Genomic DNA, 72,089 nt, shown 5'->3' with positions numbered 1-72,089 from the left:
TGAAATCTGACAAATATCTTTCTTTGTGCCTTCTTTTTCTTTCTCTCTTTCTTTCATTCCTCTTTCCCTCCCTTTCTTCTTTCTTTTTTTTTTTTTTTTTTATTCTTTCCTATGTCCTATTTATATGTCCCTGGAAGAATTACAGAAATACAATGGACTCCAAAAATCAGAAATAGTGTAGAAATATTCTCTGATCTAAAGAAGTATATCTAGAATTTAACTTTAAAGCTTGAAGTTAAAAACACCTAAAACTCTACCACTTAAAATTGAAATTCTCATTTAAACAACCCTTTGGTTTATTAAAACAAAATTGACAAATACATATAAAATAATATTTTACAAATCATTACACTACAAACTATAAGGGATGTTCAAATAAAATTGTATAGCTTTATAAATACTTGAGTTAATAAATAGGAAATAATGATAAATTAAGTAAGTATACATTTCAAGGCATCAGAAAATAATATTAAAGGAGAAGAGAGTAGCAGTTATTTTTAATTGATGTTGAAAACCCCATAAATGACAGAAATAATAAATGAAAGAACTCATTCTCCAAGGAGAAGGAAATGGCAACCCACTCCAGTACTCTTGCCTGGAGAATCCCAGTGATGGGGGAAGCTGGTGGGCTGCCATCTATGGGGTTGCACAGGGTTGGACATGACTGAAGCAACTTAGCAGCAGCAGCAGAATTCTCCAAAGCTAAAAATAACAATAAAGTGGATAAATAATTTGTCAGCTTATCAATAAAAATGATACTGGGGAACAAAGAAAATTTAAAATAAGAGAAGAACACTGAGATCAACAATATCCAAATGTATTTGAGAACCTAATGAAATTAAATTTTTTTTTAACTAAGAGAATGTTGATTGCCAAAAAGGTAACAGAGAGGAGATTAAAGAACAATTAGCATAGAAGAAAGTCATGATAGTGCAGCCTTCCCCTAAAAAAAGCACCATGTCCATTTGGAAAGAAAAAAAAAAAAAAACTAGAATGATCAAAAAAAAAATTTCTAATGAAGACCAAAGTTGCAGGGCTTTAGCTGCCTATTATCACGTCTAATTTAAAGACATGGTAAACAAATCTTACAATAATATAAGGAATATATATTGACCAGTGTTAAAGGTTGTTGCTGAACCATGAGAGATGCCAGGATTCTTGGCCTACAGAGAAGAATTCAATCCGTGACCAGAGACGAGGCTTGATCGCTCAGAGCTTTTTTTGTAATAAAATTTTATTAAAGTATAAGAGAGATAGAGAAAGCTTCTGACACAGACATCAGAAGGGGGACGGAGAATGCTCCCTCACTAGTGTTTAGTTCAGACGCTCAGTCGCGTCCAACTCTTTGTGACCCCATGAACGGCAGCACTCCAGGCCTCCCTGTCCATCACCAACTCCCGGAGCTTACTCAAACTCATGTCCATTGAGTCCGTGATGCCATCCAACCATTTCATCCTCTGTCGTCCCCTTCTCCTCCTGCCTTCAATCTTTCCCAGCATCAGGGTTTTTTCCAATGAGTCAGCTCTGCACATCAGGTGGCCAGAGTACTAGAGTTTCAGCTTCAGCGTCAGTCCTTCCAATGAACACCCAGGACTGATCTCCTTTAGGATGGACTGGTGGGATCTCCTTGCAGTCCAAGGGACTCTCAAGAGTCTTCTCCAACACCACAGTTCAAAAGCATCAATTCTTCTCTGCTCAGCTTTCTTTATAGTCCAACTCTCACATTCATACATGACCACTGGAAAAACCGTAGCCTTGACTAGACGGACCTTTGTTGACAAAGAAATGTCTCTGCTTTTCATGGCTGAAAAATTATTGTGGTTGTGTTTCTGACAAGGGAAGAGAGGGCGGGGATAGGATTCATCACTTGATAAAGCAGAACTGAGACACGGGGATGACACCCACCCACTAAGCAGCCCCAAGAAGTATAATTGGAATTTGATAAAAAGGCAGAACATATCAGCTTCCATGTGCACCCAAGTTTTAATCAGGGCTCATGAGCAGTTTCTAGGACTGTGAAGCTCTTGCCCACACAGGCTGTGTGTGCCCTGTGAGATTCTCACTGGGCCTTCCAGAGTTGGCACAACAATCCCCTCCATCTCCTGGACCACTTGGCAGCTCTTCCTACCCTCTGGGCAGTCTGAACTCCTCTCTGCCCAAAAAGCACAACCATCTGATTCCCACCTCCAAGACCACTTAAGTTGTCCCATTTGCCTTCCCATCCTTCACATGTGCTCCACACACACCTCATTCTTACAGGAAATCCTCCTGGATTGTCCTCTGCTTGTCCTGTTCACAGTCCTTGCTACTCAATACTGGTCTCTAAAGTTAGTCTCATTTCCATGGCCTCAAGCTGTAAATTGTCTGAAATCAAGAGTTGAAAGACTAGCTAATGAGTGCTAAGAGCTTTGCAAGCTTGATTTTATTTATACCTTCAAAGCCTTCTTTTTATTGAGGGGGATTATTTATTTATTTATTTATTTATTTATTTTATTAGTTGGAAGCTAATTACTTAGCAATATTGTAGTGGTTTTTGTCATACATTGACATGAATCAGCCATGGAGTTACATGTATTCCACATCCCGATCCCCCCTCCCATCTCCTTCCCCATCCCATTCCCCTGGGTCTTCCCAGTGCACCAGCCCTGAGCACTTGTCTCATGCATCCAACCTGGGCTGGTGATCTGTTTCACCCTTGTTAGTATACTTGTTTCAATACTATTCTCTCAGAACATCCCACCCTTGCCTTCTCCCACAGAATCCAAAAGTCTATTCTGTACATCTGTGTCTCTTTTTCTGTTTTGCATATAGGGTTATTGCTACCATCTTTCTAAATTCCACATATATGCATTAATATACTGTATTGGTGTTTATCTTTCTGACTTACTTCACTCTGTATAATGGGCTCCAGTTTCATCCATCTCATTAGAACTGATTCAAATGAATTCTTTTTAATGGCTGAGTAATATCCCATTGTGTATATGTACCACAGCTTCCTTATCCATTCATCTGCTGATGGGCATCTAGGTTGCTTCCATGTCCTGGCTATTATAAACAATGCTGTGATGAACATTGGGGTGCACGTGTCTCTTTCAGATCTGGTTTCCTCAGGGTGTATGCCCAGGAATGGGATTGCAGGGTCATATGGCAGTTCTATTTCCAGTTTTTTAAGGAGTCTCCACACTGTTCTCCATAGTAGCTGTACTAGTTTGCATTCCCACCAACAGTGTAAGAGGGTTCCCTTTTCTCCACACCCTCTCCAGCATTTATTGCTTGTAGACTTTTAGATAGCAGCCAATCTGACTGGCGTGTAATGGTACCTCATTGTGGTTTTGATTTGCATTTCTCTGATGATGAGTGATGTTGAGCATCTTTTCATGTGTTTGTTAGCCATCTGTATGTCTTCTTTGGAGAAATGTCTGTTTAGTTCTTTGGCCCATTTTTTGATTGGGTCATTTTTTTTTCTAGAATTGAGCTTCAGGAGTTGCTTGTATATTTTTGAGATTAATCTTTTGTCTGTTTGTTCATTTGCTATTATTTTCTCCCATTCTGAGAGCTGTCTTTTCACCTTGCTTATAGTATCCTTTGTTGTGCAAAAGCTTTTAAGTTTAATTAGGTCCCATATGTTTATTTTTGTTTTTATTTCCAATACTCTGGGAGGTGGGTCATAGAGGATCCTGCTGTGATTTATGTCGGAGAGTGTTTTGCCTATGTTCTCCTCTAGGAGTTTTATAGTTTCTCGTCTTACATTTAGATCTTTAATCCATTTTGGGTTTATTTTTGTGTATGGTGTTAGTGTTCGAGTTTCATTCTTTTACAAGTGGTTGACCAGTTTTCCCAGCACCACTTGTTAAAGAGGTTGTCTTTCCTCCATTGTATATCTTTGCCTCCTTTGTCGAAGATAAGGAGTCCGTAGGTACGTTGATTTATCTCTGGGCTTTCAATTCTGTTCCATTGATCTATATTTCTGTCTTTGTGCCAGTACCATACTGTCTTGATGACTGTGGCTTTGTAGTAGAGCATGAAGTCAGGCAGGTTGATTCCTCCAGTTCCATTCTTTCTCAACATTGCTTTGGCTATTCGAGGTTTTTTGTATTTCCATATAAATTGTGAAATTATTTGTTCTAGTTCTGTGAAAAATACCATTGGTAGCTTGATAGGGATTGCATTGAATCTATAGATTGCTTTGGGTAGTATAGTCATTTTCACAATATTGATTCTTCCAATCCATGAACATAGCATATTTCTGCATCTGTTTGTGTCCTCTTTGATTTCTTTCATCAGTGTTTTATAGTTTTCTATGTATAGGTCTTTCGTTTCTTTAGGTAGATATACTCCTAAGTATTTTATTCTTTTTGTTGCAATGGTGAATGGTATTGTTTCCTTAATTTCTCTTTCTGTTTTCTCATTGTTAGTGTATAGGAATGCAAGGGATTTCTGTGTGTTAATTTTATATCCTGCAACATTACTGTATTCATTGATAGCTCTAGTAATTATTCTGGTAGAGTCTTTAGGGTTTCCTATGTAGAGGATCATGTGGTCTGCAAACAGCAAGAGTTTCACTTCTTCTTTTCCTATCTGGATTCCTTTTATTTCTTTTTCTGCTCTGATTGCTGTGGCCAACACTTCCAAAACTGTGTTGAATAGTAGTGGTGAGAGTGGTCACCCTTGTCTTGCTCCTGACTTTAAGGGAAATGCTTTCAATTTTTCACCATTGAGGATAATGTTTGCTGTGGGTTTGTCATATATAGCTTTTATTATGTTGAGGTGTGTTCCTTCTATTCCTACTTTCTGGAGAGTTTTAATCATAAATGGATGTTGAATTTTGTCAAAGGCTTTTTCTGCATATATTGAGATAATCATATGGTGTTTATCTTTCATTTTGTTAATGTGATGTATTACATTGATTGATTTGCAGATATTAAAGAATCCTTGCATTCCTGGGATAAAGCTCACTTGGTCATGATGTATGATCTTTTTAATATGTTGTTGGATTCTGTTTGCTAGAATTTTGTTAAGGATTTTTGCATCTATGTTCATCAGTGATATTGGCCTGTAGTTTTATTTTTTTGTGGCATCTTTGTCTGGTTTTGGTATTAGGGTGATGGTGGTCTCATAGAATGAGTTTGGAAGTTTGCCTTCTTCTGCAATTTTCTGGAAGAGTTTGAGTAAGATAGGTGCTAGCTCTTCTCTCAATTTTTGGTAGAATTCAGCGGTGAAGCCATCTGACCCTGGTCTTTTGTTTCCTGGAAGATTTCTGATTACAGTTTTGATTCTCGTGCTTATGATGGGTCTATTAAGATATTCTATTTCTTCCTGGTTCAGTTTTCGAAAGTTATACTTTTCTAAGGATTTGTCCATTTCTTCCAAGTTGTCCATTTTATTGGCATAGAGCTGCTGGTAGTAGTCTCTTATGATCCTTTGTATTTCAGAGTTGTCTGTTGTGATCTCTCCATTTCCATTTCTAATTTTGTTGATTTGGTTCTTCTCTCTTTGTTTCTTGATGAGTCTGGCTAACTGTTTGTCAATTTTATTTACCCTTTCAAAAAATCAGCTTTTAGCTTTGTTGATTTTTGCTATGGTCTCATTTGTTTCTTTTGCATTTATTTCTGCCCTAATTTTTAATATTTCTTTCCTTCTACTAACCCTGGAGTTCTTCATTTCTTCCTTCTCTGGTTTCTTTGGGTGTAGAGTTAGGTTATTTACTTGACTTTTTTCTTGTTTCTTGGGGTAAGCCTGTATTGCTATGAACCTTCCCCTTAGCACTGCTTTTACAGTGCCCCATAGGTTTTGGGTTGTTGTGTTTTCATTTTCATTCATTTCTATGCATATTTTGATTTCTTTTTTTATTTCTTCTATGATTTGTTGGTTATTCAGAAGTGTGTTATTTAGCCTCCATATGTTGGAATTTTTAATAGTTTTTTTTTTTCCTGTAATTGAGATCTAATCTTACTGCATTGTGGTCAGAAAAGATGACTGCAAAGATTTCAATTTTTTTGAATTTACCAAGGCTAGATTTGTGGCCCAGGTTGTGATTTATTCTGGAGAAGGTTCCATGTGCACTTGAGAAAAAGGTGAAATTGATTGTTTTGGGTTGAAATGTCCTATAGATATCAATTAGGTCTAGCTGGACCATTGTGTCATTTAAAGTTTGTGCTTCTTTGTTAATTTTCTGTTTAGTTGATCTATCCATAAGTGTGAGTGGGGTAAAGTGGGGTAAAGTCTCCCACTATTATTGTGTTATTGTTAATTTCCCCTTTCATTCTTGTTAGCATCTGCCTTACATATTGCGGTGCTCCTATGTTGGGTGCATATATATTTATAATTGTTATATCTTCTTCTTGGATTGATCCTTTGACCATTATGTAGTGTCCTTCTTTGTCTCTTTTCACAGCCTTTATTTTAAAGTCTATAAACTTTCACAACCCTTCTGAAGTAGACACTCTCATTGTCCTCATTTTACAAGTGAGGAAGTTAAGGCTCAAGACATAAATAACACACCCAAGATCACAGAGCTAGTGGAAAAACTGGGCAAAGACCCATTGGAAAAGACCCTGATGCTGGGAAAGATTGTAGGCAAAAGGAGAAGAGGGCAACAGAGGATGAGATGATTGGATGACATCACCGATTCAATGGACATGGACTTGAGTGAGCTCCAAAAGATGGTGAGGGGCAGGGAGGCCTGGCATGTGGCAGTCTGTGGGGTCACCAAGAGTCAGACATGACTCAGCAACTAAACAACAGCAGTGTTGAATATTTAATATTGAGAAATGAATACTTGCAGATTTTACAAGGAAGAGTTCTTGACTCCAAACATCAATATAAAATCAAAAATTTTTAAAGGGCAACATATACGAACAGATAACTCACAGAAAAGGAGGTACTAATCTTTCTTGGACATTGAAAAAGTTGCTCAGTCTGGTTTGTAGTAGAAAACTGCAAATAAAGCTAAATTCTACTGTCCATTACTTATCACAGTGACAAAGTTTAATAACATTTCTTAGCATTTTGTTAGAGAAGATTTACAGAAATAATCACTTTAGATTTGCTAGAAGTGATTTAAATGGACAGAACCTTGTTCTGAAGGACACTTGGGCAATATCTATCAACATTCATAGTGTTCATGGCCTTTGACTTGGGGGTCTTCTCCTAAATATCTTTCAATCCTAGAGATATATGTTCACATTTATGCACACTAATATATGTATTGTATGTTTTTTAGGGAAGATTGGAAACAATCTAAATATCTACTAATAGGGAAGAGAGTTTCATTAAACATATTAAGCAAGCAATGCAACTCTTTCACGAAATACTGTGCAACCACATAAGAGTATTTCATGAAATACTATGCAACCAGGAAAAAGAGTCATTTTCCATGTAGGTCACCCAGAAATATTATGTGAACTGCAGGCCACAGAAAAATGTGAGTGATACACTGTCATTTGTATGGCTGAGGAATAAAGAATATAATATTGGTATGTTTCCAAATGCAATTCAAGGCTAATCTGGAAGAATACAGAAGTTGGGACAGTGATGTTCTGCCAGGAGGGAAACTAGAAACTGGGAATCAGGGATAGAGGGGAGTTGTGTCTTACTTTATGCACTTTGGTACTTCTGCCTTTTAACCTTATGGATGGTTTCTTATATAACTCACTCCCCCCAAATAAAAAGGATGGCAAAGAGACAGGAAGGAGGAAGGGGGAAAGGAAGGAGGAAGAGAAAGGGGAAGGGAAGAGGAAAGAAAGAAAACAAGGAAGAAAGAAAAAACAGAGGGAGAAAGCAAGGGAGGGCAGGAAGGTAATTTGTTACTAATGGGGCAACTCTTTCAGCAGTGAAACCAATAAGTCCCTAAAGGCAGTAACACAAAATTACATTTTGTCCCCTCTGGAAATATGAACGTTTATTCAGCAGAGAATAATGAATGTTGTTTTTTCCTGTTCTTCCACAGCCTCTGGAAGCTCAGGTTCTCGAGGGATCCAGTAGTGATCTCTCAAACCCCAGCTATAAACTCCTGGTCAGGAAGGAACCCCACGGAGAGCCTTGGCAGTCAGCCTCCGCCAGTAGCAGAAAGAGACTCTGAGAGCAGCATTGGTGTAAGTATAACAGTAAATTTCACCTTTCAACATCAGCGATGTCTCACTGAACTGCATGCAGGGAGTGGCAGGTGGAAGGGTCAGAGTCAAGGTTCATCATGTTTTGCCCCAAAGGCAGGAGGAATCCCATCATCACTGGTGATGTAATGGAAATGAAGTGAGGGAAGTCAATTGGGCAGAGTGTTGCCTGAGAAAGAACATAAATGAACAAATAATTGGATTAATTAATTCACTGATCAATCACTGCATCAATACTCTATGCCCATAGTGTATTATTTGCATGTGTTATTATGGCCATTTGACATACACTAATTCAATACTTGCCCTCATGATGATAAATTTCCTTAAATTTGATCACTTGAAACTCACATCATTACAAAGCAGGTTTTACATTTTTTCTTCTTCATTTTTATATTGTCATTTTGAATAAAAATGCATTCATTGAAAGTTGCAAAGATAGTAGATGAAGCTGCCATATTTGATACCATCACATTCAGGGAAGATACACCATGATTTCAATTCTTTTAAATTTTTAAAGGATTTTTTTATGGCTTAGGATATGGTCTATCTTGACATATATTCTGCTGATGCTATAAAAAATTTATATTCTCTTTTACATGGCATGTTTGGTAAATGTCTATTAAATCCAGTTGTTTGATGGTGCTGTTGAGTTTTTTCATATCCTTATTTTTTTCTGTCTAGTTGTCCTACCAAGTGTTGAAAAGAGTGTTAATGTATATACTATAACTATGCTTCTCTATTTTTCCCTTCAGTTCTATCAGTTTTTGCATCACATATGTTGCAGCTCTCTTCTTTGGTACTCATACCCTTAGGACTTCTATTTCTTCTTGGTAGGTTAACCCTTATATCATTACACACTATCCCACTATCTTTGCTAATTTTCTATGCTGTGAAGTCTACTTTATCTGATATTAATACAGCCAGTCTTTCATTTTTTGACTGATGTTCAAACAAGTATATATTTTTTCTTTTCTTTGAAACATACATATATCATTCTATGTGAAGTAGGTCTCCGGTACACAGTATTTGTGTCATTCTTATCTATGCACGTAATCAAGTTCTTTCTTTTATTTGGTTTTAGATAGTATACCTTGTAACAATAAGAAAGAAGAAGGCCAAGAAAAGAGAAAAGTATGAATAAATAAAATTGATTTTCTCTTGAGATTTCTAAACTGTGTTTGACAGTAGAACTAGAAAGCTTAATTCTGACTAATGTGATTCTCAATATATACAGCATTTCACTCAAGCTGGTAAAATGTAACACCAGCTATGCATACACACAATAGAATCTCTCAAGTAGCCACAAAAAAGTTATATAAATATCTGTGATAAAAAAAACACTATAAATAAATCAAAGTGACATTCCTAACAAAATTCAAGTGACCCACAGAAATCCAAATGAACAAGCAAAACCAGAAATAAGACATTTAAAATGGTAGACTTAAGCCTTAGCAAATCAGTTAATCCACAAAATATAAATGGTCATTTTTGTTTTAAAACAAAAAATATTTTTTAAAAAGCATTTTTTTAATTAAAGAAAAAGTGCAGAGATTTATAAGTTTATAAAGTGATGTTTTTCTCTCACTCAGTCTCACACCTGTTCATAAGTTAGTTTGCAACATTCCTAACACTAAAAGTATATTTTACTAATCATCTCATGTATAAAGGTACATAGCTTGGCTTAGAGCTACTTATACGATGAGGGTACTTTCCCCTGATACGTATATGAAATAAGAGGGCCATCTAGCTTGTGAAGAATGCAGGTTCATGGTAAAGATAAGGGCTTCCCTGGTGGCTCAAAATGCAAATACATCTGCAATGCAGGAAACCTGGGTTCAATTCCTAGTTCAGGATGATCGCATGGAGAAGGGAATGGGTTGCCCACTCCAATATTCTTGCCTGGAGAATTCCATGGACAGAGGAGTGTGGTGGGCTAGAGTCCAAGGGGTCACAAAGAGTCAGACACTTCTTAGGAGCTAACACACACACACACGTGTCCATAGTTTCATGTATCCAATTTCATAAAGCAATATTCAAACACAATGTATGTACATTTTCAGCAACCTATAGTTTTTCTCAGCCATTTACCATTTTAATCCCAGTTCAATTTCCTAAAATTAGTATCTTTTTAATTAGAGGAAAAAATTTTTGTGACATTCATGACCATATACGTTTGGTCCATTATCTTTGTACCATTATCCTTACCACGCACTTCCCTTTAACTGATACTCTTCAAAAGCCAGATAGTCCTCTGATTTCAGAAATATGATGCTGTTGAAGTGCTGCACTCACTATGCCAGCAAATTTGGAAAACTCAGCAGTGGCCAAAGGACTGGAAAATATCAGTTTTCATTCCAATCCCAAAGAAAGGCAATCCCAAAGAATGCTCAAACTACCACACAATTGCACTCATTTCACACACTAGTAAAGTAATGCTTAAAATTCTCCAAGCCAGGCTTCAGCAATATGTGAACCATGAACTTCCAGATGTTCAAGCTGGTTTTTAAAAAGGCAGAGGAACCAGAGATCAAATTGCCAATATCCACTGGATCATCAAAAAAGCGAGAGAGTCCCAGAAAAACATCTATTTCTGCTTTATTGACTATGCCAAAGCCTTTGACTGTGTGGATCACAATAAACTGTGGAAAGCTCTGAAAAAGAGGAGCATACCAGACCACCTGACCTGTGACTTGAGAAACCAGTAGGCAGGTCAGGAAGCAACAGTTAGAACTGGACATAGAACAACAGACTGGCTCCAAATAGGAAAAGGAATATGTCAAGGCTGTATATTGTCACCCTGCTTATTTAACTTATATGCAGAGTACATCATGAGAATGATACTAGGCTGGATGAAGCACAAGTGGGAATCAAGGTTGCCAGGAGAAATGTCAATAAGCTCAGATATGCAGATGACACCACCCTTATGGCAGAAAGTGAAGAGGAACTAAAGAGCCTCTTGATGAAAGTGAAAGAGGAGAGTGAAAAAGTTGGCTGAAAGCTCAATATTCAGAAAACTAAGATCATGGCATCTAGTCCCATCACTTCATGGCAAATAGATGGGGAAACAGTGGCTGACTTTATTTTCCTGGGCTCCAAAATCACTGCAGATGGTGATTGCAGCCATGAAATTAAAAGACGCTTACTCCTTGGAAGAAAAGTTATGACCAACCTAGACAGCATATTAAAAAGCAGAGACATTACTTTGCCAGCAAAGGTCCATCTAGTCAAGGCTATGGTTTTTCCAGTGGTCATGTATGGATGTGAAAGCTGGACTGTGAAGAAAGCTGAGTGCTGAAGAATTGATGCTTTTGAACTATGGTGTTGGAGAAGACTCTTGAGAGTCCCTTGGGCTGCAAGGAGATCCAACCAGTCTATCCTAAAGGAGATCAGTCCTGCGTGTTCACTGGAAGGACTGATGTTGAAGCTGAAATTCCAATACTTTGGCCACCTGATGCGAAGAGCTGACTCATTGGAAAAGACCCTGATGCTGGGAAAGATTGAAGGCAGGAGGAGAAGGGGACGACAGAGGATGAGATGGTTGGATGGCATCACTGACTCAATGGACATGGGTTTGGGTGGACTCCAGGAGTTGGTGATGGATAGGGAGACCTGGCATGCTGAGGTTCATGGGGTCGCAAAGAGTAGGACACGACTGAGCGACTGAACTGAATTAAGCTAAAGTAACCTCATCTTATAAATAACTGTAAGCCAAGCAATGCACCTCCATAATGAGATGGTTAGTAAGAAGGTGCTTTTAGTGTCAAGAATGGTGCAGACTAAGCCTCCTGTTGACACGGGCTCCTCTGGTTCTCCAAAACCATCTGAGAAATAAGCACAGTTGGATAACTTCGTTGTAAGGATAAGAAATCATTCTTGAATTCAGTGTTTAATGAGGGCCAAGAAGAAATAAATTAGTGCAAGTTCCTTTCTCAGGATAACATGGTGTAAAAGAATTGAAATGCAACACTTTTAAGGAAGCAGTCACCCATGTATATAAGTACTTATTAGAGGAAGCTAGACTAGATCAGGCGTCCACTTAATCAGAATCTTGATAGGATAATTATTATTACATTTACTGTATCAACTTGACTTTCATCACTCTGAATTCTAGTGATGTATAGATATGACATTATGAAGACTTTTCAAGAGCTAATGAAACCATGCAAGTCCTACCACCCACATCTGACACATAACGTGTATGTTTTAAGCTTGGATTGTCTTGAAAGGTTGTTGCTGAACAATAAGACATGGGATTCTTGGCCTCTGGAGGAGACGAATTCAATCCGGGGCCAGAGACGAGACTGGATCGCTCAGAGCTTTTGTGTAATAAAGTTTTATTAAAGTATAAAGGAGATAGAGAAAGCTTCTGACATAGGCATCAGAAGGGGGCAAAAGATTACCCCCTTTGCTAGTGTTAGCAATGGAGTTATTTACTCTCCAATGAATCCAAAGAATGTCTGGAGGTTGTAAAGACCTCACCAGACCTACTCCCATAATTGACATTTTAAAATAACAGAATTGGCCAGAAGGTTTAATCCAGAGACTGTGCTCAGGCAGGATACATTACTGTTATATAATCCTAAGGAATGTAGAGGGAAAAAAAGTAAAAAGCTTGTCCTTTCTTCCTCCTTGAATATCCCAGACCTGTCTCTCCTTGGGGAACCCTAGACTTCTTATCAACCTGTCTAGGAAATGACTCTCTCAGCCTCAGTATGAAATTCTTTGTTTCATTTATAATGAAGGTCTTTGCTGATTAAATGATTACTATGAAAAAAGGCCAACTACCTAAGTAATTTGAATGTGCTTAACCTCTGCTGAGTCTCGGTGCTTCTAAGGCTTCATTTATGTTCAGCATTGGGCTATGGAAAGGAAACTGGCAGATTTGGTGAAATGTATGTCAATCTATGTTTCTTAGAATCCAAATATTAAAAGTGAATCTTATTCTGTGAAAATCTCTTTGTTTTGAAAATGAATCTATGGCTAATATGTTGGTTTTATGTGGTGATTTCTTATTTTAGAAAAAAATTGAAAGAAATTTTGGAAATAAATTTGAAAATATAATTTCATGAAATATAATTTTTACAAAGTGACATAAAGTGTTAAGGGTGTCTTCTAGTCAACAAGTCATTTCTTTTCTTTTCCTGGTCTCCCTTTTGGTCCTTTCTAGACGTTTTGTGCTCATGACACCGAGAAATAGCACTGAAGTGACTGAATTCTTCCTTCTGGGATTTGTATCTTCACTATGTTTCTGGTCATCTATGTGACCTCCATGGTGGGTAATATTGGAATGATCCTACTCATCAAGACAGATTCCAGAGTCCAAACACCCATGTACTTTTTCCTACAGCATTTGGCTTTTGTTGATATCTGTTTTACCTCTGCTGTCACTCCAAGATGATGCAAAATTTCATAATAGAAAGTAAATCAATATCATTCAAGGGTTGTGTCATACAATTATTAGTTTATACAACGTTTGTAACCAGTGACTGCTACCTCCTTGCTGTTATGGCAGTGGACCATTACATGGCCATCTACAACCCACTATGCTGTCCCATCGTCATGTCCCGAAGAGTCTGCATCCAGTTGATAGCTGGTTCATACATCATGGGCTCCACAACTGCATATGTGCACACAGGTTTTACGTTTTCACTGGTCTTCTGCAAGGGTAATAACATCAGTCACTTTTTCTGCGACGTTCCTCCAGTTTTTGTCCTCTCCTGCTCCAAAACTGACATCAACATCATGCTGATTCTTGTCTTTGTGGGATTTAAGCTGACATTCACTGTGTCAGCCATCATCATTTTTTACATGTTTTTCCTGGCCACCCTCCTGAGGATCTCTTCCAATGCAGGAAAGAAAAAAGCCTTCTCTGCCTGTGCCTCCCGTCTGACAGCAGTCACCATTTTCTATGGAAAGCTCTCTTACATGTACTTACAGTCTTATTTGCATAATTCCCATGAAAATAGGAAAGTGGCCTCTGTATTCTATGGCATTGTGATTCCCATGTTGAATCCCCTGATCTATAGCTTGAGAACTAAGGAGGTAAAAGAAGCTCTGAAAGTCATATGGAAAAAGTTCTTTTTCAGTTTGAATCCAAAGTGTTAAAATTCAGTGCATCAAAGCACCCAGTATAGCTATTGACCACTATTTAATGTTTCTGAAATAGACAGCTTCTTCTCATCTTGGTTGTGGTTGTGGTTTAGTTGCTAAGTCATGTCCAACTCTTGCGACCCCATGGACTGTATCCCACCAGGCTCCTTCTGTCCATAGGATTTTCTAGTCAAGGAAATGGTTTGCCATTCCCTTCTCCAGGGGATCTTCTCCACCCAGGAATTGAACCCAGGTGTCCTGCACTGCAAGCAGATTCTTTACTGACTGAGCAACCCTTTACTGGGTCGCTTTTTACTGACCTCCCTTTACTGGGAAGCCCCAATGCTACCTCCAGTAGATAATTTCTTTGAATGCAGGAAATTCAGCAACACATCATAGGACTTATTTTCCCTTGGTTTTAGTTTGAGGACCATATCCCATACTACCCATGAAAAGGGGCGTTTTATAGTATAATCTCTCATTTTGAGATTATAAGATATAAAGTGTGCATAGACTTGACAAAATATATAGTTATTTCAAATATATTTCAGATATATTCTAAAGAGTATAAAACCCCAGTTTTGTATTTGTGCAGCTAAGGGCTTAGTTGTGCCCAATCCTTTGAGAGCCCGTGGACTGCATCCTGCCAGACTCCTCTGTCCATGAAACTTTCCAAACAGGAGTACTGGATGAGGTTGCCATTTCCTATTCTAGGGGATCTTCACAACCCAGGGATCAAACCTGTATCTCTTGTGTCTCCTGCATTAGCTGGCAGATTCTTTACCACTCTACCACCTGGGAAGCTCAATCAATATTAAAGTTGAGGTTCATAATTTCCCATTCATTTAAACACATTCCCTAAATTTTCTACAAAGAGGCTTCTCATTTGTTCTGTTCCAGTTATTACATAACCTGAAATGTAAAATAAATGTACTCCTTTGAAAAGTGCCTTATGACTCAGGCGACTGTTTTTCTTCAGTTGCTTAGCTGTGTCTGACTCTTTGCCACCACATGGACTGCAGCACGCCATGCTTCCTTCTCCTTTCCCATCTCCTGCTGCCCTCAGTCGCTCCCAGCATCAGGATCTCTTCCAAGGAGTTGGCTCCTTCCATCAGGTGGCCAAAGTATTGGAGCTTCAGTTTCAGTTTCAACATCAGTCCTTCCAATATTCAGGGTTGACTTTCTACAGAATTGATTGATATGATCTCCTTGCAGTCCAAGGGACTCCCAAGACTTCTCTCCAGCATGACAGTTTGAAAGCATCAATTCTTTGGCGCTCAGCCTTCTTTATACTCCAACTCTCACATCCATACATGACTATTGGAAAAACCATAGCTTTGAACATATGGAACTTTGTCTGCAAAGTGATGTCTCTGCTTTTTAATATGCTATCTAGGTTTCTCATAGCTTTCTTTCCAAAGACCAAGTGTCTTTTTGTATATCTTACTTCCATAGCAATAGAAAACCTGGAATGTAGATGGATCTAAAATGACAGTGGTCGTTCATTTATTTAAATGAGAAAATGAAAAGGCCAAGAGTGCTTTGAATCAGGAAGACAGACTGTCAGCAAAAAACCCTCAGATGACTCTAAAAATGCCATGTTAGCTAGATAAAAGAGCAGGCTTCACATAAAATAATACCAGCTAGTCTAATGAACTGGCCAGAAAAATGTGAGTGAGTGAGAGAGTGAGTGAAGTCGCTCAGTCGTGTCCAACTCTTTTGCGATTCCATGGACTGTAGCCTACAAGGCTTCTCTGTCCATGGAATTTTCCACGCAAGAGTACTGGAGTGGGTTGCCATTTCCTTCTCCAGGGGATCTTCCCAACCCAGGGATCGAATCCAGGTCTCCCACATTGTAGGCAGATGCTTTACCGTCTGAGCTACCAGGGAAGAAAAATGTACTTACTATTAAATGACACAAGAGCTATTGGGCAAAAAATATATATATATCTTTTCAAATACACTCTCCTACCTAAATTCTAAGAGAAGAGTAAAGGTAACATGAAGTCAGTGGAGCAGAACCAGACTCTGCCCAGCAAAGAGTTTGCCTATCAAGGAAGTAACCTTCTCTCCAGGGCAGCCCCATGTTTCTTCAAAGCTCAGGGACAGTACCTGAGAATCATGGAACACAGACAAAGGATGTCCTGAGACCTTGGAGGGAAAGTTGGAGATTAATGCACAGAGTTGTGACTATAGTTAAAATACAGTACCACATACTTGAAACTTGCTTAAAAGATTTTAAGCACTGTCACCACAGGGAGGAAGGAGGAAAAGAGGGAAAGAAGGAACAGAGGGAGCAAGGGAGGAAGGGAGAAACAGGAAGGGATGAAAGAGAAAAGAGAAAAGAAATATGGGAGTGATAGATCTATTAATGAGCTCAATTATTGTGATCATGTCACAACCTGTATCAAAATGCAAATTGCATACCTTAAATGTGTACAAATTTTGTCAATTATACCTCAATAAAGCTGGTAGGAGGGAGATGATAAAGCAAAGGAAAATTTAGTGCACATTGTTAAGTCTATGTGGCCAAATAGGAAATAACACTCAAAATGCAGTCACACGGTGCTCTACTTTCAATACTGAGGTGAAAGAAATCCCAAAATGAAATAAACTCCATGACAAATAAACAAACGCAGCAAGATCTCTGAGGTTTACATGAAGAAGAAAACAGTTGACATCAGTTCTGACATACGAAGAGTTAGCAGTCATTAGCCCTTGTCCAAGAAACAGCCTTCCTTTCTGACATTACACAGACCAGTAATGGTCTGATGTTGCATAATCATGTAATTTTCATAAATATGAGCTTTATTTTTTTATATAAATTTATTTTAATTGAAGGCTAATTACTTTACAATATTGTAGCGGTTTTTGCCATACATTGGCATGAATCAGCCATGGGTGTACATGTGTTCCGCATCCTGAACCCCCCTCCCACCTCCCTCCCCATCCCCTCCCTCTGGGTCATCCCAATGCACCAGCCCCGAGCACCCTATCTCATGCATCGAACCTTGACTGGTGGTTTATTTCACATATGATAATATACATGTTTCAATGTTATTCTCTCAAATCATCCCACCCTCACCTTCTCCCAGAGTCCAAAAGACCGTTCTACACATCTGTATCTCTTTTGCTGTCTCGAATATAGGGTTATCGTTACCATCTTTCTAAATTCCATATATATGCATTAGTATACTATATTGGTGATTTTCTTTCTGGCTTACTTCACTCTGTATAATAGGCTCTAGTTTCATCCACCTGATTGGAACTGATTCAAATGCATTATTTTTAATGGCTGAGTAATATTCCATGGTGTATATGTACCACAGCTTTCTTATCTATCTGCTGATGGACATCTAGGTTGCTTCCATGTCCTGGCCATTATAAACAGTGCTGTGATGAACATTGGGGTGCACGTGTCTCTTTCAGATCTGGTTTCTTCTGTGTGTATGCCCAGCAGTGAGACTGCTGGGTCATATGGCAGTTCTACTTCCAGTTTTTTACTTTAGGCTGTGTGGTTCTAGACTAGACTGAGGGAAGCAAAAAATATAAACCCTACTCTTGAATAAGTCAGTATTTTGTGCACTCATTTATACATTTTCATACAACTTTAAGTATTTAAATTTAAACATTTACTAGTATAGAGTCATGGGACACCCATAATTTAATCAGATAGTCTCTAGCAAGAGATTTAGGAGCACTGAGATAGCTCAAAAGAAAGAAAGAAAATAATACCATGATTAACCTGCTCACCTTCTTTCAAAAGCAATTGGAGGAATAGAACCAGGACCGATTCCCAGCCTAGCATAGCAGCCTGGGAGCTGGAGAGAACCACCTGGAAGGGTAGCTAGAGGTCAAAATGGGATGAAGATTAAGCACATGTCCATGAAGCAAAAGACTAAAGCTCAGTCATCAAGGGGACACCCTCATAAAAAGTGAAATCACTCAAGAATAAAAGTGAATGAAAGTTTGGTACACACAACAACTTCGATTAGCTTCCAGGGAATTATGCTGAGTGAAAAAGCCAAACCACAGACTTGTACACTGTGTAGTTCCAGTTCTATAACATATTTGAAATGACAGAGATGTAGAAATAGAGGACAGATTAACGGGTACTAGGATTAGGAATGAGAGAAGAAGGGGGTGGGGTGAGGTTAGGTCGTGCTGTAAAGGGAACACATGGGATTGTTGTTTGTGCTGCTCAATGTCTTGACTGTGATGGGAGGTACAGAATCACTGTGGATCATAAATATTTTTTAGAAATTATTACAAACTCATACACACAAATGAGTACAGGGCAGATTGGGGATATCTGGATAAAATCAGTGGAATGCATCAATGTCAATAATCTGGTTGTGATTTTTTTTTTACAGTTTTGCAAAATATTGCCATTAGGGGTATATTAGTTTTCTGTCACTACTACAAGAAATTACCATAATTTTAGTGGCTTAAAACAACACAAAGTCAAAGCTATGGTTTTGCCAGCGGTCATGTATGGATGTGAGAGTTGGACCATAAAGAAAGCTGAGCGCTGAAGAATTGATGCTTTTGAATTGTGGTGTTGGAGAAGACTCTTGAGAGTCCCATGGACTGCAAGGAGATCCTAAAGGAAATCAGTCCTGAACATTCATTGGAAGAACTGATGCTGAAGCTAAAACTCCAATACTTTGGCCACCTGATCCGAAGAACTGACTAATTGGAAAAGACCCTGCAGATGCTGGGAAATATTGAAGGCAGGAGAATGGGACAACAGAGGATAAAATAGTTGGATGGCATCACCAACTCAATGGACATGAGTCTGAGTAAGCTCCGGCAGTGGGTGATGGACAGGGAAGCCTGGCGTACTGCAGTCCATGGGGTCACAAAGAGTTGGACACAACTGAGCGACTGGACTGGACTGAAAACAACACAAATATATTAGAGTCCTGTAAGTGAGCAATTCAAAAGAAATCTCCAGATCAAGTGTCAGTGGGGCTATATTCTTTTCTAGATAAACTAGGGAACAATTCATTTCCTTAATTTCTTCAACTTTTAGAAGCCACCTCTTAATGAAGAAGCTACAGACTGACTAAATCTAGCTTTCTTCTTTCACTGATTAAAGGTTTAACCCTAGCAGCCTCAAAGCCAAACACTACTCAAAATCTCTTATTCCACGATTGTTAACTGAAATATTTCAATGGTGCAAAGTGTAATTGGAAGAAAGGATGCTATTATCCAGGGCTAAGTTTTTTAAATATATCTGGTTTTCAGGGGGAAAAAATGGAAGAAGGGGTCAAGAGTCATTGCTTTCTCCAAATTAAAAAAAAAAAAAATACTCAAAGTGGTAATATAAGACATTTAAATAGTGAAAGTGAAGTGAAAGTGTTAGTCGCTCAGTCATGTGGGACTCTGCAACCCCACTGACTAGCCCATCAGGCTCCTCTGTTCATGGGGGTTCTCCAGGCAGGAATACTGGACTCAGTTGCCATTCCCTTCCCCAGGAGATTTTCTCAAACCATGTATTGAACCCGTGTCTCCCGCATTGGTGTGCGGTTTCTTAACCACTGACCTAACTCTTATTTATCACAATAGACGCGTACGCCCTTAAACTTACATTAGCGTTGGATTTCTATTCTCATGTAGCCATGCTTTTTGCTGATTATGGTGACATAATCTGCAAAATTTGCTGCAAATTTGCTGATTATGGTGACAAAAATGATTAAAGTCAGTTTTCTAGACCTGAACGCAGTTTTTTAGACATAGTAAAAATTGTTTAACCTGATTCATAATGAGAAAAATTTTTAAGGAGTTGTTCTATAACAAGACAACACACACACAAAAGTCCACAGTGACAGTAACGTGATTAAATGTATCTTCTCCAGAGAAAGCATAAATGTTCTCAGCTGAACGCTGTTTATTCTGAATCCATTACAGCCCCTGAAGGCTCAGATTCTCAAGGGAGCAAGTACTGCTCTCTTAGGCGCCAGCTTTATACTCCCCAGTTAGACGGAGGTGCACGGAGACCTTGGTGACCAATCAGCGGGATCAGTTGTGGAAGGAGAACCTGGATGAAACCGTAAGTAACACAGAACTCAGCCCATTTTCCAGAATGAGCCATGTGTCATCCCAGGGTGTGCTGGAAATGGTGGAGCAAAGGGTCAGAGCCAAAGTCCTCGTAAGTTTGACCCTGAAACCAGGAATAAAGGCTTCATTCCTGGTGACACGGTGGAAACGGAGTGAGGGAACTGAACTTGGTTGAGTGTTGCCTGAGGTTAAACAAATGGATGAATGAATATTATAATATGCATTTAGTGTATTATTTGCATGTGTTATTATGACCAGTTTTTAGTGCCCATTCAAAGCCTGGCCCTATTCTGGGAACTTTACATAAGTCACTTTATTCTTTAAGTCACATCATTACAAAGTAGACTTCTTTCTCATACTCTTCTTTTTCAGAATAAGTAAATCTAGTCTAAAATGATTTCCCCAGTGGCTCAGATGGCAAAAAATCTGCCTGCAATGCGGGAGACCTGGGTTCAGTCCCTGGGTTGGGAAGATCCCCTGGAGGAGGGCATGGGAGGATGGCAACCCACTCCAGTATTCCTGCCTGGAGAATGTCCATGGACAGAGGAGCCAGGTGGGCTACAGCCCGTGCGGTCGCAGAGCCAGACACGACCAAGCGGCTAAGCACAGCGCACTTTAAAATGAAACGGTGACGAAGTTCATAAGTTTAACGACATTCCCCGTCTACTCTCACATTCAAGGATAATCATTAGAAGTTTGGCATGAATTCTTCCTGTGCTTTTCCATGCATAAATAAGAAAAAGAAAGGAGTGAAAGAAAATTTTATTTTACAAAGGTCCAGCTCTACATATTATTCTGCAACTTGCTCTGTTCCCTGGACAGTGTGATGTAAGCACCTTCCCAGTCTATTACCTTTTGGACGATGTATTGATTCATAACAGGAATGACCCGTGCATTTTACCGTTTCCAGACTACTGCTACTGTGCGCTGTGTGACAGTGAACATGACTCCCTTGTTGGTCATCCTGTGCGCCCTCATTTTCTAGACTGCGGAACTGAGGCCAAGGGGTGCTGCCTGCTTTGTCTGTATGAGGCAGGGCAACCAGAACTCAAACCCAGATCGGCCTGTTTCCTTCCTAAGGCGCAGCACTGAATGTAGCTTCAGAAGCACCAGGTTTCAACATCGGTTAAGCATGTTCAAAATACTCGGGTACTTGGTGTGAGTGCTCATGTGTGTCTCTGTGTGTCTGTATGTCATAAGTATGCCTGTGTGTTGTAACCCTCATACCAACACTCCACAGCTCTTAAAAACATCCCCATGTCATTATTTTATTTGAATTCAAAATGATTAAGTTAACAAAGCAAGTGTCATTATCTCATCAAGAGTCTAGTTAAGTCTACTTATGATTGTTAGCTCCCTCTGATAAGGGCTGTCACCCACTGGATGGAAGCCTCCTTGAAAGTGTTGCGTTTAATCTATTTTACAGTAAATTTACCTGAGGAGGTAACTTACCCTTATTAACCTTTAGCCCTCTCTAAATGTTGAAAGAAAACTATTGTTTCTTGTTCCTTCACTACAGAGTTACCCCATTCTGTTCATTTCTCAAGATGTTTGAAAAAACCAGATTGTCCCCTTCAGCCACAGGTGTGGTTTGCTACACTCCCCACCACTAAAGTGTGTTAGTTGCTCAGCCATGTCTAACTCTTTGCAACCCCATGGACTGTAGCCCACCAGGCTCCTCTGTCCAAGGTGATTCTCCAGGCAAGAATACTGGAGTGGGTTGCCATGCCCTCCTCCGGGGGGGTCTTCCCCACCCAGGGATTCAACCCAGGTCTCCTGCATTGCAGGTATATTCTTTACCATCTGAGCCGCCAGGGAAGCCCACCACTAAAGGCCCCTTCTTATCACATCGTATCTGTGGAGCCACAGCCCTGCCTGGTATTACTGACTCCAGAGGAAGGAGCCCTCTATTGGTGTATGGGGATGTGAGGTTTTTTGGTGAGGAAATTCTGTCATTGCACAAAATTTAAGGCACATTAAAATACATTTAACAAAAGGAAACAGCCATGCATGCAGCCACCACCTAAACTACCGTAGTTTACTTTTTATTACTCAGCTTTCCATTTCAGAAATTTATCTACATAGATATTATAGCACCAATAGACTGAAATCTTGATGATTTATTTAATAGTTTTTTTTTTCCTTATGCTCAAAGACTCTGCTATGGATCTTCCCATGTGTATTAATTACATTTATATGTACCCATATTCATGCATATACTCACATGTGTATGTATGTATATTCTTGTTTACATGACCAATAATTTATCCAGGTACATATCTATAATACAAATTCTGAACTTAAGGGAGGCATACATTTACTTTTATAAATATTTCCAAACTTATCTCCAATATGACTATTCTAATTTATATTCCCACCTGGAATGTGAGTCTACATTCTCACATTTAATTTGCATTTTAGCCTAAAATTATATTTCAATGCAGTATTTATATACTATACTACTAGGGAGTTATATCCTTTTATGTCCATATATCAATTGCCTAAGTTTTTCCTTCTGTAAATATCCTGATTATATCTTTGGTGAATTTTTTCCTCAGCACAATTTATGAAAATTATTTAAATATATTGGATACTAATTGTTTTTCCAATTATATGTGTTGCAAACAAATTTAACTGAGCAAATTTCCAATATTTTTTATAATATTGATATGTTTAGTTTCTTTACCGTCTGAGCCACCAGGGAAGGTTTTTAATGTTTAGTGTTTTGTGCATTTATGTCTTATTAAAAACCTTTACTGCATAGCTAAGTGGTAGATATTTTAATATGATTTACCCTTACACCTTTATAATTATAAGGGTAAAATTATATAAGCATATACTTTTATAATTTAATGCCATTTGGAATTGGTAAAGTTAAAAGTAGAAACACAATATAATTTTTTCATATGTATATGCATTTACATGCTCAGTTGAAAAGTTGTCTGATTCTTCTGAACCCCCGGGATTGTACCACACCAGGCTCCTCTGTCCATGGAATTTCCCAGGCAGTAATACTGGGGTGGGTTGCCATTTCCTCCTCCAAAGTATAAGCACTTACACGCCACAGTTTATCGGCGTATTTTATTTTTCATAGTTTATTTTTCACAGTTTATTTTTCATTGATGGACATGCTACTATTTTCATACATTGAGCTTTCAGAGACTTGTAGGCCTGTTTATGATCTCTTTTTCACAATTCCATTGTTCTCTTTGTACCACTACTAACACCTGTCTTTACTGTTATTATTTTATAGAAATTTCTGATATTTGCTAGGACAACTCCCCACTTTTTTCCCTTTAAAACTCTCTTAGCTATTTTTGGGTTCTTTTCTCTTTCATATATATTTTATAAGTTTGTGAAAATGGGCATAATATCCTCTCAAGCACTTCACTGAAATTAATATGAAGGAAATTTCATGCTGATACAACTTGGACTTGATTGCTATTAGAAAATGTTTTCCCCTGCTTCTGATGTTTCTCTCCTGCAGTGGGAGTTCAAATGGTGTAATCACAGCCATCCTGACATTATTTTATTAACTCACTTCCTAGAAAGATGGAGTGACGTATCTGATTGGTAAATCTGAGAACAGCCTGGCATGCTTGGTTCTGCCCTCAACCTCAGAGGCAGCTAGTCTGCTGAGGCCAGTGCCCCCAGCATCTCAGAGGTGCTTCCCCAGAACGTGCAAGGGCCAAGAGCAGTCACCACCACCAAGACGGGCGGACAAGCCTGGTAACTTATGGTGATCACTAGGAGCAAGTCCTAGACTAAGAAACTTGAAAGTTTCCCCCACATGTCAGGAGGTGATATTACAGTCTCCATATGTACACTAACTTTTATTTCTCAACTTGTTCAAATCTTGGGAAAGGAAGAAAATAGCTGTTCTCTGGAACCTCCTTTCAGTTCACTTCAGTTCAGTCACTCAGTCGTGTCCGACTCTGTGCGACCCCATGGACTGCAGCACACCAGGCCTTCCTGTCAATCACCAACTCCCAGAGATTATTCAAACTCATGTCCATTGAGTCGGTGATGCCGTCCAACCATCTCATCTTCTGTTGTCCCCTTCTCCTCCCACCCTCACTCATTCCCAGCAACAGGGTCTTTTCAAATGAGTCAGCTCTTTGCATGAGGTGGCCAAAGTATTGTAGTTTCAGCTTCAGCATCAGTCCTTCCAATGAATATTCAGGACTGATTTCCTTTAGGATAGACTAGTTGGATCTCCTTGCAGTCCAAGGGACTCTCAAGAGTCTTCTCCAAAACCACAGTTCAAAAGCATCAATTCTTCAGCATTCAGCTTTTTTTATAGTCCAACTCTCACATCCATACAGGACCACTGGAAAAACCATAGCCTTGACTAGACAGACCTTTGTGGACAAAGCAATGTCTCTGCTTTTTAATGTGCTGTCTAGGTTGGTCATAATTTTCCTTCCAAGGAGTAAGCATCTTTTAATTTCATGGCTGCAATCACCATCTGCAGTGATTTGGGAGCCCAGGAAAATAAAGTCAGCCACTGTTTCCACCATTTCCCCTTCTATTTGCCATGAAGTGATGGGACCAGAGGCCATGATCTTTGTTTTCTGAATGTTGAGCTTTCAGCCAACTTTTTCACTCTCCTCTTTCACTTTCATCAAGAGGCTCTTTAGTTCTTCTTCACTTTCTGCCATAAGGGTGGTGTCATATGCATATCTGAGGTTATTGATATTTCTCCTGGAAATCTTGATTCCAGCTTGTGCTTCCTCCATCCCAGCATTTCTCGTGATATACTCTGCATATAAGTTAAATAGGCAGGGTGACAATATACAGCCTTGAAGTACTCCTTTTCCTATTTGGAACCAGTCTGTTGTTCCATGTCCAGTTCTAACTGTTGCTTCCTGACCTGCATACAGATTTCTCAAGAGGCAGGTCAGGTGGTCTGGTATTCCCATTTCTTGAAGAATTTTCCACAGTTTATTGTGACCCACACAGTCAAAGGCTTTGGCATAGTCAATAAAGCAGAAATAGATGTTTTTCTGGAATTCTCTTGCTTTTTCGATGATCCAGTGGATGTTGGCAATTTGATCTCTGGTTCCTCTGCCTTTTCTAAAACCAGCTTGAACATCTGGAAGTTCATGGTTCACATATTGCTGAAGCCTGTCTTGGAAAATTTTAAGCATCACTTTACTAGTGTGTGAGATGAGTGCAATTGTGTGGTAGTTTGAGCATTCTTTGGGATTGAAATGAAAACTGACCTTTTCCAGTCCTGTGGCCACTGCTGAGTTTTCCAAATTTGGTGGCATATTGAGTATAGCACTTTCACAGCATCATCTTTGAGGATTTGAAATAGCTAAACTGGATTCCATCACCTCCACTAGCTTTGTTCATAGTGATGCTTCCTAAGGCCCACTTGACTTCACATTCCAGGATGTCTGGCTCTAGGTAAGTGAGCACACCATCATGATTATCTGGGTATGAAGGTCTTTTCTGTACTGTTCTTCTGTATATTCTTGCCACCTCTTCTTAATATCTTCTGCTTCTATTAGGTCCATACCATTTCTGTCCTTTATTGAGCCCATCTTTGTGTAAAATAGATTAAAGATTTACTGAGCATGACTCCACACATCAGAAAAAAGCCCAGTATCTCCTTCAGTCAGTCTATCCCATCAGGAAGCTTTCATAAGCCTCTTATCCTTCTCCATAAGAGGGCAGACAGACTGAAAGCCACAATCACAGAAAACTAACCAATCTAATCACATTGACCACAGCCTTGTCTAACTCAATGAAACTATGAGCCATGCTGTGTAGGGCCACCCAAGACAGACGGGTCATGGTGGAGAGGTCTGACAAAATGTGGTCCACTGGAGAAAGGAATGGCAAACCACTTCAGTATTATTGCCTTGAGAACCCCATGAACAGTATGAAAAGGCAAAAAGATAGGACACTGAAAGATAAACCCCCCCAGGTCAGTAGGTGCCCAATATGCTACTGGAGATCAATGAAGAAATAACTCCAGAAAGAATGAAGAGACGGAGCCAAAGCAAAAACACCCAGTTGTGGATGTAACTAGTGATGGAAGCAAGGTCTGATGCTGTAAAGAGTAATATTGCATAGGAACCTGGAATGTTAGGTCCATGAATCAAGGCAAATTGGAAGTGATCAAACAGGAGATGGCAAGAGTGAATGTCGACATTCTAGGAATCAGTGAACTAAAATGGAATGGAGAGAGTGAATTTAACTCAAATGACCATTTTATCTACTAGTGTGGGCAAGAATCTCTTAGAAGAAATGGAGTAGCCATCATAGTCAACAAAAGAGTCTGAAATTCAGTACTGGGTGCAACCTCATAAACAACAGAATGATCTCTATTCGTTTCCAAGGCAAACCATTCAATATCACGGTAATCCAAGTCCATGTCCCGGCCAATAATGCTGAAGAAACTGAAGCTGAAAGGTTCTATGAAGACCTACAAGACCTTCTAGACCTAACACCCAAAAAAGATATCCTTTTCATTATAGGGGACTGGAATGCAAAAGTAGGAAGTCAAGAAACACCTGGAGTAACAGGCAAGTTTGGCCTTGGAGTACAGAATGAAGCAGGGCAAAGGCTAATAGAGTTCTGCCAAGAGAATGCACTCGTCACAGTAAGCACCCTCTTCCAACAACACAAGAGAGGACTCTACACATGGATATCACCACATGGTCAACACCGAAATCAGATTGATTATATTCTTTGCAGCCAAAGATGGAGAAGCTCTATACAGTCAGCGAAAACAAGACCAGAAGCTGACTGTGGCTCAGATCATGAACTCCTTATTGCCAAATTCAGACTTTAGTTGAAGAAAATAGGGAAAACCACTAACTCATTTAGATATGACCTAAATCAAATCCCTTCTGATTACACAGTGGAAGTGGCAAGTAGGTTTAAGGGTCTAGATCTGACGGACAGAGTGCCTGATGAACTATGGACAGAGGTTCGTGACATTGTACAGGAGACAGGGAGTGAGACAATCCCCAAGAAAAATAAATGCAATAAGGCAAAATGGCTGTCTGAGGAGGCCTTATAAATAACTGTGAAAAGAAGAGAAACCAAATGCAAAGGAGAAAAGGAAAGATATACCTATGTGAATGCAGCTTTCCAAAGAACAGCAAGGAGAGATAAGAAAGACTTCCTCAGTGATCAGGAACCTTCTTTAGGCTTTAGCAACTGTCCGTTCAGTGTATGGGTGGATTTGGTTATTGAAAGTATATTTTTAAAGCTGTTTGTGTCTACACTCATAAATGAAATTGCTTCTAATTTTTTTTTCCTCAAAAGTTATTTAAATGCGTGTCAAGGTTATATTAGCCTTATGAAATGACTAGCCGATTTTTTTTTTTGAGATTCACAGGAAAAAATTGTACATATTAGAATTATTAGTTTTATAAAGTTTGGTAGAGCTCCTGTAACATAACTGGGTCTAGAGTTTGTGCATAGATTTTTAAATGTCAACTCAAATCACATAATGATTAAAATAATTAATTATTTTATACAACTCACCCACACACAGACACACACAAATGCACACACACAGTGACTACAGTTGCTTTCTATCCTGTTAGTCTGCTTTATTTTTTTAAAATATATTGGAAAGCACAAATAGCATTTAAAATTTTTTTTTTCTGATATAAAATGTCATGATGCAACAATCACCATATGCCAGCAACCAAGTTTAAATGGAAAAATATGATAATTGCTTTTTACTCCACTGGAGACATGAATTAGGAAAGAAAACAACTTCCTTCAATTATTTTTTAAAAGAGCCAACCATAAGACAAGAAAAAAAAAAAATGATAGTTATTTTAAATGTAAGGTTCTCTGGTCTGTGAAGGACATCAAAGATGACAGAATGTGAGAAAATATTTACCAAGTCAACCGAGAGGAGATTTAAATCTTGGATAAATAAAGAACATGTGAAATCAATTCAGAAGAAACATTTACAAAAGAAATTAACAAGCAATTTACAAAATAATAAAATCCCCAAATTCTAAGACTACTAGATAATGATCAAATCTACTTGTAATTAAAGGGGAAAAGGGAAAGATAAGATATCACTTTACACCTATTTTCCACCAAAAAAATCAGGAAAATATCAATGCTCACTCAGAAGTGAGGATGTGGGAACCAACGTATACAATTAGCAAGAGGGTACACTGGTGCATCCATTATGTAAAATGATCTGGAAAAACTTGATCAGATGAAATATGTGCATGCCTTAAGACACAAAAATTTTGTCCCTGGGATTACACCCTAGAAAAATTTCTCACTGAGTTAACCGTAGTGGAGGCAAGTTGTAGGCAGTCTGCTGTCCATCACTAGGGAAGCACATGGGTAAATTAGGATGGCTGAATACCTCGGAGCAGTGCTACTCAATGTGTGGTCCACGGACCAGCGCTAGTCCTTGGACTGTCTGTTTCTACTGTGTAATGAGACAATGACTGACAGTGGATGGAGCATTTAAAACTATTACAGAATTTTAACAATGCTGAGACCTAGTTATTGACTTTTACAAACATGGGGCCACAACAGATAGGAAATTTTATAAAGAAAATTATGCTTTACTGTAAATACCTTGATAAGCAGTTCCACAAACGGCTCTACAATTCCGTGAAGCCATCATGTCAGAGAAGCTCTACAAAGAAGAAAAAGAAAAAAATGAAAATATGGAGGCAGACGGGAACAAGATAATATAGAACCCCATGGGTATGTCAAATTTCAAATATAATGATTAGTATTTAGGCAAATTTGTATTTCTAATTAAAATATAGGGAATATAAAAGAAAGCTTAGTTAAATAAAACAATGTTCTTATGTGTTTCCAAACTGATGTATGTATGAAGTACTGTCAGTTTGCCTATTGAGAACACAGCTACTGGTCCTTAGCAATTTCTCCAAACGATCAATGGAAATGTCTAAGTTCGGTGTCGAGGTTCAGCCTTTAAAATTTAATTCAATTAAATCATGGAAAATATTCTCTGATCCCCCTCACTATGAAGTTAAATATGTGTGTGCTTAGTCATTCAGTCATGTCCAACACTTAGCAACTTCATGGACTCTAGCCCACCAGGCTCCTCTGTTCATGGGATTCTCCAGGCAAGAATCCTGGAGTGGGTAGGCATTCCCTTCTCCAGGGAATTGAACCAGAGTTTCCTGCATTGGCAGGTGGATTCTTTACTGTCTGAGCCAGCAAGGAAGCTCTGAAATTAAATACAGCGTTAGTTAAAGTATCACAGTCCTCCTAGCTTTCTCTGATCTCTTTGCAACTTTTCAGCTGATATTTAAATTTGTTGGCCATGGAACAAAACAATGGAACTACAGCAACTGAATTCGTTCTCCTGGGATTCGCTGGTCAACACAAGTATTGGCGTGTCCTCTTCATAGTATTTCTAGTGATCTATCTGGTTACCCTGGTGGGTAACATTGGCATGATCCTCCTCATCAAGATTGACTCTTCCCTTCACACCCCCATGTACTTTTTCCTCCAAAACTTGGCTTTTGTTGATCTCTGCTACACCTCTGCTATCACTCCAAAAATGCTCCAAAGTTTTGTAGACACAGGACAATCCATCTCATTCATAGGATGCATGGTGCAATTACTAGTCTATGGGGCTTTTGCAACAAGTGATTGCTACATCCTGGCTGCTATGGCAGTGGACCGTTACGTGGCCATCTGTAACCCACTTCGCTATGGAACTGTCATGTCCCAGAGAGTCTGCAGTCAACTCTTAACTGGTTCATACTTCATGGGTTTCCTAAATGCTTCTGTAAACACAAGTTTTACTTTCTCGTTGAACTTTTGCAAGTCCAATAAAATTAATCACTTTTTCTGTGATGCGCCCCCAATTCTGGCCCTCTCTTGCTCTAGTATTTACTTGAACATCATGCTCCTAACAGTCTTTGTGGGGTTTAACTTAACATTCACTGTGTCAGTTGTCATCTTTTCCTACATGTTTATCCTGATCGCCATCCTGAAGATCTCTTCTGCTGCAGGGAGGAAGAAAGCGTTTTCGACGTGCGCCTCCCACCTGATAGCTGTCACCATTTTCTATGGGACGCTCTCTTACATGTATCTGCACCATCGCACCATAGAATCTCAAGAGCAAGAAAAAATGGCTTCTGTGTTTTATGGCATTGTGATCCCCATGTTAAATCCCCTCATTTATAGTCTGCGAAACCACGATGTGAGACAAGCCCTGAAAGGAATTGGAAAGAAGTGTTTCTAGACTGAACATCAATTTCTAACTCAACATTGTTCAACAAGCAACCGACAGTTCTCTCTTATTTCTCAACAGCAGAAGATGTAGAAGATATTTGTGAGTTACAAACAAAAAATTATACAAAATATATTTCCTTGATTGTATCAGTAGCTTTTGAAAGATGATCAACTTTATGATCTGAAATGATCAAATAACCTTCTAATTCATATTTTTCAGAGGGTTTCCCCAGTGGATCAACAGTAAAGAATCTGCCTGAGGCATGGATTCTATCCCTAGTTGTGAAAATCCCTTGGAGAAGGAAATGACAACCCACGCCAGTATTCTTGTCTAGGAAACCCCATGGACGGAGGAGCCTGGTGGGCTACAGTCTATGGGGTTGCGACTTAGAGAGAAGGCGTCTCAAAAGATCTTTGATATTGCTTTTGTACATTCTGGGGAGCCCTTTTTTCAAATACCTTGCTGTTAAAATAGAAAGGAGCAATAAAGAAACATGTTAGTTAATGTTGTAAATTAACTCTAGCAACAGTAGGATAAAGACACCAGCTCAAAAATTTTTGCTGGTTTCTCTTAAGAGGTACTGTTACTCTTGCTATTCTCTGTAACTAAGCTGGTTTAGTATTGCAATGAGTAATTTAAAGATGTTCTCTATCTCTTTGGAGAAAATGTGCCCAAAAGAAAGAGGGGGAGAAAAGAACAATTGAACGAATCCTCATACATATTCAGACATTATGGATCAGTATTCCTCCTTTCTACACATGGTCTCTAACCAACTAGGAAAGTAACATAGGAATCCAGCAACTATGGATCATATCCATTTATTCTTATTAAATTTTTGTTTTAAATATAAGTGAATCCCCAGATGTACCCTCTTGCAAGTGTACAAATCCGGTGCAGAATTTGGTGCCACAGATCAAACTCATTTACCCAGAAATGAAGCCTTATATCCCACTATCTCTAAGAGTGGAGAGAGGTGAAAGAATCCAGGTTTAACACAATAAGTCATACCTGGGCTTTAACACCATGTTCTATCCACTCAGGAAAAAGCAGAATCAACCACACGCCCATCCTGTGGACAAGCATGTTAACAAAAAGCCTGAGATCCCATGTTATATTTCGTTTCTCAATCTCATTAATCAGTGAAACCATAGGAAGTTGTGAATTAGATGATTGACAGACAGGATGGGAGTTCACTGCCTTTCTCAACATTTCCAGATATTCCAAATTATGGACTGAGGCAGGAAACACTTACTGGGAGCAAACCACAACCTGAACAATACCAAGAAAATTCAGATAGCACCAGCGCATGCAGCAGAGTGCATTACAGGAGATGAATCCCAAAAGTAGGAAACTACCTTGGATTCCTGGTGACCTGCTCATAATACCCTCTGCAGAGAGAAACCCTAAATTCAATCTGGAATTGAAAATCAGATCATGTCCTGATTTGATTAGCAAATCATATCCTGAGAAGGAGGGAGAGGTCTTCACCTTTACTACCCTAAACTGTCTAGAGACAGACAACTTTCAGGCTTTATTATCCTGATACATCTCCCTATAGAAACATTCTTAAATACAATGACTGAAAATGCCTTGCATAGAAGAATTGAACTATGCACAAAAGTTCATGAAAAAGTCTCTGTATTAAATAATATTACTTTAATATTTGTAAAGTAGAAAAGAGGAAATACATGGACAAAAACACATAATCATAGTAGATGTATTTCTTCCAGTCCATGACATAGAACGTTAAGGAAAAATTTTAAATAAAGTTACAAAAGATCTATTTGATATAATGAGAAAAAATTTGTATTCAGCAACTCTATATTATTAAAGCTCAGCAAAAGAACACAAAAAGTTTAGAAGTCAAAATTCTGCTTCTGCAGTGCACACTGCACAGAAGCTGTGGACAGCTCAGTAAGAAGGGAGATGGTGGTTTAGTCACTAAGTCGTGTCTGACTCTTGTGACCCCAAGAACTTTAGCCCCCCAGTTTTCTCTGTCCGTGGGATTTCCCAGGCAAGAATACTGGAGTGGGTTGCCACTTGCTTCTCCAGGAGATATTCCCATCCCAGGAATCAAACCCAGGTCTGCAGCATGGCAGGCAGATTCTTTACCAACTGAGCTACAAGAGAAGCTTTTTATAGAAAGGAAGAGAGGGGCTTTTTCTAGAGTATGGGCTTTGCTGAATGCATCCATGTATGGATGAGAGAGAAGCAGGTACTCTAGATACTCTCAAAAAGCAGAGATAGATCAGCAACTAGATATCTCAGTAAACATTGCTCAAGAGGGGAAGGAATACAATAGGAAAACTATGTCACTGGTGAGAAAATATCGCAGTCATTTAGAAGACTCAGTCACCGTTGCCTTGTGGACATCAGAGGTCCAATGAGAAACACTTTCTCCTGCTGCCTTTTGAGACCATTAACACCGTGTTAGACACATCATAATCTGATTTCCTAGGAGAACTGATTTTTGTCAGTTGAGTTAATAGTAACTCAAAAGCAAGAAAAACTCTTTCTTTCTGTTTTTTTTTCCTTTTTCTTCTTTCTTTTCTTCCTTCCTCCTATCTTTTTTCTCATTTATGTGCCCATGAAAATTACAGAAATACAATAAATTATAAAAATTGGAAAGATTATCCATAGATCTAGAATTTAATAATAAAACTTTAAAGTAAAAACACCTAAAATTCTACCACTAAGCACAGAAAAGTCTCGTTTACACAAATCTTAGGTTGAATATAAAATGAAAATATTTCCAGACATCCATAAGATAATATTTTGCAAACTGTTGCAAAAATATCTATAAACAACAAGGAGTGTTCAAATAAAATTGCATAGCTCTATAAATACTAGTATTAATAAATAGGAAATAATAATAAATTTAGAACCAGATGTGGAACAGCAGACTGGTTCCAAATTAGGAAAGGAGTATGACAAGGCTCTATATTGTCACCCTGCTTATTTAACTTACATGCAGAGTATATCCTGAGAAATGCTGGGCTGGATGAAGCACAAACTGGAATCAAGATTGCCAGGAGAAATATCAATAAACTCAGATATGCAAATGACACCACCCTTATGGCAGAAAGTGGAGAGGAACTAAAGAGCCTCTTGATGAAAGTGAAAGAGAAGTGTGAAAAAGCTGGTTTCAAGCTCAACATTCAGAAAACTAAGATCATGGCAACTACTCCTATCACTTCATGCCAAATAGATGGAGAAACAATGAAAACAGTGACAGAATTTATTTTCTTGGGCTCCAAAAATCGCTGCAGATGGTGACTTGCAGCCATGAAATTAAAAGGCGCTTGCTCCTTGGAAGAAAAGCTATGACCAAACTAGATAGCATATTAAAAAGCAGAGACACTCCTTTGTCAACAAAGGTCCGTCTAGTCAAAACTGTGGTTTTCCCAGTGGTCATGTATGGATGTGAGAGTTGAACTATAAAGAAGGCTGAGCACTGAAGAATTGATGCTTTTGAGCCGTGGTGTTGGAGAAGACTCTTGAGAGTCCCTTGGACTGCAAGGAGATCCAACCAGTCCATCCTAAAGGAAATCAGTCTTGAATATTCATTGTAAGGACTGATGCTGAAGCTGAAACTCCAATATTTTGGTCACCTGATGTGAAGAACTGACTCACTGGAAAAGACCCTGATGCTGGGGAAGATTGAAAGCAGGAAGAGAAGGGGACAACTGAGGATGAGATGGTTGGATGGCATCACCGACTCGATGGACATGAGTTTGAGCTAGCTCCAGGGGTTGGTGATGGACAGGGAGGCCTGGCGTGCTGCAGTCCACCGGGTCAGAGAGAGTCGGACACGACTGAGCAACTGAACTGAACTAAACTGAATAAATTAATTAACCTTACATTTTAGACATAAGAAAATAATATAAAGAGAAGAAATAATATTTTTGAATTAATATTTAAAATCTCTTAAATGACAGCAATAATAAATTCAAAAACATTCTCTGAAGCTAAAGATAACAATAAAATGGATAAATCACTTGCTAATTTATCAAGAAAAATAATGCTGGAGAACAAAGAAAAAAATTTTAGATAAGAGAATGCATAACAACAATATACAAATATATTAGAGAATCTGATAGAATGAATGGTTCTTCTAAGGGAAGACTGATTGTAAAAACATTACCACAAAAGAGATCAAAGAACATTTAACAGAAGAAATAAAATGATAAGAGTACAATCATCTTCCCAAAAAAAAACACCAATTATTAACAATTATTAAAAATAGATAATATTGATGATGGTTGAACTCTTGGAGAACATAGGGAAAGAAGGGATGTTTCAGAATAAATTTTATGACTAAGCTAGCAAAAACAGCTCAGAAATTATAGGCCAATGCCACTCTCAAACATCAATGTAAAAATGCATAAGAAAAATACGTGCAGACATGCTACATTGCTTCAGTTGTGTCCGACTATCTGTAACGCTATGGAGTATACCCCGCCAGCCATCAGGCCCCTCTGTCCATGGAATTCTCCAGGCAAGAATACTGGAGTGGGCTGCCATGCCCTCCTCCAGGGGATCTTCCCAACCCAGGGATCAAACCCACATCTCTTGTGTCTCCTGCTTTGGCAGGCAGGTTCTTTACCACTAGTGCCACCTAGGAAGTCCAATAAAAATGCAAGTACACAAAGAAAAAAGCCTCAGTAGCACAGAAGGCAATAACACGCTGTAACCAGGTTAGTCGTATTATAGAAGAAGAGAATACTTTGATATTATAAAATCTATTCATATAAAAATACATTAATTTTCAGAGTAAATCATGAAATCATGTCAAAAGAGAAAAACATTTGCTAAAATTAAACATTTATTTTTAATTCCAGTGATTAAATAAAAGGTACAATACTTCAACCAAAATATTTGATCATATTTATCAGAAAATACTGAGAGCATTTCACTTAAACTCAGAAACCAATAAAAGATGGCCTTGCTCAAAAGTATTCTTAAATTTATTCTGGAGCTACTATTAATCAAAGCACTCACATTGCAGAATTCAATAAAAAAGAATGAATGAAAGGTCAGTTCATAGACTTGAACACAAATTTTTAGATATAGTAAACATTGCTCAACCTGACTCATAAAAAGGAAAAAAAAAATTTAGTTCAATAATAAGGCAATACACACATACATACACATACACACAGGATCCCTAATGACAGTAACATGATTAAATGTATCCTCTCTAGAGAAAGCTTAAATGTTCTTCAGCTGAAAATAACTACTAACATTGTTTATTCCAATTCCATCATAGCCCCTGGAAGCTCAGGTTCTCAAGGGAGCGAGTATTGATCCCTTAGGCTCCAACTCTAAACTCCCAGGTAGAAGGAGGCACAAAGAGACCGTGTGACCAATCAACCTTTACCAGCTGCAGAACGAGAATCTGGACGCAATTTTCATGTAAGTAAAACAGAGGTCAGCCTGTTTTTCAAAATCAGCCGTGTGTCATCCCAGTGTGTGCTGGAAATGGTGGAGCAAAGGGATCAGAGCCCGTGTTCTAGTAAGTTTCACCCCAAGACCAGGAATAAAGGCTTCATCCCTGGTGACGTAATGAAAAATGGAGTGAAATCGGCTGAGTGTTGCCCAAAAAGGATATGAGTGAACAGATGATTGAAAGATTAACTGAGTGAATGAATGCATCGCAAATGGCTTTAGTGCATTGTTTGCATGTGTTACTTTAACCAGTTTTGAGTGCCCATCCAAAGCCTGGTCCTGTGCTTGGAACTTTATAGAAATCACCTCACTCTAAGTCATCATTACAAAGCAGACTTAGCTTCTTTCTCTTACTCTATTTTATTAATCTTGAAAGCAAATAAAGCTATTTTAAAAAGAAAAGGGGACAAAGTTTATAAGTTTAAAGGATTCTCTCTCCCCACTCCCATACCTAAAGACAACCATTAGAAATTTGGTGTGAATTCTTCCTGAACTTTTCCATGGATAAATAAGGAAAATGAGAGTGAGCATGAAAGAAAATTTTCTTTCGTAAGGGTCCAGCCCTGCATATTATTCTGAAACATGCTTTGTTCATTTGATAATGCGACATGAGCACCTTTCCGCGCGAGTATATGTTTATCTCATACTTTTTAGATTATGTATTGACTCATGTATCTACTTTGATTTATTAAGCCCTATTTCCAATCTGATGCTAATGTACATGGTGTTACAGTGGACATCACTGCCTTGTAGGTCATCCGTGCTCTCGGTTTTATGGGGAGTGGGACAGAGGACTAAAGGATTACCTGTATTGTCTCTAAATGTGCAACCAGAATTCAACTCCAGGTCGGTCTGTCTCCCTTCTGCTGCACAGTGATGACTGCAAATGAAACTTCAAAAGCATCAGGGTTCAGTATCGGTTAAGCAGGTCCAAAATGCTCAGGTACTTGGTTTAAGTGTCTGCATGTATGTTTTATGCCTTGACTGATGTGTCATAACTCTTTAAAAATACCCCCTTATATCATACATTTTACTTGAATTCAAATAGATTAAGTTAATGTGGTAAGTGTCATTATCGCATCAAGATTCTAGTTTAAGTGGACTCATGACCTATGCTATCTTCCTCTGTCACCCATAGGATGGAAGCCGCCTTGAAAGGGTTGCATTTAGTCTATTTCACAGCAAATTTTCCTGAGGCGGTAGCTAACACTTATAATGTTTAGCCCTCCCTCAACATTGAAATTTGAAAAGAGAGAATTGTTTCTTGCTCCTTCACAACAGAATTATCCTACTCTGTTCAATTCTCAAGGTGTTTCAAAGAACCAGATTGCCCACATCAACCACAGGCTTGATTTCCTACACTCCCCACCACTAGAGGCCCATTCTTAGTCCAAAGTGACCGTTGCATCTGCGGAGCCACAGCGCTGCCTGGCATTACTGAAAGCAAAGGAAGAAGCCCTCTACTGATGTATGGGGATGTGGGGTTTTTGTGAGGAACTTCTGTCACTGCACAATATTTAAGGTGCATAAAAATATATTTAAAATAAGAACCACTCATGTAGCCTCCATCTATCTTCTGAAGCTTGCTTTTTTTTATTACTTAGTGCATTCTTTGAGACATTTATCCACACAGATAGTATTGCTCCAATTTAGTGAATCTGCATGTGATTCCCAGGTAGTGCTAGTGGTAAAAATCTGCTTGCCAATATAGGAGACTCAAGAGACGTGGATTCGATCCCTGGGTTGGGAAGATTCTCAGGAGTAGGAAATGGCAACCCATTTCAGTATTCTTGCCTGAAAAATTCCATGGACAGAGGAGACCGGTGGGGCTATAGTCCATGGCATTGCAGAGGGTCAGACATGACTGAGCAACCTAAGCACACAGTCTATTCTCACTGATTCATTTAATAAATAATTTTTTTCCATGTTCAAGAATACTGCTATGAATAATCTGTGTATATACTTACATATGCACATATTCATACATATACTTATATGCATATGTATGGTTATGTGTATCTTTGCATGCTTGCTTATGTGGTCAAATATTTATCTAGCATATGTACCTACATTGGAAATTCTGGACCATACAGAGACATATATTATTTACTAATATATCCAAATTTTTCTCCAATATGAATGTGCTAATTTACATTCCCACCACATTCTCACCTAAAATTTACACTTTAGACTGAAGAGTATAGAATTACATTTCAATGCAGTATTAACATACAATTATCTGATTACTATTAAGTTGTACATATATCCATATTTCTATTGGCCATTTTTTTCCTTCTATAATTGTCCTGATTATAAGTTTTGTGATATTTTCCCTTGGAGCAATTTGTAGAAATTACTTAAATACACTGGATATGAATTCTTTAACAGTTATATGTGCTTCAAACCAATTTACCTGAGTAATTTTCAGTCAGTATCTGGTCTTTCCTTTTTTAATAATGTTTCTATCTTTACATTTGATATAGTTGAATTTTCAGTGTTTTACATTTTGTGACCCTATGTCTTATTTAAATTTCCACTGCATAGTTAAGTCATAGACATTCTGCTGTGTTTTATTCTCATAGCTTTGTAATTTAACTTTTTAATCTATTTGGATAAAATGTACAGTAGAAAAGCAATATAATTTTTTCACATGTATAAGTATGTGTAGACCACAATTTACTGGACCATTCTTCATTGATGGACCAGCTACGATTTTCATACATTGAGCTTCCAGAGACTTGAACATCTGTTTATGGTTTTTCTTTCCTCAGTTCCATTGGTCTGTTTGTCTACCTTCACACCAGTACCACACTGTCTTTATTATTATTGCTTTATAATCAATTCTGATATCTGATAGAACAAGTTCTTCCTAAAAGGAAGAAATCTACTGAAATCATCTTAGCTATTTTTTAGCTCTTTTCTCTTCTAGGTAAATTTTATAAGTTTGTGAAAGTGGGCATAAAATTCTCTTAAGCACTTCATTGAAAATAATTTGAAGGGGAATATCATGTTGATACAACTTCATCTTGATTGTTGGTGGAAAATACTTTTTCCATGCTTCTGCTGTTTCTCTCCTGCCAAGGGAGCTGACTTTGTGTAATCATGGCCATTCCAATACCACTTTATTCACACGGTTCCTAGAAAGAACTAGGAACCGTGTGTCTGACTAGTAAACCTGAAGACAAGCTGGCATGCTCTGCTCCCCCTTATCCCCAGGAGCAGCCAGCCTGCTGAAGCCTGGTGCCCCTGCATCTCAGAGATGCTTCCCCAGGAAGTGCAAGAGGCGTGCCCCGGTCACTGCCGCCAAGACTGAGTGGACGAGCCTGTCTACTTACAGTGGCTTTCAGCAACAAATATTTCACTCAGAAACATAAAAGTCTTTCCCCAGGTATCTAAAGGTGACATGGTTTCTACCTACTCACCATCTTTTATGTCTGAGTTTGTCCAGATCCTGGGAAAGGAAGAGAATAACTACTTACTAGAGCCTCTTTGAGACCCTAGTAATTGTTTAATGTATAAATGAGTTTAATCAGTGAATGTATATTTTTTAAAGCTGTTTGCACCTATATTTGCAAATGAGATTCATTCCAATGTTTTTCTCATATTTTATTTACTTTGGCTTCAGTGGTATACTGGTGTGAGTTAGAGAATGTTCTTTATTGTGATTTTCAACAAAAGTTTATATAATATAGAATCAGTTTTGTCCTAAATATTTATAGAATTTTCCTGTAGCATAATTAAGCCAAATGTTTGTGTGAGAAAAGTGTGTCATTTTTATATTCATTTATTTATTTAGCAGCATTGGCATGTGGGAGCTTTCATTGCAGTACATGGATGCTCTAGTTGGCACAGGGCTCACAGCTGTGGTGCTTGGACTTAGTTGCTCCGTGGCATGTGGGATCTTAGTTTCCTGATAAGAGATCAAAATGGCATCCCCTGCATTGCAAGGCGGATTTTTAACCCCTGGACCACTGGAGAAATCCCTGTGAGAGTAAACTTTAACATAGCAAAATCACTGAATTATTTCAAAATATTTGAATATTTGGGGAGGAGGAGCAATATAGGGGTAAGTTATTAAGAGGTACAAGCTACCATGTACAAAATAAGCTACAGATATATTGTATAGCACAGGGAAAGTAGCCAATATTCTGTAATAACTATGAATGGAAAATAGCCTTCAAAATTGTGAATCACCATGTTGCATACCAGAAGCTTATATAACAATCAAATATACCTCAATTAAAAAAAATGTAACAAAAACTTAAAAAAAAAATCCGATTGTTGTTTACCATCAAAAATATCTTTAATGACTTCACTTCAGTTCAGTTCAGTTCAATCGCTCAGTCATGTCTGACTCTTTGCGACCCCATGAATCGCAGCACAACAGGCCTCCCTGTCCATCACCAACTCCCAGAGTTTACTCAAACCCATGCCCATCGAGTTGATGATGCCATACAGCCATCTCATCCTCTGTTGTCCCCTTCTCCTGCCCACAATCCCTCCCAGCATCAGGGTCTTTTCCAATGAGTCAACTCTTCGCATGAGGTGGCCAAAATATTGGAGTTTCAGCTTCAACATCAGTCCTTCCAATGAACACCCAGGACTGATCTCCTTTAGGATGGACTGGTTGGATCTCCTTGCAGTCCAAGGGACTCTCAAGAGTCTTCTCCAACACCACAGTTCAAAAGCATCAATTTTTCGGTGCTCAGCTTTCTTCACAGTTCAACTCTCACATCCATACATGACCACTGGAAAAACCATAGCCTTGACTAGATGGACGTTTGTTGGCAAAGTAATGTCTCTGTTTCTTAATATGCTATCTAAGTTGGTCATAACTTTTCTTCCAAGGAGTAAGCATCTTTTAATTTCATGGCAGCAATCACCATCTGTAGTGATTTTGGAGCCCAAAAAAATGACTTAGAAGCTAACAAACTGATTATGTTTGAATATTATAATTTTTAAATCCTTCAAATTTGTTGGAAGAAAAAACACTAGGAACCATTAAAGAATTTGTTTCCCAAAAAAAGATAAATAATATTTTAATATTTCACATGCAAACACACAAGCACACACACAAGAGTTACTATCATTCTCTGTCCACTTAGTCTGCTTTTTCTAGAAAAAAATTGAGTAAATACAAAATAACTATTTTCTAATTGCGTGTATGCTATGAAATATTATGGCTCAAATATTATGTACCAGCCACCCAGTATAAGGAAGAAAATAAATTTTATTACTACATCTGACTCTCCTGGGTGTATGAGCTAGAGGCAGGAATGGACTTTGTCATTTTTTTTTTCAGAAGGAAAAACTATAAGGACAAAAATGATGAATTACTGTTTTAAATTTAAGGACCTCTGATCTGTGAAAAATACCACAGATCAAGATAATAGATAGAATGTGAAAAAAATCTTTATCAAGTCAACATCAAAGTATTCAAATCTACATTAAAAAGAGCCTTCATAAATTGAATCATAGAAACATTTGGGAAAAGTATTAACAGGCAATTTACAGAAAAATAAAAACCCAAAATTCTAAGAATATTAGACAGTGAGCAAAGTCATTTTAGGTTAGGGAAAAAAATAAAAATTAGATATCAGTTTATATCTATTTTCCTGACCAAAAATAGTGTTAGGAAAATACCAATGTTCACTAGCATGTGAGGACATAGGAACCTCCATGCACAATTAGGAGTGTATGCTAGCACATCCATCAAGGAAAAGATCTGGAATAAGTGGTCAAGTTAAATATGTGCATACCCTCAGACTCAAAATTTTTACCCCTACTGTAACACCCTAGAAAATTTATCATACTGAGTTATTTGTAGTGGAGACAAATTGGAGGCAGTCTGCTATACTAGGAAAGCATGCAGGTAAATCAGGATGGATGGTCATCATAGAGCAGTGCTACTCAATGTGTGGTCCACGGACCGGCACCAGTCCTTGGACTCTCTGTTTCCACTCTATGATGGGGCAGTGACGAGAAGTGAGATGGAGCATATAAAACTATTACAGAATTTTGACAATGCTAAGAATTTTTTTACTGACATTTACAAAAATATTAAGCCACAACAGTTTGGAAATTTTACAAAGAAAATTATTCTTTGCCATCTATACTTTGATAAACACTTCCATAAAGGTTTATGGACCGCTACAGGTCGATGAGTCCATCATGGCAGAGAACAGTTCCTAAGGGTGAGGTAAGGGATAAAATGAGAATGTAGAGGTAAAGGGGAGCAAGATCAGATAGAACTCTGTGGATAGGTCAAGAATTCAAATATAGTCATTATTACTTAAGCAAACTTGGATTTCTAATTAAAATATAGAATGCATACAAAAGCATAATTAAATAAAAGCATACTTAAGCATATCTCACTTGTTCCTGAATTGATATGTTTATGAAATACCAATCACTCTGAATTCTGAGAACGTAGACAATGGTCCATGACCACTTCCCCTAATCACAGATGAAAATGTCTAAGTCAGGTATCAAGGTTCAGCCTTTAAAATCTAAGTCAATTATGTCATGAAAATTATTCTCTGACTTAACTCTGAAATTAAATACTGTATCATTTCGAGTTTCACAATTAGGTAAATGATCACAGTCCTCAACTTTCTCTGGTCCTTTTTTGCACCTTTTCAGCTGATTCTTAATTTTGCCAGCCATGGAACAGAACAATGGCACTGAAGTAGCTGAATTCATTCTCCTGGGATTCACTGGTCAACACAAGTCTTGGTGTGTCCTCTTCACAATATTTCTAATGATCTATATGGTCACCCTGGTGGGTAACATTGGCATGATCCTCCTCATCAAGATTGACTCTTCCCTTCACACCCCCATGTACTTTTTCCTCCAAAATTTGGCTTTTGTTGATCTCTGCTACACCTCTGCCATCACCCCTAAGATGTTGCAAAACCTTGTGGGAAGAGAACAATCCATCTCATTCATAGGCTGTATGGTGCAATTACTAGTCTATGGGGCTTTTATAACAAGTGATTGCTACATCCTGGCTGCTATGGCAGTGGACCGTTACGTGGCCATCTGTAACCCTCTCCACTATCCAACAGTCATGTCCCAGAGGGTCTGCATTCATCTGTTAGTTGGATCATACTTCATAGGTTTCCTAAATGCTTGTGTAAATGTAAGCTTTATTTTCTCGTTGAACTTTTGCAAATCCAATAAAATTAATCACTTTTTCTGTGATGCACCCCCAATTCTGGCCCTCTCATGCTCTGATATTTACTTCAGCAACATGATGCTAACAGTCCTTGTGGGGTTTAACATGACATTCACTGTGTCAGTCGTCATCTTTTCCTACACATTTATCCTGATCGCCATCCTGAAGATCTCTTCTGCTGCAGGGAGGAAGAAAGCCTTCTCCACGTGCGCCTCCCACGGGACAGCTGTCACCATTTTCTACGGGACGCTCTCTCACATGTATCTGCACCGTCACGCAACAGGGTCTCAAGAGCAAGAGAAAATGGCTTCTGTGTTTTATGGGGTTATGATCCCCATGCTAAACCCCCTCATCTACAGCCTGAGGAACCAAGATGTGAGAGAAGCCCTGAAAGGAGTTGGAAAGAAGTGTTTCTGGTTTTAACACCAGTGACTTAACTCAACAGGGTTCAACAAGTGAACCAACATTTCTCAGCAGCAGCAGATGTAGCAAGTGCATGTAAGACACAAAAGCATCCTTTAGGTGTATCAGTAGCATCTGAAAAATATTGAAAAGCATCTCAAAGGATTAAACAAGCTTCTAATTCATTTGTTTCTCAAAAAGGAAACATCGAACATCTAAAAAGAAGATCTTTGATACTTCTTTTACACTTTTTCAGGCGTCTTCTTCAAATACTCAACATTAAAAAGGAAAAGAAAAGTGAATTAAGGAGAAACACATAATTATATTATATGAATATATTAAATAAATACCTCTATTAACTAGATTATTAGGAATCATTAGGACAAAAATCTATTTATCTTCTATTAAGAGGTACTAATACCCTGCAATTTTTGTATAGCGCAGCTACTTTGATTTTGTAGAAAAAAAATTTTTTGAAAGATTCATTTCTTCAGAGGAAATGCACAGAAAAGAAGAGGAGGAGAATTTCCATTGATTTGGGGACACTGAAAATCAATATCCCTCCTTCTCTACAAGTTCCCTAAACATTAGGATATTGACTCTAGAGTCAGAAAGATGTGGATCTTACTAATTTTATATTCGGTAAATCTATCTTTAATCTCCAGTTAAATCCCATTACAAGTGTATTACAGTAACAAAATCCAGTGCAGTCTGGTGCTATAAAGCAGGCTTATTTATGCAGAATTGTTACTTTGTACATCTGTATCTCCAAGAATGAAGAGAAATGCAGGACTCTAGGCTTATTTCTAGAAGTCAAGGCTCATGCCCTGATGGTCTCGCTATTAGGATTAAACAAAAAAGAAAAGAGCAAGCACACAGCCCTTCTCTGGACAGGCAGTGTAAACAGAAGGCTGGCATCACGTGTTTTTCATTTCTTCTCCCAATCTTCTTTGTCAGTGAAACCATAGGTAAGTTATTGGGAAGACTGACAGAACGGGAGTTTATTCTTTCCCAACATTTTCAGAAATTCCAAATCCATGGACTAAGGCAGGAATACTCCAATAGGGAGCCAATGGTAACCCAACCAATACTAAGAGAAACCAGATGCTAATGCAGCAGGGTGCATTAAAGGAGAGGAATCTCCCAGTTAGGAAACCCTGACCTTATATAAACCTGCCTTCCCGTGTCCCCTCTGTAAAGAGAAACATTTCCACTCCATAATATAAGCAAATCCTCTCCAGGGGATGAAGAAGACTTTACCCTATCAACCTAGACCATCTTCAGGGAGAGAGACATTTTAGTGAGGTGATATTATGTCACCTTATACAAACAGCCTTAAATATAATGGCTATAAATGCCTTTCCTCAGAGGACCTGAGCTCTGCAGAAATGTAAAATAGTCATGGAGAATCTATGTACCTAATAATGTTTAATATTCATACAGTGAAAAAATCAGGAATACATGAGCAAAAGAAACACAATATTAATAGAAATGCTAATTCACCTCTTCTAATCCATGAGAGATCAAATTGAGAACAAAATATTTTAATAAAATTATTTAATGAGAAAGCATTGAGAATATTTCTCCTAAGGTTGAACATGAAAAAGTTGACCTGAATCAAAATTATTCTTAAGATTATTCTGGAGCTACTGATCAAATCACTTAGATTATAGAAATCAATGAAAGGAATGCAAATAAAAAAGGAGGAGTAACAATTATAATTTGAAGATGACATTTTTTTTCTGGATATCCGAGTAAATTAACTGTTATAAACAATAAAGATTAATAAGTTGACTAGACAAAAAATAACATACATAAATCATTACACTAAATTATTATATATAAATCATTAGACTAAATATAATAGTAAAATAGCAACTAAATATACTAAAAGAAAAATCAATCTTAATTTTATACACCAGCAGAAAGTAAAAATAGATTTTTTAAATAACACTTACAATAATCATCCAAAGTATGAAACGCTTAGAAATAAATTTTTTAAGTGTGTATAATTTATATGATGAAAGCTACAAACTTTTCTGAGAAAAATTAAAGAATCCTACAAGAGCAGAAAGATACGTGATGCTTAAGAAATGGAGAACTCAATATTGTAAAAATGTCAAGCCTCCCCAAGCTGAACTATACTTTCAAAGAAATTTCAACCAAATTAACAACTGGACTTTTATAGAGATTGACAAGCTAGTTCTAAAACTTATTTGCAAATGCAAATAACCTAGAATAACCAAAAAAAAAAAAAAAAACTCTTTAAAATAAAGAGACATAGAATATACATTATCTGATTTCAAGACTAACTGTAGAGGTATAGTAAATAAACCATTAAAATTTGAAATTTTGCTTTTCTAAAAATATCAGGAAATGAAAAGATATACCACAAGCTAGGAAAAATTATATATATGACAAAACTATATATACCATATGAATGATAAAATTATATGCATATATCATATATGCATATGACAAAATCTCTCTGTTAAGAATATACAAAGCTTACTTTCAACCCAATGATGAAGCTATTTATTTTAAAATGGGCTAATGGTGACAGTGAAAATCTCAGTGTAAGATCTTCTGAAAATCCCTCCATAAAAGCAGCTAGGATACAGGTGTGCACATATTCACACACAGACACACACACACACCCATCACAATCAAATTTTTCAGAACTCTGGAAATTTAAAAAAGACTTGCAGTGATCCAAGGAGCTGTTACTTATGAAACACAATTTAGGCTTAGTGTGAATGTCAAGCTTAGAGGTGCTTTAATCTGCCCTTTTCTCATCCTCTCCCTTCCCATCTCTTGGGAAGCCCTAAAAACCAAGAGCTGGCAGTCAGATTGAAAAGCAGCGGCCTGGCAACCAGTTGGAGCAGATCAGGGTTGGAGCTCTTTGAAAGCACCATTCAGAGAGCACTGTTTTCTTTGGCCCGTGTGATGGTTCTCTGGAAGGCCCTACCTGCCAGGCTTGTCAGTATTTGTCCTGACTTGAAGCTCACTCAGTGCAAAGAGCCTTTTTCTGGGGTCACTTGCCAAAAACAATCAGAGATGATTAATTGTTTAATCCTGCAACTACCTGGGCTTCTCTGGTAGCTCAGCTGGTAAAGAATCTGCCTGCAATGCAGAAGACCCCGGTTTGATTCCTGTGTCAGGAAGACCCCCTGTAGAAGGTATAGGCTACCCACTCCAGTATTTTGGGGCTTCTCTGATAGCTCAGATGGTAAAGAATTCCCCTGCAATGTGGGAGACCTGGGTTGGATCCCTAGGTTGGCAAGATCCCCTGGAGAAGAGAAAGGCTACCCACTCCAGTAGAATTTACCTGGAGAATCCCCATGGACAGAGCAGCCTGGAGGACTACAGCCCATGGGATTGTAAAGAGTCAGACACAGCCCAGCAACTAAGCACAGAACAGGGACGTAGGCAAGAGTTAAGGCAAACGATAGGCGGATCTGAAAAGCTTACAACAAAAAGTTCGGGAACAGAGGGGTTTTCCTAGTGGTCCAGTGGTTAAGAATCCACACAGCAATGCAGGGAACATGGGTTCAATCCCTGATAGGGGAACTAAGATCCCACAAGCCCTGAGCAACTAGGCCCACTTGCTGTAACTACTGACCCCATGCTCTGCAGCTAGAGTCCAACCATAATAATGAAAGATCCCACAAGCCACAACTAAGACCAAATGAAACCTACTAAATAAATAATTAAAAAAAAAAAAAAAAAAAACCTCATGAATGAAATAGCCATCCATCATGGTACTTAAAAGTTCCACCATGTTGAGAATCTAGAGCAAGAGCATCAGGAGGGGCTGTGTGCTTGCTCAAGACTGAGCTAAGAAGGTCCTAAGCCATCACTCCAGGTGACCTCGAGGAGGTACTCAAGCAGGAAGTGAAGGCTAGCATGGAGTGGTAACCTGCCGGGAAGAGAGTTGAGGGCATACCCAAACACACAGTCAGAGACCCCTGGCAAAGTCTGAGACACTTGTTGGTTCCAGGCTTTTAAATAAATCACTTGCTAATCATTAGCTGACTGCTAAATTAGAGGTTTCCCTGGTGGCTCAGATGGTAAAGAATCTACCTGCAATATAGGAGACCTGGATGTGATCCCTGGGTCAGGAATACCATCTGGAGGAGGGAATGGCAACCCACTCCAGTATTCTTGGCTGAAGGACCCTATGGACAGAGGAGCCTGGAGCCCACAGTCCATGGGTTCACAAAGAGTCGAAGCAACTAAAACTTTCACTTTCACACTTTGAAGCTGAGCAGGAACTTCAGTGGCCACACTTGATGAACAGTACACATTTAACTCAAAAAAGTCACCATCATAGAGAAAACAGTCAATGGAACCATCCCTGAAAAAGCACAGGCATTAGAATTACTATATAAGACTTTAAATCAAAGATGATTCTTTGGGGCCTGAGTCCACCATCCTTCTAGTCTGCTGGTTTTCTGAATAAACTCTTCCTTGTCCCAACAACTTGTTTCTCGATTTGTTGTCCTATGGTGCTCTAAGCAGTACAAGCTTGGACTAGGTAACAATTTTGGGGGAGCCTTCCACAGGCTTTGCTGCTTGTGACCAGCTGCCCCCAACCCCCTTGCCACTCAGGTTGGGAGATTTCTGGGTAAGGTCCTAGCAAGTGCTGATACCACCTGTCACTTCAAAATTCCCCAAAGTGGCACCAGCTGTACCAGCGCTTGGCAGTTGGAGTAAGGAATCAACACTGGGGAGAGGACAAACTCCCTACAGTGGGATTAAGGTACCTGCCAAGATGTTCCACTTACAAGGCCCACAACTGCTGCAGATGTTAGAGGAATCCTTGAGGAAGAGTCTCCCTGTGGCCTTAAAGAGATCAAGCCCTGAGCCTTTGGAGTGGGAGTACTGACTCCAAGACCCTAGACTACCAGGGAATGAACCCTAGGGATTATCAAACACTGAGAACTCACACAAGGGGAACCATTAGAATATAAGACCTGGCATCACCCAAATGCCAGTAGCACCTGCAGGCTGTCTCATCTAAACAACAAACAAAAACAAAAGCCCAATCATCACCAGACAAGATTACCATATCACCCAGCCTTGCCCATCCGAGGAAAAACAAACAAACAAACAAGCGAACAAACAACAACAAAGACTCAACAAAAATCTCACCCTCTATGAAGCTTAAACAAACAACTGGACCAATTATAGGAGCGCAGAAACCAAAAGGAAGAAAAAAATTCAACCTTGAAGCCTGGGAAAAGGAGAACCCAAACACGATGAGGTAAAATAATAATAATGAAATGGCAGAGAAATACTACACAAATGAAGGAAAAAACTAGACACACAGAAACTCAAATAAATGAAGAGGCTGAATAAGAATTCAGAATAATGATAGTAAAGATGATTGCAAACAATATGGAGAAAATGCAAGAATCAATTAACAAAGACCTAGAAGACTTAAAGAATAAACATTCAGAGACAAACAGCACAACTACTGAAATTAAAAATACTCTACAAGGAATCAATAGCAGAACATCTGAAGCAGAAGAATGAATCAGTGAACAGTTAAGATTAAATGGTGGAAATAATTTCTGAAGAGCAGAATAAAGTAAAAAGAATGGAAAGAACTGAGAATAGTTTCAGAGACCTCTGGGACAATATCAAACACACAAACATTTGAATTATAGGGGTCCCAGAAGAAGAAGAGAAAAAGAAAAGGTATGAGAAAATTTTTGAAGAGATGATAGTTGAAATTTTCCCCAACATGGAAAAGGAAACAGTCAGTCGAGTTCAAGAAGTGCAAAGAGTCCCATATAGGATAAACAAAAGGAGAAAGACACCAAGATGCATATTAATCAAACTAACAAAGACTAAACACAAAAAAGAATATTAAAACCAGCAAGGGAAAAGCAACAATTAACATACAAGGGAATCCCCATACATTTAACAACTGGTCTTTCAGCAGAAACTTTGTAGGCCAGAAGGAAATGACTGTAAGTGATGAAAGGGAAAAATCTACAAGCAAGATTGCTGTACTCAGCAAGGATCTTATTCAAAATTGATGAAGAAACGAAAAGCTTTTCACACAAGCGAAACTTAAGAGAATTCAGTATCACTAAACCAGCTTTACAACAAATGCTAAAGGGACTTATATAGCCAAGAAAAACAAGAGAAGAAAGAGATCTACAAAATCAACCCCAAACAATTAAGAAAATGGCAATAGGAACATATACATCAATTATTTTAAATGTAAATGGATTAAATGCTCCAACCAAAAGACACAAGCAGGCTGAATGGATACAAAAACAAGACCCATATATATGCTGTCTACAAGAAACGCACTTCAGACCTAAAGACACATATAGACTGAAAGTGAGAGGATGGAAAAATATATTCCATGCAAATGGGAAGCAAAAGAAAGCTGGAGTAGCAATCCTCATATCAGACAAAATAGACCTTAACATAAAGAAGAGTGCAAGAGATAAGGAAGGACACTACAAAATGATCAAGGCATCAGTCCAAGAGGAAGACATAACAGTTGTAAATACCTATGCAACCAACATAGGAGCACCTCAATACATAAGACAAACACTAACAGACATAAAAGGAGAAACTGACAGTAACACAATAATTGTAGGAGACTTTAACACCCCACTCACACCAATGGGCAGATCATCAAAACAGAAAATTAATAAGAAAACACAAGTCTTAAGTGATACATTAGATGAGATGGATCTCATTGATGTCTTCGGGACATTCCCTCCAAATGCAGAAGAATACACCCTTTCTCAAGTGTACATGGAACATTCTCCAGGATAGACCACATCTAGGGTCACAAACCAAGCCTCAGTAAATTTAAGAAAATTGAAACTGCATCAAGCATCTTCTCCCAGTACAAAGCTATGAGACTAGATAGAAATTACAAGGAAAAAAAACTGTGAAAAACACAAACACATGGAGGGTAAACAATACATTTCTAAACAGCCAACAGGTTACTGAAGAAATCAAAAGGGAAATCAAAATATTTCTAGAAACAGTGGCAATGAAAACAAGACAACTCAAAATCTATGGGATGCAGCAAAAACAGTTCCCAGGGAGAAGTTTATAACAATACAATCCTACCTCAAGAAACAAGAAAAACATCAAATATACAACCTAACTTTACACCTAAAACAACTCGGAAAAGAAGAACAGAAAAACCCCAAAATTAGCAAAAGAAAATAAATCATAAAGATCAGCACAGAAAGAACTGAAAAAGAAACAATAGTAAAGATTAATAAAACTAAAAGCTGGTTCTTGGAGAAGATAAACAAAATTGACAAACCTTTAGCCAGACTCATAAAGTAAGAAAGAGAGAAGAATCAAATCAATATTATTAGAAATGAAAAAGGAGAGGTTACAACAGACAATACAGAAATACAAAGGATTAAAAGAGACTATTGTGAACAACTATATGGCAATAAAATGGATAACCTGGAAGAAATGGACAGATTTTCAGGAAAGTTCAATCTTCCAAGACTGAACCAGGAAGAAATAGAAATTATAAACAACTCAAATACGAGCACTGAAATTGAAGCTGTGATCAAAAATCTCCCAAAAAACAAAATTCCAGATCACATGGCTTCACAGGAGAATTCTATCAAACACTGAGAGAAGAGCCAATGCCTATCCTTTTAAAACTCTTTCAAAAAACTGCAGAGGAAGGAACCCTTCCTTCCAAACTCATTCTATGAGGCCACAATCACCCTGATACCAAAACCAGACAAAGACAACACAACAAAGAAAACTACAGGCCAATATCACTGATGAATATAAATGCAAAAATCCTCAACAGAATTTTAGCAAACAGAATTCAGCAACACATCAAAAAGCTCATATACCATGATCAAGTTGGGTTTTTTCCTGAGAAGCAAGGACTCTTCAATATATGCAAATCAATCAATGTGATACACCATATTAATAAATTGAAAGGTAAAAACCATATGATAATCACAACACATGCAGAAAAGGCCTTTGACAAAATTCAGCACCCATTTATGATTAAAACTCTTCAAAAAATGGGCATAGAAGGAACCTACCTCAACATGGTAAAGGCCATATATGATAAGCCTACAGTAGACATTATTCTCAATGGTGAAAAACTGAAAGCATTCCCCCTAAGATTAGGAACAAGACAAGGGTGTCCACTTTCACCACTATTATTCAACATAATTCTGGAAGTCCTAGCTATAGCAATCAAAGAAAAAAAAGAAATAAAAGGAATCCACATTGAAAAAGAAGTAAAGCTCTCACTGTTTGCAGATAACATGATACTGTACATAGAAAACCCTAAAGATAGAAACAGGAAATTACTAGAGCTAATCAGTAAATTTAGCAAAGTTGCATGATACTAAATCAATACACAGAAATCACTTGCATTTCTATATACTAACAATGAAAAATCAGAAAGAGAAATTAAGGAATCAATCCCATTCACCATTGCAACAAAAAGAATAAAATATTTAGGAACAAACTCACCTAAGGATACAAAAGAACTGTACACAGAAAATTATAAGACACTAATGAAAGAAATCAAACATGACATAAACAGATGGAGAGATATTTCATGTTCTTTGGTAGGATGAATCAGTATTGTGAAAATGACTTTACTACCAAAGGCAATCTACAGACTCAATGTGATTCTATCAAATTACCAATGGCATTTTTCACAAAACTAGAACAAAAAATTTCACAGTTCATATGGAAACACAAAAGACCCTGGATAGCCAAAGCAATCTTGAGAAAGAAGAACGGAGCTGGAGGAATCAACCTTCCTGACTTCAGATTATACTACAAAGCTACAGTTATCAAGGCGGTATGGCACTGGAACAAAAGCAGAAATATAGACCAATGCAGCAAGATAGAAAGCTCAGAAATAAACACACACACACCTATGAGTACCTAATTTTTGGCACAGGAGGCAATATACAATGGGGCAAACACAGCCTCTTCAATAAATCGTGCTGGGAAAACTGAACAGCTACTTGTAAAAGAATGAAATTAGAATACTTCCTAAAACCTGCACAAAGATAAACTCAAAATTGGTTAAAGACCTAAATGTAGGACCAGAAACTATAAACCTCTTAGAGGAAAACATAGGCAGAACTCTTGATGACATAAATCAAAGCAAGGTCCTCTATGACCCACCTTCTAGAGTAGTGGAAATAAAAACCAGAGTAAACAAATGGGACCCAATTAACCTTAAAAGCTTTTGCCAGCAAAGAAAACTATAAGCAAGGTGAAAAGACAGCCCACAGAAAGTTGACAAAATAAAAGTAAATGAAAGAGCTGACAAAGGATTAAATTTCCGAAATATATAAGCAACGCATACAACTCAAAACGAGAAAAACAAACAGCCCAATCAAAAAGTGGGGGAAAGACCTAAACAGACATTTCTCCAAAGAAGACATACAGATGGCTAACAAACACATGAAAAGATGCTCAACATCACTAACTATTAGAGAAATGCAAATCAAAACTACAATGAGACATCACCTCACACCAGTCAGAATGGCCATCATCAAAAAGTCTACAAGCAATAAATGCTGGAGAGGGTGTGGAAAAAAGGAACACTCTTACTCTACTGGTGGGGCTTGTAAATTGATATGGTCACTATGGAAGATGGTATGGAGATTCCTTAAAAAACCACCATATGACCCAGCAATCCCACGCCTAGGCATATACCCTGAGGAAACCAAAATTGAAAAAGACACATGTATCCCATTGTTCATTGAAGCAATATTTACAATAGCTAGAACATGGAGGCAACCTAGATGTCCGTCAACAGATCAATGGATAGAGAAGTCATGGTACATATATACACAGTAAAATGTTACTCAGCCATAAAAAGGAACACCTCTGAGTCAGCTCCAGTGAGGTGGATGAACCTAGAATCTATTATACAGAATGAAGTAAGTCAGAAAGAGACAAATAAATATCATCTTCTAACACATATATAGGGAATATAGAAAAACAACCCTGAAAAATTTATTTACAGGGCAACAGTGGAGAAACAGACATAGCAAATAGACTTACAGACATGGGGAGAGGGAGGAGAGGCTGAGATGTATGGATAGAGTAACATGGAAACTTACATTAACCTTATGTAAAATAGAGAGCCAACGGGAATTTGCTGTCTGGCTCAGGAAACTCAAACAGGGGCTCTGTACCAACCTAGGGGAGTGGGATGGGGAGGGAGATGGGAGGGGGGTTCAAAAGGGAGGGGATATATGTATATCTATGGCTGAATCATGTTGAGGTTTGACAGAAAACAAAATTCTGTGAGGCAATTATCCTTCAATTAAAAAATAATTCAAAAAAGACTTTATCAACTATTTTTATGCAAATAAAAAGGCAATTTGTTATGAAAAAAGCATAAAACTATATCAGACAGTGAAAAAAAAAAAGGCGAAAATCTACATAGAAGGTCCTTAAGAAAATAGAGGCCCAAAAAACATCAGCTCTAACAGAAGTCTAAAGAACACTTCACCAAAACCCAGAGAATGTATGTGCGTATGGAACATTTCTCCAGTATAAACCATATGTTATACCACAAAACATATGTCAATGAATTTTGAAAGACTGAAATCACACTAAGTATTATCACTGACCACAATGGAAAGAAACTAGAAGTCAAAACAGAAGAAAAACTGGAAAACTCACAAGTGAGTGAAAGTCGCTCAGTCGTGTCTGACTCCTTGCAACACCATGGACTATACAGTCCAGAAATTCTCCAGGCCAGAACACTGGAGTGGGTAGCCTTTCCCTTTTCCAGGGGGTCTTCCCAACCCAGGGAGCAAACCCAGGTCTCCCACGGATTCTTTACCAGCTGAACCACAAGGGAAGCCCAAGAATACTGGAATGGGTAGCCTATCCCTTCTCCAGTGGATCTTCCCGATCCAGGAATCTAACCAGGGTCTCCTGCATTGCAGGAGGGTTCTTTACCAACTGAGCTATCAGGGAAGCTCTATGTAGCAATTCAGCAACACAGTCTAACCAACAGGTAAAAGAAGAAATCAAAGGGAAATTAGAAAATACTCTGATGATGAGTGTGTTGAGTGAAAATAAAAACACAATATAACAAAACATATGAGATGCAGTGAAAGCTGCACTCAGAGGGAAACTTACAGCTGTGAATGTCACATTAAAAATGAAGAAATATCCCAAGTCAGTAATCAGGTATTATACCGTTGCCTGTGTGAGTGCTGTTGCTCCAGTCGTGTCCAACTCTTTATGACCCTATGGAGCGTAGCCCGCCTTGCTCCTCTGTCCATGGAATTCTCCAGGCAAGAACATTGTTAAGGATCCAAAAAAAAGAAGCAAATGAAATGCAAGGCCAACATAAAGAAGGAAATAATAAATGCTTGTCACATGACCCGTCAATTCCACTCCTACTTGTTAATCCACAAGAAGTGAAGACATATGTTCAAAACATAAAAATGTTCATAAGTATCTTTATTCATAATATCCAAGTATGCAAGCAAGAAAAATGTTCATTAAGTGGTGGATTAAATACCTTAACAAATTGTAGAATCTTAATTCAGTAGAATACAATACAGCAATAGAAATGAATGAATTATGAATATATACAACAACACAGACAAATCTGAAATCAGATCTATGGTTACCTGTAAAAGAGTTAATGACTGGGAAAAAGCACAAGATTTCTTTTTATGATAAAAGCTTCTTTTATTTTTAGTCTGGTAATAATCTCATGGACATATACTTTCTAAACTTAAAAAAAAAACCTTAAAATGAGTGTGCTTTATTGTATGTAAATTATGCCTCAACAAAGATGATTTTTCAAAATATATTTATTTTTAAATAACATGATTCTTTCCTTTGAAAACCCAGAGAATCAACTGTTATAAACAACAGGGAAATTCAGCAAGAAGTCTAGTTAAAAATCATTCCACATAAATTAATAATAATGCTTAAAACAATAAATAATGGAAGAACATAAGTTTATCCTTGGAAAGACCTAAAAATAAACTTAATAAGAAATGAGAAAGAGCTCATCAAGAAATCTATAAAAAGCAGACTTCAGCAAATTGAAATATTCTCCCATTCCTTGGCAGATCCTCATATGTTAATATAAATTTGATATGAACCCAATAAATAAACAAATAGAATATTTTGTTGAATGGTAGTAAATTGCAAACTGATTCTGCATTTTGTATGAAGAAAATGACAAACATTGGTGGTCAAAAATTTTAGGGGTTATAAAAAATAATAAGGAGAAAATAACCCAGCCAGCTACTAAGACATTATGGAGCTATAATAAAACGGTGTGGTACTGAAACGAGGGGAGATTGGAAGATCAATACAACAGATATGAAAGTCCAGGAATAGGTCCAAATCCATAAGATAAATTATTATGTGACAATGGTGATACTGCAGTTATGGCATACAATAGATCATGCCATAACTAGTAGTAAAAATGACTAGATATGTGGGGTGAGTAAAACTGGAAACATCTCACATACTACATAAAAATAAATGTTAAATAGTTCAATTACTTAAATTTTAAAGACAATAAAAGAAAATGTTTAATTTTTTAAACCTTGGAGTAAAAGCCTTTGTAAACATGGCACAAAATGCAAAATAAATTTGTTTATGAGATTCAAAGTTTTCTCATAGGAAAACACCCCATTAGCAAAGTAAAACAATCAATATTGAGACATACATATTTCCAGTTCTTATAAGGAAGGGTACTTGACTCAAAATATCAGTATAAAATCAAACAAAATACTTTATCAAGAGAGCAACATATGTAAACAGATAATTGACAGAAAAAGAAATATTACTTTTTCGTGAACATGTGGGAAGACGCTCAACTTGACTCACAGGAGAAAAAGACAGACAAACTGAGGCATACTGTTTTCATCTATCGTAGTGACAAAGTATATAAAAGCTTCTCTGCAATGTGTTGGATATCTGGAGAAATACCCTGGATTTTCTAGAAGTGATTTAAATTGATAGCACCTCCTTCTGGAAGGCAGTTAGATAGTAACTACCCAGAGACTCAGAGATTTCTCACTTAAATAACTTCTAAGTCCTAAAGGTATATTCACAATTATGCACACTAGTACATTTATTATAACATTGTTTTTATTAGTAGGGTTAGAAACCATATTTGTCTGCCAATAGTGCATGACAGTGGTCTGAATAAACTAAGGAATGCTGCTATTCTATGAAATGTAATGCAATCATGAAAAAGAGTGAGATTTGACGATAGAGGACGAGATGGTTGGAGGGCATCACCAACTCAATGGATGTGAGTTTGAGCAAGTTCCAGGAGATGGTGAAGGACAGAGAAGCCTGGCGTGCTGCAGTCCACGGGGTCACAGAGAGTCGGACACGACTGAGTGGCTGAACTGCAACTGACTCCTCAGTAGCATTAAGTGAATGCACACTGAAAATGACGTGTGTAATATGCTGCCACTTGTGTGAGCGAAGATAAAGAACATAAATATTAGCATGTTTACAAGTGCAATGCAATGTTTGTATCTGCAAATATAACAGAACTTAACAGCGGTGATCTTTGGAGAGGCATACTAGAGATTGGGAATCAAGGGATAGAAGGAGACTCAGGTCTTACTCTATGAAATTTTGCACATCTGAATTATTAACTGTGTAGACCGTTTGTTTTACCATCACCCTCGCCGCCCCCCTACACACACACACACACACACACACACACACACACACACACACACACACACACGGGAGGAGACAGGAGGAGGGAGGCAGGAAGAAGGGAAAGAAGAGAGAAGCGGGGAGGAAGGAAGGAACACAGGGGAAAAGGAGTGGGGAGGATGAAGATGAGAGAGGGAGGCAGAGAAGCAAAATAAAAAGCAATTTGTCAGAAGCAGGACAACCTTCAAAAACAAAAGGAAAGAGTCCCTGATGGCAGGAACACACAATAGATTTGTCCCCTCTGGAAAACTGAAATTTTCTTCAGCAGAAAATAGCTATTAAACACTGTTTTCCTGTTTCCTCCACTGAGATGGAAACCTCAGGATCAGAACCTCAGGCTCCCAAGGGACATAGCATTGATCCCTTAAGCCCCAGCTAGAAACTGCCTGATGGGAAGGAAACAACACACAGAGAGACTTGGTGAGCCATCAGCCTCCACCAGTTGCAGGAAGAGAATCTGGAGGCTGCTCCTAAGTAAGTAAAGCCACATAATTTCCATTTTTCAGCATCAGCTGCATATCATTGCTGTGTGTCCAGGAAGTGGCCGAGAGAAGGATCAGAGTCAAAGTTCCATGTGCCCCAGAACCAGTAGTAATAGACTAGAAATGGAGTGAGGGAACTCAGTGGGCTGAGCACTGTCTGAATAAGGACATCAGTGATTAAATAGTGAAATGACTCAATCTGTCAATAGATCAGTCAGTCAGTATTTACACCCTTAATGTATTATTTGCATGTGTTATGATGGCTACTTGATGAACACTAATTCAATATCTGCCCATTTGCTGGGAAGTTTACATAAATTTACTTACTTGATCTTCATGATTCTGCAAAACAGGCTTTACTTTTTCCCCTTTTTCTTCATTTTCATGAAGTTTTGCTTTGAAATAAGCATGCATTTACAAAAAGTTTCAAAGATAGTACCAAGAAGTCCCATGTATTCTTCACCAAGCTTTCCTTCCAAGGCTGTATCTTGCATAACTATAGTATGACATCAAAGCAGGATTTTTATATTGGTATATGTGACTGTGTGTATAGCTCTATGGCATCTGATCACATCTGCAGATCTGTGTTACTACTATCAAGATGTGGATCTACCCTATGTCAGATTCCAATAGATCTCCCTCGTACTGCACCTTGTAATCACACCAATCCCCTCCTGATACTCTGACAATCTGCTCTCCATCCCTATGATTTTGTCATTTTGAAAATGTTAGATAAAAGAAAACATCTGATGCTATGTGACTTTTTTACAATTGGCTCTTTTTCCCTTAGCATAATGCTTTTGACATTCATCCAAGTTTTTCAGAGTATCAATAATCCATGCCTCTTTACTGATGAGCAGTATTCCACAGTATGGATGTACCACCGTTTCTTTAACCAGTCACCTATTGGAGGACATTTTGGTTGTTTACAGTTTGAGGCTATTACAAATGAAGCTGTTATGAAATAGTATTTTGGTATCATCACTGTTTTTTATTTTAGCCATTTCATTAGATGTGTAGTGATATCTCATTGTATTCTATTTCCTTCATTTTCCTATTGTCTAAAGATATTGGATATCTTTTCATGTACTTACCTACCTATTGTAGCCCTCTTTGGTGAATCATCTATGTCATTATTCACTTTTACTTTGTTTTGTTTTTTATACACTCTAGAAATGTCTTTCGTCAAATACATTTTATCAGTTTGAGTGAATGTGGAAACCTTACTCCCCTTTGCATCTCTTTACTCTCTTCATTTGGAATGTATTAGTACTTGTCATAAATATTCCTTCCACATAGACTGAGAACCACATTATACAGGGTCAAAATTTTTATTTTAGCTGTCAAACATAATTTATAAAACTTAAAAGAAGGTAAGTCTACTGTATTTATTCATATCTTTGCTCCTTCCATGTTCTCTCTTATTTCTTAATATTCCAAGATTCTTCCTTTTTAATTCAATTAAAAGAAAGAGTTGAGTGGATAGGAAAACATGATGGAACTGTATGCTGTGTATCATTTCAAAGTAATGATATATGTATGTTTAAAGAAAGGAAAAGATTTAGTGTGAAAACATTAATCAAAGGATTGAAAGAGTGGCTATATTAGCATCACACAAAGTAGACTTTACTGCAAAGAAAACTGCCATGGACAGTGAGAGATATTATGTAGCGGTAACCGAGCAAGAGGAATGGCAGTCCTAAAGGCAGAGGCACCAAACAGTGGCTTGTCAGCGACTCTTCTGTGCCTCGACCAGAGTAAACACAGTAATTATTTTTTAAGAAGATAAACCAAAGGAAGCATGAATGTTTAACTTCTTTTTGATCCTAGCTGTGTGTTTTAGCTCTTTGAATCAGAGAGGCATACTAAAGAAAAAAAAATAAATGCAGCTTCTTAAAAGAAAACAAAGTAGTGTGCACTCATTTTAATAAAACTCTATGTAACTTAAGTAGCAGTTTTCCTACTTTTCATAAATCTTTTCATTTATTGATTCTTTTACTCCTTCGTTTATTCATGTATCCAGTTAAGCACTGTTTGTAGAGGTAAGAATGTTCCCTAACGGCTGTGTTCTTGGAACCTACAGTCTATGAGAAAATAGAAATTAAGCAAAGGTGTAGAAATAATCTTACAAAGAATTATTAAAACTGATATAAATCCTAAAGCACAAGACCCATGGCAGGAGGAAATGACACATTTGTGTGAAAACAACCCTGGAGGAAGAGTCATTCAAACTGAGACCACCAGAAGAGTAACAGCTAGCAGTGGAAGTGCTGATAGAAGCAGAAAATGGGCCACAGAGGATTTAAGGCAGCAGGAGGAACACGCCGGAAGAGCCAGGAACGGAGGCGAGCAGGAACAGCAGGAATCGGGCAGGCTGGGGGCATGGTAACAAGGAGACAAGAGATGTAAGATGCGGACAGGGAGTAAAGTGGGGCACGACTGCACAGAATTCTATGGATGTGTCAAGATTTTTGGATAAAATAATTTGTAATTTGATATATTGCAGTCTTTTAATAAAATTATATGGTAAATAAATATGGTAAAAGGAAGTAAAAATAGATAAAAATGTTCCTTTGTGATCTTTCATTGACATATTTGTGAATCAGCTCTCACACTGAGAACACAGCTTCTGGTCCATGGCAATCTGCCCAAACTGTGTGTCAAGTTCTCGAAGTTGGGGAGCAAGCTTCAGCCACCTGCACGTTTGCCTGTAAAGTCCGAGTAAATTACGCCATAGGAAATATGCGTTGATGCCACTGAAAAACCAAATATTATGGCATTTCCAGTTCCAGAATTAGTCTAAGAATCACAATGGCCTTCGCTTTTTCTGTTTTTTCTTTGCCACTTTTCAACTGATATTTAATTTTGCCAGCCATGGAACAGAACAATGGCACTGAAGTAGCTGAATTCATTCTCCTGGGATTCGCTGGTCAACCCAAGTACTGGCATGTCTTCTTCACAGTATTTCTAGTGATCTATGTGGCCACCCTGGTGGGTAACATTGGCATGATCCTCCTCATCAAGATTGACTCTTCCCTTCACACCCCCATGTACTTTTTCCTCCAAAACTTGGCTTTTGTTGATCTTTGTTATGCCTCTGCTATCACGCCCAAAATGTTGCAGAATTTTGTGGGCACAAAAAAATCCATCTCATTCATAGGCTGTATGGTGCAACTACTAGTCTATGGGACTTTTATAACAAGTGACAGCTACATCCTGGCTGCTATGGCAGTGGACCGTTACGTGGCCATCTGTAACCCTCTCCACTATCCAACAGTCATGTCCTGGAGGGCCTGCATTCAACTCTTGATTGGTTCATACTTCATGGGCTTCCTAAATGCTTGTGTAAATGTAAGTTTTACTTTCTCACTTAACTTTTGCAGATCCAATGAAATTAACCACTTTTTCTGTGATGAACCCCCAATTCTGGCCCTCTCATGCTCCAATATTTATTTCAACGTCATGGTACTAGCAGCCTTTGTGGGGTTTAACTTGACATTCACCGTGTCAGTCGTCATCTTTTCCTACATGTTTATCTTGTCTGCCATCCTGAAGATCTCTTCTGCTGCAGGGAGGAAGAAAGCCTTCTCCACGTGCGCCTCCCACCTGATAGCTGTCACCATCTTCTGTGGGACGCTCTCTTACATGTATCTGCACCATCACACCACAGGGTCTCAAGAGCAAGAAAAAATGGCTTCTGTGTTTTATGGGGTTATGATCCCCATGCTAAACCCCCTCATCTACAGCCTGAGGAACCAAGATGTGAGAGAAGCCCTGAAAGGGATAGGAAAAAAATACTTCAGGTTTAATCCTTGATTTCTGGTTCTCTACACCAGACGAACAGTGACAGTTTTTAAGAAATCAAAGCAAAGGGCCAAACAACATAAAGTTGCTCAACTTATTAACATGGACCTGAAATTCAAAGTAACAGTGAGATAACCAACTTACACCAGAATGACTGGCAAAAATTGGAAAAGAAAAGCAATGCCTATTAATTGCTGTGATGTAAGGAAAAAGGATGCCCCAACATCCTGTTATCTCAGGATTGTTTCCTGCCACCTTTCTGCCCCTGGGAGTAATTTCTCCTTCCAGTGAACCCACAGTGCTTCTCTTGTATCAATAAATATTATTTATTTATCACTTCCTATCTAAATTATTTATTAAATATAAGATCTTCACTGTCGTTTATAAGCAGTTGAAATACACTTTCTTTCATGACCTTTTAACATCTGATATAGATCCTTAGATGCAGTAGGTAGTCTATGAATATTGAATAGATGGATGGATGGATGAATGATGATTAAAAAAAAAACAACACTATGAGCAGATTTCTGACTGGAAGTTATGTGAGGATATAGCTTACCATTATTGTCTCTGAACAGCAGTCTGTGGCTAACAGCATTCAAATGACCAGGAAAAGCTTTTAAAGTGTAAATTGCTACACCCCAGTCCTAGAGATATCAATTCAGTAATATTAGGTGGAGCCCAATATCTTTAAGTATCTACATATTTAGAATTGTAGATACTAGAATTGTAGATGCTTTAATTGCATGCTCCACTAGAAAGCAGTTTTTAAGAGGACAAGATTTAGAATCTTTTGGAATGTGGTTTATGTCCCAACCATGCCATTCCCCAGAAGTGTATTTTTGGATGTTAACTGATTTTTCTAGCCTTGTTTCTCCAAGTAACAAGTATCTCATGAGATTTTTCAATGTGTTTGTTGGCTTCTTTGTTAAGAACAGAAAAGATAATGCATAGAAATTATAGTTCCTGACACTCATAAATTCCAGATAAATGTTAAAAGTAATGAGTGGGGTGTGTGTGTGTTCAGTTGCTCCTCACTTGTGTCTGGCTCTTTGCAGTCCCATAGACTGCAGCCCGCCAGGTTCCTCTGTCCATGGAATTTTCCAGGCAAGAATATTGGAGTGGGTTGCCATTTCCTACTCCAATGAGTAGTAACAAGGACTATTTCAATATGGGTATGACAGATATTATAAGAACAACCTCATCTCACACACACACACACACACACACACACACACACACACACACTCAGAGTCGATAAGAAACCTCTTAAGATTTGAAACAAGAAAACTTTCCCCTCTGGGAAACTCCTCTCTCCTTCAGCAGAAAACTAATTAATAAAGGTTTATTTCCTTTGATCCTGTCTCAGCACCTGTAGTCAGAGACACTCAAGGGAACAGGTAGTAATCTCACAGACTTCAGCTATAAACTCTCTCCGTGGGGAATTCATCTGGTGGGTGGCACCCTGCCCTTGTCTGGGAAGAAAATCTAAAAACAGATTGCATGTTTCCTATTTAGCTTTGCATAATTCTGGAATATGAGGAGCAGAGTAAAATTTGTAGGATTAGAGCCAATACGCTAGCATAATTAATCCTAAGATTGACTAGAGCCATTTTATCATCAGCAAAACAAACTATAAATGGAGAGAGAAAATTACTAATGGCATGGATAAATCATAGAATGGCCCTGAAGATGACAGCTAAAATATTAGCTAAAAATGTTCCCCCCAACTGAACATAAACAACCCAAACAGAATCTGAGCAATAAACCGACAAGGCCACTCCATGATTGAGATGGGCTAAAACAGAAAAAATGGCCACCCTGTGAGTTTGTCTGAAATAACAGTGAGATAAGGACTCTTAGCAACCAGAAAAATAGCTAAACATTCTCCTTTTCCTAATAAAATGAGTAAATACCTCTTCTTTTTCTCACTTTAATTTTGTCACCTCTTAGGTACAAATTATCAGAATATTCAATCACTGAATTCCTAAAAATAATTTCCGAAACCCTTCTCCGACTCACGCAGCACAGGCCTAAATCCTGTAAGAGGCCTTCCCGGGTTCCTCTTGTCCAGCACTCTGGTCCCCCCAGGGGCGATGTTGGCTCTGATGCTTGTTGGCTGGCGGGCACCGACTGTGTGAACTGAGGCAGGCGCATCTATTACTTCTCTTGAACATTACTTCTGTTGCTATCTGTTTTTGTTGCAAAAAGAAATGAATATATGTCCATTTCCTTTTAACTGGAGGATAACTGCTTTACAATATTGTGTGGGTTTCAGCCACATGGCTTCCCTGGTGGCTCAGTCGGTAAAGAGTCTGCCTGCAACGCGGGAGACCTGGGTTCGAGCCGTGGGTTGGGAAGATCCCCTGGAGGAGGGCATGGCAACCCACTTCAGTATTCTTTCTTTTTTTTTTTTTTGGTCTAAAAAATTTAATCACTTTTATACAGGTATGATTTATATTCAGTAAAATGTGTACTTTGTCATTGTACAAGTCAGTAATTCATGAGAAATGTATATTATTATGTGACCATCACACAAATCAAAACATAAAATAGACATCACCCCAAAAAATTCCTTCCTGGTCCATTACAGTTAATCCTTTCCTCTATACTTATCCCCAGACATCCCCGATCTGATTCCCTCCATTACAGTTTGCCTTCTCTAGATTTTTTTTTTAATTTTAATTGGAAGCTAATTACTTTACAATATTGTGGTGTTTTTGCCATACATTGACATGAATCAGCCATGGGTGTACATGTGTCCCCCATCCTGAACCCCGCTCCCACCTCCCTCCCCATCCCATCCCTCAGGGTCATCCCAGCGCACCAGCCCTGAGCACCCTGACTCATACATCAAACCTGGACTGTGCGAGAAGGCGAGGGTGGGATGATTTGAGAGAATAGCATTCAAACACGTATATTATCATATGTGAAATAGATCGCCACTCCAGTATTCTTGCCTGGAGAATTCCATGGACAGAGGAGCCTGGTGGGCTACAGTCCATGGGGTCACAAAGAGTCGACACAACTGAGTGACTAACTTTAACTTTCTGCCATACAACAACACAAATTAGCCATAGCTATTTGCATATATATCCCCTCCCACTCCTACTTCAAACTCCCCATCCCATCCCTCTAGGTCATCAAGGAGTGCCAGCCTGGGCTCCCTGTGTTATATAGCAGATTTCCACTAGCTATTTCTCATTAATTTTTAAATACAACTGGTTAAAAAAAAAAGTTGTATTTAAAAGTTTTTCAAAGTTAAAAAACCTTAGCCCTACTTCCAACTCATCAACTTACTTAAATTGTTCATATATCCTTCCAGATGGTGTTCTCTTCATGTAAACACACACACAGAAATTTTTAAATTAAAAATCAGTTCACACTCCACTTGTTTTCCTGAGAAATGCTTTACTCACGTAACAGTATGTTATTAACATTTTCCCTAAGAATAATATAGATCTCTGTCATTCTTATTAGGTGTTTCATGAAGGTACAAACTATGAATTAACTCTGATTTGTTTCAGTATCTATTGCCAAATTTTTGCTATTAAAAAAAATACAGTAATGCATAGTATCTTTGTGTTTAAGGTAAACTTTTTCCACCTTATTTTATCAAATAAGGCTATCAATCTGAGATTCAGGGAACTTACAGGTCTATTAAACCACATACCTATTAAATATTAAATGGCAGTTCCAAGATTCAAATCTAGATTTTTCCAGCTTCAAAGCCTATCCATTTTTCATTGCAGGTAGTATAAGATAAAGCCTCAAAGTTGCTTTAAATACAATATAATGGGATGCAATATAATTTGGACAATTTTAGAACATAGGTATTATTCATCCGATTAAAAGTCCCTTCCAGAGTTCCCTTCTGCTTGAGATAGAGTAACAGAAACTGGGTTTATCCTCCTGCTGGAAGCAAGAAAAACTGGACAAAATATATGAAATACTAGTTTGCAAGACACTGTGCATCAAGCAGTAAAGGACAGTGGTTCCCAAGAAGCTAAAAACAAATAAGCCCTAAAATTTCCCCAGCTCTCTGTTTTGAGTTCTTAGACCATAGTGCAGCGAGGGAAGACTCAGGAAATGTTTAGTGGGCTTCCTTAAGGAAATGGAGCTGAAAATTTGGAGACGGCAAGGCAATTAAAGTTTGCATAATACAATGCTGAAGAAAGTGAGTTGTACAGAGAAAGAACCCCGAGATCTGCAGAAGATCCCTCATCAGTTACTTGTGAAAGCGCAACTGTTAGTTGCTCAGTCATGTCCAACTCTGCGACCCCAGGGACGATAGCCCCCCAGGCTCCTCAGTCCATGGAATTCTCCAGGCAAGAATACTGGAGTGGGTAGCCATTCCCTTCTCCAGCGAATCTTCCTGACTCGGGATTAAACCCATTATCTCCTGCAATGCTGGTGAATTCCTTACCATTTGAGCCACCAGGGAAGGCCATCAATTACTTAACTGAGTACTAATCAGTACACACACAAGGAAATAATTTGAGGGAGGGAAAGAAACTGAATAGATTATAGATAATAGTGCTTGATGCTCACACAAGGCTGGGAACACCGTCTGTTCTCACCACCCGAATGAGAGAATCTCGAGATTCATGATGCATGCACTGGGTAGAGCATGCAGAAAGGTCTTGCCTCAGTAGCCCTAAAATGATCGCTGCTCCAGTTACAACTGACGAATCTACATAGCAAGACTCAAATGGATCAAGCAATTTCCAAGTAACTTAATGGTGCTCCAGAACAAAGCTCAACAATATTTATAAGTATATAGCAACACACTTGTTAAAATTCACATGCCTGTTATCTAATTAAAAAATTACCATACATGCCAAAAATCAGAAAACATGCCATAAGGAGAAGAAAATTCAATGGTCAAAAGCGACCAAAACTGCCAAAAATGTCAGAATTAGCAATCAAGAGCATAGAAACAATTATTCTAACTATGCTGCATAAATTCAAAAAAGACAAGTAGAGATGTGAAGGACAAGCTTGGAACAATAGTGTCTGATGATTTAAAAAAATCAGCTACATTGAATGGGATTAACTAGAGTTTAGACATTCCAAAAGAAATGGCTAGTGATCTTGAAGACCTAGTAATTGAAACTATTCAAAGTAAGAGAAACATGACTCAAAAAGGTAAATGAACAACACAGAGAGAATCATGGAACACCTTCAAGAAGGCAATATATGTGTAACTAGAATCCCTGAAGGACCAGAAAAACAGGTTTAGTATTAAAAAAATTTTAATTAATGCTGAAAACCTTGAAATTTGATGAAACTATAAAACCATGCATTCAATCATCACAAAAAAAAATTCCAAGCAAAAGAAACATGCAAAAACTACACCAAGGCACATCATAATCAAATTTTCCAAAACCAGAAATAAAGAGGAAATCTTAAATGCATCCAGAGGAAAAAAAGACACAGTAAGAGCCATAGAATAAAAGTAAGGATAAAACAGGGTTTCCTCCAGATCTGAAAGAGACACGTGCACCCCAGTGTTCATCGCAGCACTGTTTATAATAGCCAGGACATGGAAGCAACCTAGATGCCCATCAGCAGACGAACGGATAAGGAAGCTGTGGTAGATATACACCATGGAATATTGCTCAGCCATTAAAAAGAATTCATTTGAATCAGTTCTAATGAGGTGGATGAAACTGGAGCCCATTATACAGAGTGAAGTAAGCCAGAAAGATAAAGATCACTACAGCATACTAACATATATATATGGAATTTAGAAAGATAGTAATGATAACCCTATATGCAAAACAGAAAAAGAGACACAGATGTACAGAACAGACTTTTGGACTCTGTGGGAGAAGGCGAGGGTGGGATGTTTAGAGAGAACAGCATCGAAATATGTATATTATCTAGGGTGAAAGAGATCGCCAGCCCAGGTGGGATGCATGAGACAAGTGCTCAGGGCTGGTGCACTGGGAAGACCCAGGGGAATGGGATGGGGAAGGAGATGGGAGGGGGGATCGGGATGGGGAATACATGTAACTCCATGGCTGATTCATGTCAATGTATGACAAAAACCACTACAATATTGCTAAGTAATTAGCCTCCAACTAATAAAAATAAATGAAAAAAAAAAAACAGGCTTCCTCTCATAAACAATGCAAGTGAAAACTGGGTCGACGACTATCTTAAAGTGCTTAAGGGGAAAAAATGCTTTTATAATAGACTAAATAATTTCATATTCATCTTTTTTTTAACACTCATGTACACCCGTGAATCCTTTTGACTTTCAGTGAGCTGGAAAAGTGCCCATATAATGTTAAATCACTTTTCACCTTTTGTTTAATTTGTTGTTCAGGTAACATTGGTGGCTCAATGGTAAGGAATCCACCTGTCAATGCAGAAGACCTGGGTTTGATCCCTGGGTTGAGAAGATCCCCTGGAGAAGAAAATGGCAACCCACTCCAGTATTCTTGCCTGGGAAATCCCATGGACAGAAGAGCCGGGCAGGCTAAAGACTGGAGTCACAAAAGGATCAGACACAAATTAGCAACTAAACAACAATAAACAACAAGCCAGGTGGCTTAATTTTGGAATCAATAAAAGAAAATTAAAATGATTGACAATGTTTATGTCATCATTCCACCATGATTAAAGAAAACCTAGTCCTGTGATATTCTGGTATACCATCTTGCCCTGTCTCCCACTATCCTCAAAACTGCTTGAAAGAAGATACCAAACTTTGTTCATTTATATACATTATAGACTTTTCTCAAGGAAGAATCTTTCATAAAGGTGGAATTGAAGCAAAATTGCCGCTTATTTTCTTGCTAAAAGGTTACTTACAGCCGTGAGTCTTTGTTTATCAAGATTTGAAAGAAACGGAGATGACTTAGTTTGCATTATGCCCCATTTACCAAATTCTTATTTTGACTTTGATGATAGAATGTCAGTTATAGGTTATCGATGTTCATAAAGATAAAACTTCTAATGTTTTATCAAATCAATGTATTGTCTTCTCATCTACAGGCAATCTCCTAAGCTGCCCATGATACCCTAAAGCTACTTGTCAGAGCCAGACAGGAGAGGCTCTAAGTGTGCTCACGTCTGAAGGTTTAGCAATTCTTACTAAAGTACATAAAAATAATAAACATTTCTCGTCAGCCCCAGATTTGGACCTCGTTAACTCCTAGAACTATCAAAACTGCTGCTGGTATAATTGCAACTACTATCTCTTAGAATTTTCTCATTATTCCTTTTCATTTTTGTAACCTGTCACAGGATTAACTTTTGTTTTCTACATAGACCTGTTTTTCTTCAATAAAAATAAGTAATATCTCTTCCTGTAACAGTAGGAATCCATAATCATCATCTTTTTCAATTGCCCTCTTTTCTAGTAGATAATACAAGGATCAAAATAATTTAAAAATATATTGTGGGATGCATTTCTTCATTCATCTGTTTCCTGCCTTATTCCTAGAAAAAGCTTAAAGTGTATTGTGAGCTCTCTGAACATAAGTTTTTAAAATTTTATTAGAGAAACTTCAACCCACTGTAATAATACAAAGCAATTTTTATCAGATACCAGTCTATAAAAGTGATTTTAATGTTGAAACACCTATTAAATAAGTGGACAAAACATCCTAATTGAGTCAAATTATTTTATAAAGCTTCATCATAACTGGTCAGAAATTGAGGTAGCTTCAGTTCATACTAGCACCATAATCCTCTGACTTATAAAAGACTGGAAGGTAAGCCTTGCATCATCTTGAGCCTAGTGAGTTTTCACATTTTCTGGTAAGTAGCATAAAGGCAAGCCGGGAAACTGGAAGGAAAAAAATGGGAACTTTGCCTTAAAAATTGTAAAGAAGAAGATGCAGAGGATCAAACATTGGGAATCAATTCAATTCAGTTCACTTGCTCAGTCGTGTCCGACTGTTTGTGACCCCATGGACTGCTTCACACCAGGCCTCCCTGTCCATCACCAACTCCTGGAGTTCACCCCAACCCATGTCCATAAGATGCTGCAAAGTCTTTTGATGAAAGAACCCTTGAATCTTAAGACTCCCTGGACAGATGCCATGGATGCTGTTCCTTCATGCAGGAAAGTTCATCACAGGACTGGAGAAAGAATTATTATTAGCTAACATTAGCATTGGCTTTCTATCTACCAGCACAACAAAATGCTTTATCGGGACATCCCTGGTGGTACAGCGGATGGGACTCCGCCTGCCAAGGCAGGGGATGGAGGTTCAATCCCCGAGCCAGGAAGATTCCACATGCCACGGAGCAGCTAAGTCTGGGAGACCCAGCTACTGAGCCCAAGCTGTAGATCCTACCAGCGGCAGCTACTGAGCGCAGATGCCACAATTACTGACACCCTCATGCTCCAAAACAAGGGAAACCACAGGAGTGAGAGGCCAGGGCCCCACAGTGAAGAGGAGCCCCCGTTCGCCAGAACTGGAGAAAGCTCCAGGGCCCCAGGAAGACCCAGCGAGGCCAAAAATAAATAAGAAATAAAATACTTTTTAAAAAGGAAAACGCATAACCTCAATGATCTTTGACAAAATCATCCCGTTTTAGATTATCAAAAATTTATAATCCATATTTTCACACTATGTAACTCAGAGCAGACAACCGACCAACCCACGTAACTAAGTTATGGAACCAGGATTTCCATTTAATTCCAGAGCCTGTGCTCTCAACTAAAGGAAAAGTAACTTAACGGGAATACTTTTTTCTGAGTTGCATGCTGCTTTTTCCCCACACTTTCTATGGAGCTATAGTCTACACAGTAAAATGAGCCATTCTTAGTCACATCACTCAGAAGTCTGCATCCTGTGAGTAGCTGGCTCAGAGTTCACGGGTTTAACAGAGCTATTTATAAGCACATCCGATCTTTCATTATCCTTCTGCATATCCAGTGCCGCCAATCACTTTTCTGTGATGAACGCCCAGTGCTTGACACGCCGTGCTCCTGTGTTTATCAGCATGGCAATCACTGCCTTCACGGAGTTTAACTTGAGTACAGCGCTGGTTGTCACTTTCGGCAGTCACATTCTCCTACTCAAACTTGCTGGCTGGTTTCCTGATGATGTCACCAGGAAGGAGGAAAGAGTAGCTGCTGTGACTGCCATCTCTCCTACAAACCCTCGTGTACTTACAGCCTGATTCTAACAGGGCCGTGAAGGTGACCTCCGTGATCTACAACTTAAAGCATAAGGAAGTGACAGAAACTCTGATCATGAAAGCAAAGAAATATTCATGAACTAGACTGCATTTTCTTTTTTTTTTTTTTTATTTATTTTTTTTTTTTTAATATTATTTTATTAGTTGGAGGCCAATCACTTTACAACATTTCAGTGGGTTTTGTCATACATTGACATGAATCAGCCATATAGTTACATGTATTCCCCATCCCGATCCCCCCTCCCACCTCCCTCCCCACCCGACTCCTCAGGGTCCTCCCAGTGCACCAGGCCCGAGCACCTGACTCATGTATCCCACCTGGGCTGGTGGTCCGTTTCACCATAGATAATATACATGCTGTTCTTTCAAAACATCCCACCCTCACGTTCTCCCCCAGAGTTCAAAAGTCTGTTCTGTATTTCTGTGTCTCTTTTTCTGTTTTGCATATAGGGTTATCGCCACCATCTATCTAAATTCCGTATATATGTGTTAGTATACTGTAATGTTCTTTATCTTTCTGGCTTACTTCACTCTGTATAATGGGCTCCAGTTTCATCCATCTCATTAGAACTGATTCAAATGAATTCTTTTTAACGGCTGAGTAATATTCCATGGTGTATATGTACCACAGCTTCCTTATCCATTCATCTGCTGATGGGCATCTAGGTTGCTTCCATGTCCTGGCTATTATAAACAGTGCTGCGATGAACATTGGGGTGCACGTGTCTCTTTCAGATCTGGATTCCTCAGTGTGTATGCCCAGAAGTGGTATTGCTGGGTCATATGGCAGTTCTATTTCCAGTTTTTTAAGAAATCTCCACACTGTTTTCCATAGTGGCTGTACTAGTTTGCATTCCCACCAACAGTGTAAGAGGGTTCCCTTTTCTCCACACCCTCTCCAGCATTTATTGCTTGTAGACTTTTGGATAGCAGCCATCCTGACTGGCGTGTAATGGTACCTCATTGTGGTTTTGATTTGCATTTCTCTGATGATGAGTGATGTTGAGCATCTTTTCATGTGTTTGTTAGCCATCTGTATGTCTTCTTTGGAGAAATGTCTGTTTAGTTCTTTGGCCCATTTTTTGATTGGGTCGTTTATTTTTCTGGAATTGAGCTTCAGGAGTTGCTTGTATATTTTTGAGATTAATCCTTTGTCTGTTTCCTCATTTGTTATTATTTTCTCCCAATCTGAGGGCTGTCTTTTCACCTTACTTATAGTTTCCTTTGTTGTGCAAAAGCTTTTAATTTTCATTAAGTCCCATTTGTTTATTTTTGCTTTTATTTCCAATATTCTGGGAGGTGGGTCATAGAAGATCTTGCTGTGATTTATGTCGGAGAGTGTTTTGCCTATGTTCTCCTCTAGGAGTTTTATAGTTTCTGGTCTTACATTTAGATCTTTAATC

General features: G+C 38.3%; 3 protein-coding genes and 1 pseudogene across 3 annotated transcripts; all 4 read left to right on the top strand.

Annotated features, from left to right (window-relative positions):
* The first annotated feature begins 13,294 nt into the window (after positions 1-13,294).
* Positions 13,295-14,219, top strand: LOC136174631 (olfactory receptor 5AK2-like; annotated as a pseudogene).
* A 15,346-nt stretch (positions 14,220-29,565) lies between these two features.
* On the top strand, positions 29,566-30,495 carry LOC136175236 (putative olfactory receptor 5AK3). The gene has a single exon (XM_065945560.1). It carries the CDS (start codon positions 29,566-29,568, stop codon positions 30,493-30,495), a length of 930 nt encoding a protein of 309 aa, XP_065801632.1.
* A 12,103-nt stretch (positions 30,496-42,598) lies between these two features.
* Positions 42,599-43,534, top strand: LOC136174630 (olfactory receptor 5AK2-like). Its single transcript, XM_065944804.1, has one exon. The coding sequence runs from the start codon at positions 42,599-42,601 to the stop codon at positions 43,532-43,534; it is 936 nt and encodes a 311-aa protein (XP_065800876.1).
* Positions 43,535-60,591: 17,057 nt separating this feature from the next.
* Positions 60,592-61,533, top strand: LOC136174628 (olfactory receptor 5AK2-like). Its single transcript, XM_065944801.1, has one exon. It carries the CDS (start codon positions 60,592-60,594, stop codon positions 61,531-61,533), a length of 942 nt encoding a protein of 313 aa, XP_065800873.1.
* Positions 61,534-72,089: the final 10,556 nt, after the last annotated feature.

The sequence above is a fragment of the Muntiacus reevesi genome, chromosome 9 (genome assembly GCF_963930625.1).
Source record: "Muntiacus reevesi chromosome 9, mMunRee1.1, whole genome shotgun sequence".
Taxonomy (NCBI): Eukaryota; Metazoa; Chordata; class Mammalia; order Artiodactyla; family Cervidae; genus Muntiacus; species Muntiacus reevesi.
Note: the sequence above shows the minus strand (reverse complement) of the source record. Positions and strands in the feature narration are given on the sequence as shown.

Coding starts and splice junctions, on each gene's coding strand:
- LOC136175236 (XM_065945560.1), top strand. CDS start 29,566: ATGGAACAAAACAATGGAACTACAGCAACTGAATTCGTTCTCCTGGGA.
- LOC136174630 (XM_065944804.1), top strand. CDS start 42,599: ATGGAACAGAACAATGGCACTGAAGTAGCTGAATTCATTCTCCTGGGA.
- LOC136174628 (XM_065944801.1), top strand. CDS start 60,592: ATGGAACAGAACAATGGCACTGAAGTAGCTGAATTCATTCTCCTGGGA.